This window comes from Trachurus japonicus, chromosome 4 (assembly GCF_045865225.1).
Source record: "Trachurus japonicus isolate A0001 chromosome 4, Traja_1.0".
Classification (NCBI taxonomy): Eukaryota; Metazoa; Chordata; class Actinopteri; order Carangiformes; family Carangidae; genus Trachurus; species Trachurus japonicus.
The window spans coordinates 32,779,554-32,851,145 of record NC_140910.1 but is presented as its reverse complement, the minus strand read 5'-3'; the positions used below and the strand labels follow the sequence as shown (position 1 = coordinate 32,851,145).

The following is a 71,592-nucleotide window of genomic DNA, read 5'->3' as shown; positions in this document are numbered from 1 at the left end:
CATTATTGTCCATAACAACTCCATAAATAATGTAATGTTTTTGAGAAAAGGGTTCAAGTGGGATCTTTGTGTGCAGCCAGTCGTGCATATCAGTCTAATGCACTAACTGAATTGAACTTTTATGTCTACTTATTTCATACAGATTGTGTTACTGTATCCTTAATATTATTGCTATAGCCTTCTGCCTGAGTTATTTCATATTATGTACTCTTTATTCTCTTCTATAGGAGCTGCTGTGACATAATCATTTCCTGCAAAAGGATCATTAATAAAGTACTATCCTATTGTATTTTATTCTATTCTAATGACCAAGTGCATCTGTCGCTAGCTGCCTATAGCAGAGTGTTTTAACAGCTGCTGTGGGACTCGAACCCGGTCCACAGTCCACAGCTCCGTCTCCGGTCCAACGTGTGTATCGGTACTCACTCAGTCGTCGCTGATCAGGACATTATTATTGATCCATCGGCGGTAAAACGCTGTAAAGTGGCTCCACAAACTGCTGCAACGCGCTACATGCTACATGCACGGTGTTTTAGTGCTAGCGTCGCAGAGGAAATGACGTCACCACGCTGCGTCTTCGTCTTCTTTTTCTTCTTATGGTATTTCCGGCAGGTTTTACCAGAGTCCAGCGTAGTGCTGCCCTCCACAGGTCATGATGGCAAGGCAAGGCAAGGCAATTTTATTTGTACAGCCCATTTTTACCAACAGTTTGTCTCAAAGGGCTTTTACATGGCATCATAACAACATCCTCTGTCCTTAGACCCTCACATCCACTGAGGAAAAACTCCATGGAAACCCTTTTAACAGGGAAAAATCGGAGAAACCTCAGGGTGAGCAACAGAGGAGGGATCCCTCACCCAGGACGGACAGATGTGCAATAGATGTTGTTAGGCTAGACAAGACAGTTTACAGTTTATGTCACAGAATGACCTTATTTCCATCCATCCATCCATCCATCATCTCTTTCTATCCATCACCCCCCTCTGTCTGCCTTTCTTTCTTCAGGGTTCCCACAAGTTAAATGTAAGACTTTTAAAGCCACTTGAAATGACATTTAAGACCGACTTCACAATAAACACAAATGCACAAAAAAAACCAAAAAAAAAACACCACATGAATTACATAGGGTTAGGGACAATTTTACCCACTTCCAAGGTAAAGTGACTGCTACATGAACATTGGATTGTGTCTCTTTCCAGCTGTCCTTTCAAAATAAATGCTAATAATATCTACCCCATTTCTTTGTCTTTTTACTTTTACTTTCTTTCTTTTTTCTGCCCCACTCTATCTCTATCTATCTACCTCTTTCTATCTGTCACCCCCTCTCCCTCTGTCTCTTTTTTCTCTCTTTTTGTTCTTTCTTCTTTCTTCTAGCCTACCTCCTTTCTCTGTCTTCTTTCTTTCTTCCTACTCCTCTTTCTTTCTTTCTTTCTTTCTTTCTGTCTACCCCTCTCTATCTCTTTATATCAACCTCATCTATCATACCCCCCTCTCTGCCTCTTTTTTCTCCCTTTATCTTCTTTCTTTCTTTCTTTCTTCTGCCCCTTTTCCCTGTCTTTTAACTTCGTTCAATCAATCAATCAATCAATCAATTTGTTTATTTCGGGCATGTCAAACACATGGCCGAAAGGGAAAGCGGGAGAAGCAAAAGCTTATCTAGTTCCGCCCCCATTACCCACAGAAATATTTATCATAATCTTTTCTTTCTTTCTTGCCTCTTTCTTCCACCCATAGAAAGACATTCATCTCTCAGCTTTCAAGTTTTATGTTTTAGCTTCAGCCTTTTTCAACATTTCCTCAGCAGTTTCTTCCTCAGCAGTTTCTTCAGCTAACTCAGCATTGTTTCAACAATTTCTTCAGCTCATTCAGCAATAGCATTCAGCTGCTTTCAGCATTCACACGCATTTCCTGCTGGAAATGCTTCTTTTTATAGTTGTAACATGCAGCCAGAGCAGTAGAGCAGTGTTGGGGAAGTTCACTTTCTACGTGAACACATTTTAAAATGAACTAGTTCAGTTAATATTTCATAATTTAAAGTTTTTAACAGTGTCACAGCAAGGCTAATAGACGAGTTTCTGTGCAACGTCATCGCAGATGAAGCAGAAAAAACGAAAACGACAAAAAGTTGTTGTGTTGTTAACTGCACAAACCGGCAAAAGGATGGATGGAAATTGTATAATAAACCGAGGGATCTCATCCGTTTGCCAAAAAAAGAAGATGAAGCGTGTTGTGCTACAATATATGTACGTGGTATGGTCACCTGGGGTTTAAAAATAGAGCCAAACTGGCAAAAAATTGTAAAAATGGCCAGTAGAATCATAGGGAGGAAGCAGAAACAGCTGGGATGTATTTATGACGACAGAGTCGAACAGAAGGCACAGAGGATTTTAGCAGATCCCAGTCACCCCCTGGCCAATGAATTTCAAAAACTCCCCTCAGGAAGGCGCTATAGAGCTGCCAAAACTACGAAAAATATTTTTAAGAAATCATTCATACCGCATGCAATCACAATATTAAATTCATAAATGCATTTCAGGACACTTTGGAGCTATGTACATCACCTTTTTACTCTTTTACTCTTTTACTCTTTTATTCTTTTACTCTTTTGCTATGCTATTTTGCTATAAACAACTGCTGAAATGACGCCCCAGTGGTGCTGAAAACCGATACAAAGGTTAAGTTGAACAAGAGTCCTCATGGCTTTTACACCCAGCCCTGAGTCCAACAACTTTCTATTTGACAAATTTGAAAGAGGCTTGCCGCTTGCAGCTCGACTTGGATCCCAACGTGTAGCATGAGTCAGGACTGCACCTGGACTTCAGCCTTTTGACTTTTGCTTTGCAACAGCTTGGTGTGTCACAGCCACAGGAAACCTCAGATATGTACATTCAGACTCAAAGTTAAGACAATCGACTTTGGATTCAATTGGTCTTGACTCAGGACGTCAGAAACCCAACTATCTGAGCTCAGACCTGTTGAGCTCTGACTTTATATTGATTGTTTCTATTAATTAAATGAAAAATGGTATTTTCCAGCTTAAATTATTCATTTACGTGTTGATATTTGCCAAATTCATGCTAAATAGTTACAATCTGAGTATTTTTACATTAAAATCCATGTATTTATGTACTTCCTGCTAAACAGCTTTTTTCGTAATTTTACCAGACATACATGTCATGATGTGTAACTGAACCACGCTCCCAGAGCCGTTTCAGGGTGTCTTTACTGGGAAACTAAAGTCTAAACTCGGAACTCAACATATCGTTGTTTACAACCCCATAAAAGTTGAACATTAATGAACTTATGGTGCTACACCCAAAGCAGAAGCAGACATAAAGAGCTGACCATAGAAGGTTACGTTTAGAAAACTACTGAAACCAGCTGGACGATGAGGTTAGTCCCGGTTTTGTCGTAACCATACTAAATGACATCATTGATATTACTTCATTGATTCTGATTTTAGGTTTGAACATTTTGTTCCATTTCTTTGTTTCTTTCAAATTTCCTTTCTTTCTTTCTACCTTTTATTCCTCTTCTTCAGTCATCCTCCCTTTCTTCTTATGCTTCCTTCCACTCCTTGACTTATTTTATTCCTTATTCAGTTCCTTGTTGACAGTTTGATTAGATTAGACTAGATTAGAAAAACATTATTGTCACAGAAAATCATATTTGGCGTGGCTCAAAACATTAAAAGAAGACAGACATGATAAAAGAAATAAAACAAAATCAGGCGTTGATACTAAAAGGAGGGGGAAAACACAAGCATACTGCATGTTGATTAAAGTGCTTCAAGTGCAAACAAGGTGATCAGTGATGTGGTGCTCTTGAATCATTCAGTTTGTTGAAAATGGTTATGGATGTGGGAATGAATGAGTGTTTGTAAATGTTTTTCTTGACCCATGGGACTCTGTAGCGGCGTCTTGATGGGAGAAGCTGGAAGGACTTGTGCTTAGCTCTCTTTGTGACTGCTTGAGTATGGAGTTCTGATAGTGGGGTTCAAGTTTTGCTTGTTATTTTACTTGCTTGTTTAATGATCCGGGAAAGTTTAGATTTGTTTTTTTACTGTGGTGTGTGTGAACCAGGGTGTGATGTTAAAGGTCAGGACAGATTCAATCAGAGACTTGTTAAAATCTCTTGCCTGACCTCAAAACTCTGCAGTTTCCTCAGCAGGAATAGGCATGGCTGAGCCTTCTTGTAAACAGAGTCAGTGTGTTGAGAGAATGGCAGGTTGGTGTCAATCTTCACTCCCAGATATCGGAACACCTCAACCTGCTCCACCTCCTGTCCATCCAGCTGTAGGGGTTCAAAGAGAGGTTGTGATGTCCGTCTCCCACCACAGCAGAGCTCCTTAGTCTAATTCAAATACTGTTATGATACACTCTTATTTATTGTATTTTTTTAGGGCTGTCATGCGATTAAAAAAATTAATCTAATTAATTATAGAATTTGTAATTAATTAATCTAATTAATCGCATTTTAATCTTATATCTGCTAAAGTTACCCAAATAAAGAATTCAAATTCTAGGATGTTACAAAATTGTATTGCATGACTAATCAATTGAATACACCTAGAAGAGAAGATTTGAAATCCACATTTTTATTGGTGAAGTGCGTTTCATAAATGAAATTTAAAAGAAAATGGTCAAGCACATCCCAGCAAACCAATGGGCTCTATGTACAGCTCCAGCACTTCCTGAATTTAGGGCAGGTCCTTCATTTCCTGTCTTATATTATTGGACACACTGATTAATCCAGGTGTGTCTGAGTAGTCACAATGGTCAGACACACCTGGATTAATCAGTGTGTCCAGTAATGTAAGACAGGAAACAAAGGAGCAGCATTAAAGGGATAGTTCAACATTTTGGCAAATTGGCCCATTGCCATAATTGCTATAGTCATAGCAGTAGGTTCGTTACCTTTAATTGTAGGTGTAAGCTATTTTTAGTACAGCGGAGCGCAGCAGCTGGCTGCTCAGAGCTACGCTATGGAGGCTAAGGGAATTTCTTGGTTTCCCTCATTAAACTCATCAAATTCAACATCCCAAAACTCCACAGCGCTTTTGTAGACAAGTTGTGAGCTGCACAACCACCACGCTATGAGATAATGACGGAACGATACGAAACGGAGCCGTTTTCGAGGTAAATTCATACAAAACCGCTGATGTGCGTTGCGTTCAGGGACAGTTTTTCAGCAAGCAGTCTCCGTATTTACCCTGTATTTACCTCGAAAACGGCTCCGTTTCGTATCGTTCCGTCATTATCTCATAGCGTGGTGGTTGTGCAGGTCACAACTTGTCTACAAAAGCGCTGTGGAGTTTTGGGATGTTGAATTTGATGAGTTTAATGAGGGAAACCAAGAAATTCCCTTAGCCTCCATAGCGTAGCTCTGAGCAGCCAGCTGCTGCGCTCCGCCGTACTGAAAATAGCTTACACCTACAATTAAAGGTAATGAACCTACTGCTATGACTATAGCGATTATGGCAATGGGCCAATTTGCCAAAATGTTGAACTATCCCTTTAAGTTCAAGAAGTAGTGGAGCTGTGCATAGAGCCCATTAGGTCAGGTGAGGAACCGAAGCGCAGCGCCCTGGAGCGGAGGCAGTTTCAGATCACACACACAAAACACACAAACAAACAGGGAAAGAGCGAGAGAGAGAGGCAGAGACGAGTGACGAAGTGGCAGAGACGAAGTGGCAGTTGTTTGACCCAAAGCACACGGCATTATAATTATATTAGGTTATTTAGGCTACTTATCCATGATGTAAAAAACCAGCTCTATGTGAGTAAACAACACCTGAGGAGCAGAGGCGCTTGCGACCGCCACGGAGAAATCAGCGTCTGGTGTGAACTGGAGGGACGCGGTTCTCGCGCGATTTCCGCGGCCGCTCCGCTTCGCAGCGCTTCGGCGTCCCTCTCTGACTGGCCGCACATCTCGGGTTGCAGGGCGCCGCTGCAGCGCTTCAGTTCGCCGTCTGTTCTATTTTTCACACGAGCCGTGAGCGCTGTTGTCAAGCTGGATAGACCAGATCGTACCAGACAGGAAGTCGGGCTCAGAAAAGACGAGAGAATCCGGTCAATTTTCAAAATAAAATAATTAAATGATGATTCATTAAGTTGTTGCTTGTCTGTCTATTTGTCAGTTGCGTCTGCACACGAGACACACACATCCATTCATACAGAGCTAGAAACAGACCTGTGTGTGTGGAAAACCGAGTACAGACGGGTAGAGATGCGAGTGGAGTCGATGTTTGACCGGCGGGGAGAGAGCAGGAGAAGCAGCTCCCTGTGCAGCCAAGCGCCTGTGAGGAAGAGCTGCTCCCGCTCCGCTTCCGCGGGCAGTGCGTCCGGGCTGTGAGTCGCGTCCATGTCGGTCAGTCTGTTGTCACTCTGCTTTGACTAGTGACGCAGGTGGGAAGTGACCAACACGTCCGGACAAGTTCCTCGGTGCTATGCTACCGTGACGTGCCACTGCCAAGTAGCCAGGGTCATTCATTGGGCCAAATTTAAAGTGCTGGCGCATTGAATTGCCACTCAGAATTAATTGCGTTAATTTTTCTAACGCGTTAATTTGCGGTGTAATTAATTAATCTAATTAACGCGTTAAACTGACAGCCCTATTTTTTTTTTTACCTCGATTGTATGGAACAGCTCCCAGTTTGCCCTCTGGGGTACTGCCATTCAATGTTGTTCAATGTTGTGTAGAGTTTGTGTGGATGTGCTCGATATGTTCTGTGTTTTTTGCCCTTCTGCAACATGAATTTCCCTTTGGGGACAATAAAGTTGAAAGTTGAAAGTTGAAGTTGAAAGTTGGAGATGTTAATTACTAAGAAGCTCTAATCCAGGACAGCAGTGTGTCGAGCTGCTGCTTGTATGCAGAGGGAGATGTTGTTCCCGATGTTTGCCACCAATGCCATATCGTCTGCGTATTTTAAGAGCGTGAAGTCATTAGGCGTGTTTCCACTGCAGGAGTTCCTGGTAAGAGGAGGGGGGTAAGAACTTTACAGGAACCGTCCTCTCACTCGGCCCTCTCAGCGGCCGTGTCTCCCCTGCAGACCAGGACCCGCCGGGCTCTGGCAGCGACATGCAAGTAAATCTCAAGCCCCATCTGGGAGTTTTTCGGGGCCGATCTGAGTACCTACCCTGGAGCAGGGACTCCTTTCCATGGAGTTTTTCCTCAGTCGATGTGAGGGTCTAAGGACAGAGGATGTTGTTATGATGCTATGTGAAGCCCTTTGACAGACACTGTTTGTAAAAACGGGCTATACAAATAAAATTGCCTTGCCTTGCCTTTCAGCCCTGTAAAGGTTCCTGCTGGGGAAGTTCCTGCAGTGGAGACCAGCCCCAATGGCCCCAGCCCCGTAATAGTACCCTAAAGTTCCTGCGGTGAAAACGCGCCTATTGCCGTTACAGGTTATTTGGTTGGTGTATATGGAAAACTGAATTGGTGATAAGACACAACCTTGGGGAGTTCCAGCATTCCGAGTCAGGTTTCTGGATTTGACACCATCAACCACGACATGCTGAGGTCTGTCCTGCAGGAAGTTTTTTATCCACCTGAGAAATAATGGGTTAACCTGAAGTTCCAGAAGATGGATGCATAAAGTGTGTGTGTTCATGAAAAGAATCCGTGTGTGGGGAGTCCAGATATCTACATACTGTGTCCAGAAAGGTCACGCAGGCATCCTCCACTCCTCGCTTAGCCTTGTAGGCGAACTGGAGTGGATCAAGACTGTCTTGCACATACAGTATATTTCATTCCTTCTTTGTTTCCTTATTCATTTCTAATAGTGTTAAATCTCTAAAAGTTTTATTTTCCTCCTTCAGTTATTCATACATTTTTCTGCTCTTCAGTTTTTCCTCTTTCCTCCACTCATATTTTCTGTTATATTTCTGTTCTGATGTTTCCTACTCTTGTGCATTCATTCCTTCCTTTTTTATTCCATGAAATAATGAAATGAATAATACTCTTCCCTTTGTTCTCCGCCAGTTCTGCTCAGAGTGAAACAACACTGGAGGCCAGACTCGAGGCCCTGCAGTGCCACTTCACCTGGGACCTGGAGCCTGAAAGGCACAAACTTTACAGTCTCAGGGACAATCTGGAAGACATCGGGGCTGAGGAGGGAAACAATTGGTTGGGTCACATTTACAATCTGCAAGGGTTCACCCATTACAAGCTGGGGTGCTTCGAACAGGCCTGGAGTTTCTTCAGCAGGGCTGCAGAGGCCTTCCGCCAGATGAGAAACACTGTCTCAGATGAGGGCCCCTGGTTGGTGGTGAACTATGGAAACAAGGCTTGGCTGCACTACCATCAGAATGAACAAGCGGAGAGCCAGGCTTGCTTGTCAAAGGTTGACGAGCTAATGGACGAGTATCCATCTCCAACGCAGGACGAGCTCCATCCAGAGATCTACGCTGAAAAAGGCTGGACTCTGATGAAGTTTGGCCCAGACAAAAAGCTGCTGGCTGCAGATTACTTCCAGAGAGCCATCAGGATGCAGCCGGACATGGTGGAGTGGCAGACCAGCCACGTGTTGGCGTTAGTAAATCCCTTGGATAACAGCAACAAAAACCTGGGGGGTGACATCTTGGAGAAAATGAAAATCGCCAAGCAACACGACCCAGACAACCTGTACCTCGCTGCTCTTTACCTTGAAGCTCGTGCCAAAAAGGGTCAAAAAGTTGAGGGTGAAGCCCGTGAGCTGGCCAGAAAGGTTTTGAGAAAGCCAGTTAGCAGCTACAGCGGTATCGAACCAATACTGAGGGTCTACAGAAACTACATATCTAAGGATGAGGCGATCGATTTGGTAGAGGAGGCAATGGAAAGACACCCAGAGGAACGTTACCTGAAGAGGCGTGCTGCAGTCTGCTATGAAACCAGAATCTACTCCGACAGCGAAAGTCCCCTGGAGAACAGCATGATCGACAGAGCGATCTCTCTCCACAAAGAGGTGATTGCTCTTTACCCGGATTCTTCACTTAGAAAGAAAATATCCCTCGCAAACATTTATGGACGATCAAACCACAACCAAGATGAGGCTGACCAGATGTACGAGGAGCTGCTACAAAGTCCTCTAGATCCTACAGGGACTCAGATGCTCTACAATTACTATGCAAAGTATTTACATTTCATCCATAAGAAGATCCACGACTCCATAAGATACCACATGAGGGCAGCAGCCATTCCAGCCCCATCTTTCTTCCGTGCCAACAGCATCAGTATTTTGGAGAGGATTAAAGAAAGAGGGAGAAACCGAATGTGTGGAGAAATTGAGGATTTTCTTGCAACTCTGCAACACTAAGAGCCGATAATGAAGAGGTACAAGTTACAGCTCAATTTCACAAGTCACCAGTTAGCCTAAAAAAGGTTTAACATCTATCTGAAGATCTTCAATTTAGAGAATGGGAAAAACATTGAAAGAATAAAAATTATCTTGAAAGATTCTGTAAGTGATCATCACCTTTTCACTGCAAACGTTGTCGTGACTAAACTGAATCTTTCTGTGAGTGTTTTAATATTAATATATAATATAGTCTCTAAACTGATACTTTTGTAATTGTACTAAACTGTATATTTAATGTTGTTTAAACCTCTGCTGTCCATTGAGCTTAAATAATATTGTATTTGGAATGGTTTGTGTGCAAAAATCAAATCAAAAGCTGATGAAATGACTGCAGTGAGCGGAGTAGTTCAATAATAAAACAATAATAAAACACACCCACCCAGTGTTTTTTGTTTATTTGAAACAAAGTGACAAGGTAAACAAATGTCACATTGAGAGGACAGATGTATGCATGACACAACATACCAGCTCAAGACGTACTTTTTTGATTACCAATAACTTATTAAAGGTTATGTATTTTCTCTTCCTCCAAAACAATTTCAATCGTGTCATGATTCATCCTGGTATCCAGCGCAGCAGGTGAAGAGTGCAGCTGGCAACAATCCCACAGGTGGTTCTCGACATTTAAGATTTAAGATACTTCACTTTCATTATACATGGCCAGGCAAGGCAAGACAATTTTATTTGTATAGCCCGTTTTTACAAACAGTTTATCTCAAAGGGCTTTACATGGCAACATAACAACATCCTCTGCCCCTCACTTCCACTGAGGAAAAACTCCATAGAAAACCCTTTTAACAGGGAAAAATTGGAGAAACCTCAGGGTGACATGCATGTACAACAAAATGAAGGTGCAAACTGCACAGTCAGGATGCAGATTAAAAAAACAAGAATAAGAACAAATAGAATAAATAAAATAAACAATGTACATCACTCACTCATAAGCATCCATTCACTGACTCACCCAACATTCATTCACTGACCACACAGCAAACATCACACACACATCAGTACCAGTGTACTGTAGGCCAGGGCTAATACCAAAGTACAATAAAATGTCTGTTATCAGATGGATGCTTCGCTGTTCAGGCGGTTATGGCTGTGGGGTAAAAACTGTTCCAGAATCATGTGGTATATGTTTTGATGGATCTTTATCTTCTGCCAGATGGAAAAAGTTCAAAAAGGTGGTGGTCCTTGTTGATGATGTTGTGTGACTTCTGCAGACAGCGAGAGATGAGGATGTTGTTCAGCGCTGGTAGTTGAGAGATGGTATTGTTTTGTTCAGTTTTTATAATTCTCTGCAGAGACTTTTTGTCAGCCGCAGAGAAACTCCTGTACCATGTCAATATCCCGTAGGTCAGGGTACTCTCAATTAGGGATGTGTACAGTTACTTGAGTACTCGAGTACCCGAGTAGGCAATCTGCTAATCGGTTATGAATTATTACCCAGTTAAAGCAGAATGTTTGTGTTAATATAAGTCTTAAATAGTTATATCTTCGGACGGCAATCACTTACATAGAGTGTTTGGTCTGAAACACGGGTCTGTCGGTCAGTCTGCTCTGCTGTAAGCTGAGGAGAAAACGTCTTGTATACTTCCTTGTATCCTACAAGCTTTATCCAATGAGGAGAGAGAACGGCATGAAGGGCTGTGTGTGCAGCCAAGGGATGCGCGTGAATGTGGTGACGTAGGAACGAGGACCAATAGATCCATGACGAGGGCGGGGGCTGCTAACTCTATCGGCTGACAAGAAGTCAGCCAAAACCACCGGATCGCTTACTTCTGCTTTAATTCAGATCTTGTAGGGCCCTCCAGTATCAGCAACATTCCCACCAGAGCATGGACAGAGAGAGAGAAATCATCGAAGGCCTCAACATCACCAATACGAATAACAGGAGAATTCAATATTGAACCAATTTCACTCTGAACTAACAGCCTTGGTTGACCATACTTCTCCTGCAGCGCTTGGAATATGGTCTCATATCATGCATGCAAGATTTGGCCAATTTGTGGGCTCCTGGATGTTTAAGATGTTCTAAGAGGACCTGGTATTTGAATTGCTCAGTAAGATGTGGTTGTCAAGGAGGTTATCTAAGGCCATTTTTAACAGAGTAAAATCACTTTCTCTACCACTCTTGAACACAAGGAGTGAGGGCTTTGGTATCCCATAGGCTGAGGCCAGGACCAGATCCATAACATTGGGGGGTTGCAAGTGCCCAGAACGTGGAGGCTGGGATGATATCTGCATAGGTGGTAAACTCCCAGTGAAGGTGGGCTGCCCAGGGCCAAGCATGGATGCAGATTGATTGGGGGCTTGGACTGAGCTTAAAGCTACAGGTGCATGCCTAGATGAGATTTGACTAGGGGCTTGGACCATGCCTAGAGTTACAGGTACATGGTAGTTAGAGAGGGACGGTAGTATGGCGTCAGCAGGCAGAGGGGGGATATATGACTGGACAGTAAAGGTGGGAGCCTGGACAGGGGGTAGGATTTGCTGCACAGGTTGAGGCATAGGATAAATCTAAGGGACATTGGAATAGCCAATTTGTGATAATGAGTGTGTTGAACCAGCTTGAGACTCAGCATATCTCATGTTTACAGCGGCAGGAGTAAATATTCTGGAGGGAGGGAGATCATAAAATGAAGTGGAAGCTACATGGTCTTGAAGAGATGATGATGTTGGTGCAGAAGCTGCAGCAGGGTGATCATCTGAGAGGTTTTCTCTGAAAAAACTTGAAACAAGCTGGGCTGCCTCAAGCTCTTGCTCCTTAATGCGGATGCGTCGATTTGTTGCAACCTTTCTGACAATTTTCTCTCTCATCTGTTGTGCTTCCTGCTGTCTTTGCTGAGCATCTCTGGCTTCCTTGTCTATCAATGCACATTCTGTATCAAGCTCTTCATCCTCCTTTTGTTGTAACTCCTCCAGCTCATCTCTCCTCTTCTTTTCCTCAAGGAGGCTGGCTTGGAGATCACTCAAGACGATAGTATTGCTGCCTCTGGAAAACCTACCAATTTGAGAGGCTGGGGGAAAACTGGAAACTGACTTAGAGCCACTGACTTAGTGGCACACAAACCACCAGGACACAGAAGTGCTTTGCCTTTAATCTCTGTTTCACTAGCTAGGACCACATCGACACATTCAGAGTTTTAAGGGTTTTTTTAATGAAATCAAGAATGAATAAACAGTGATCTGGGGGGTCTTCAGCCAGGCTGTGGAGACTCAGGGTGGGGGTTCCGTCTCCAGCGGTTCGTGGCGGTTCGGGCTGGAGTTAACCCCCCTGGACCTGAAATATAAGGGGAGACGCTGAGTCGACCTGGAATGGAAGAAGAAGGAGCGTTAGAGAAAGGGAATGAGGGAGGGTTGATGACTCACATCGGAGTGGAGAGGGGAGGCACGTCTTAAATAGGCTGGCAGGTGATTGAGGAAGTGCGTCAGGTCTATTCCTGCTCCCGGACTTAAGTTAACACATTAAATTTATTTTTTTTGTTTTAATGTTTGAATTGAGGGGTGGTGTCACCGAGTGCCATGGTTAATGAGATGAAGTCAAACACGCATGGCAAACTCAGGTGAGCACACAGAGTCTGGAGACAAAGGAAAGGAAGGAAAGCCTCAACTGGGCCTCTATTTGTAAAGTGGGAGGAACAGTGGGAGGTGCTCACATCTCCTTCCCAATCGATAGCTTTCATGTGACGTCACGGCCCGTATGGAACGCCCCCCTGGCGGTCAAAACAATCCACTTCCCCGCTGTCCGCGGCTTAGGACAAGGCAGAAAAACACACACTTCTCCCTGCTGCTTCAAAAATACCGGTGTTATGGCCCAACTGGTGTCTGATTTAACTGGTTACCGTACCGAACAACAGCTGTGCTGCACTTCCGTCCGCAGATTTGTCACAAATTCACAAATCAAGCCGCAGTTCACATGTTAGTCTAGTTACTGCAGCCATATGCTTCTGTGAGTGAACCTGTTCCACCAATCTACGGACAGTCAGCGCCACACGACACTCTGCACAACACTGCACGACAAAGCCTGTCATGTTAAAGTTACGAACTAATGGAAAACACTCTGAAAATACGCTAAACAACACCGGTCATCGTCCTCGCCACGCCGCGGTCGGTCCCGACCCCCGCTACCGTGTCGCTGCCGCCGCGGGCGGTGCTGTTGCCGTGTCCGGTGGCGGCGGTCCCGCCGGGTTACCATCGCCGCTGCCGCCGCCGGTCCCGCTGCTATCGGACCGCCGTCATCGTTGCCGTCCTTCCCCCCGGTGCAAAGCTCCGGGCGGAAGGGGGGGGAAGCTGGTCACCGTGCAGCCCAGCTAAGGGCTCTGGTTTGTGGGTGAGAGGAGCAGGGAGCCTGGGCTCAGTGAGCTGGAGCTCAGCGGAGCTGCGGTACCAGGACGGTGTTCCCACACAGGAAAGTTACAGGTACATTTCTACCACTTCAATGAGTTCAGAAACATTATTTTAAGATCAAAAAACTACAAAATGGGGCTTTTAATCAGAAACCAGTTGAGCCATAACACCGGAGGTATTGGTTGCAAGCGGTGGAGGATGATGGATTCTCCACCAGGTAAATGTAAACATCGCCCAACTGGAGCTTCGGCAGGGAACTGGTCATTTTAAACAGCTCGTATACAGCAGCTGGTGTTGAATATGGGTCACAAGTGCCCAAAACTTCAAAGTTGTTTTTATATCTTTCTTTCTCGGCTGCTGGCAGATGATAAAAGTCATTACTCGGTTGTTTGTCCATAGAAAGTCCATTGCGGGGCCACTTTGGAATGTTGCTTTTGACCGCCAGGTCCCTGGGAAGTGACGTCACTGAAAGCTATCAATAGGCTATATGCCCAGCTGACTGAAATCCAGGAAGTAGTGGTACTTCCTGGTTGGTACTACCTGAATTTCAGCCAGCTCCTTTATTTCCTGTTGTACATGATTGGCCAAACTGATTAATCCCGGTGTGTCTAACCTCAAAACAATAATCAGACACACCTGGCTAGCTGAAATTCAGAAAGTACCAACCAGGAAGTACCACTACTTCCTGGATTTCAGCCAGCTGGGCATTCTCCTGCAGGCAGGAGTGCTCAGCCTTGGAGTTTGTGACAGATACCAAGCACAAAACAAACACTCTTGAACTAAAAATGGGTAATGTCTTGGTGAAGGATCCCGCAAGAATTGCAAACATTTTTAACAACTATTTTTTAGACAGTGTGCTTGAAATTGCAAGACTTTTTACTCCCTCAACTATTGTACCTCACCTGATCAGCAACGAATGGTCCATTTTTCAGCTGGCTAACATAACAGAGACAGATGTCACAAAGATACACACACAACACTCCAATGCTCCAAAACAAAAGATGTACTTTATGGTATTGATACAAACTTCATAAAGACACACATGCATTGCTCAAACCCATTACTCGCCTGGTTAACTTATCAATTGACCAGAACAAAGTCCCGTCAGCCTGGAAGGTGGCCAGGGTGACTCCCATTTTTTAAATCTGGCTCCAAAACACTGGAAGCCAACTACAGATCAGTATACTACCAATTATCCCCAAGGTAGCTGAAAATGGGTAGCGAACCAACTGATCAAACATCTGGACGAAGGTCTCACTCCATTACATCCTATGCAGTTTGGCTTCAGGGCACATCATTCCGCTGAGTCAGCCAATTGTATGTTCAGTGAAAAAATTAAGTGTCTGTTGGACAAGTCCCCATGTGTTAGTGCTGTATTTCTCAACCTTAAAAAGGCATTTGACGCCGTTGACCACCAATTACTGTTAAACAAGCTCACTTTTTTTTAAAAAACTTTTTAACTCTGATAACACCATGAAATGGCTCAAATCATACTTATCAAGCAGAACTCAATGTGTAACTGTCGACGGGGTCAAATTGCCTTTTCGCTCTACTACTGTTGGTGTCCCTCAGGGTTCGATCCTTGTGCCTCTGTTATTTTCACTGTACATAAATGACCTCCCAGATGTGATGCCCAGACCTTAATGTTCAGATGTATGCAGACAACAAAGTCATTTTTACACATGGTCCGAACTCTGACATTACTTCCAGCAAACTCACATTTGCTCTAACTAAGGTACAAGACCGGCTAAAAGGGACAACGAGGAGTTTCTATTCGGTTATAAAAAAGTCTCACATTAATGTGGATGAATCTACGCTACCCACACTTGTTAATGGGCCCATTTTCGATAAATATATCGTTCTGTCTCTATCGTTATTTTGTTATTATTAGTGGTGGCAGAAATGCTGGTCGAGCCGACCAGCGTTTCCTTCATGGCGAGTCATGAGAATAACGCAGCCAAATCGCCGTTTATGGTCGGAACTACGACGGTATGTGAACCTCTTTGAACCTCTGACTTTAATTATTGATGAATGAAAACATGAGTCCGTCTTGCGCCGGTCAAAGAATTTTATGGTGCGCGCGGAGGCTCATAAATGTAGCGTGAAAACGCTTCGCTTTTCCAAAACTCCTCGTTGTCCCTTTAATAACAACTGCCTCACGCTCAATACAAAAAAAAGGTGTGTATGACATTCACTAAACGACCAATAAATCAGAACAGATCTAAAGTATTCATTAAAGGAGAGGAACTTGAATTGGTAACCCAGTTCAAGTACCTGTCCTTGGTATTACACTAGATGATAATCTCACATTTAAAAAACACATCAAAAAAGTAGCCAACACTATAACATTTAGCTTACAAAATTTTAAACAGATCAGGCCCCTCATCTCATCTGACGCAGCTAAATCTTACCTCCATTGCATGATTCTATCCCACATTGAATACTGTTTCGTGATATGGTCGTTAGCTGGTGTCACCACACTGAAACTGATTGCACAACTATATAAAAAAGCCATTATTTGCCAGAAAATCATATTCTTCTCATCACTGTCCAATTCTTGTTAAGAACAATTTCTTGAGCTTTGAAAATCTTAAAAGTTTTAAAAACAGTTGTTCTCAACGGGCAGGCTCCTTTCCCGTTGGGGGCTTTTTTTAGACGGAGAGACCACATAGGCCAAAACTCCCTAACTGTTAAGGGCAGCACATGTTGGAATAGTCTCCCAACCCCGATTAGAGACAGACCTACTTTTAATGCATTCAAAAAACAGCTTAAAGAATGGTTACTGTCTCACCAATTTGCACCCATGAATGAAATATTGACTAGCACTTTAATACAGTAGCCCTTATTTCTTACCATATCATATTCTGTATTGTAATTTTATTGTGAAACTGCTGCAAATATTCTGTTTTCTCTTATGGTTATGCAGATAACAATGCTATGCAGCGCTGCATCAGATAAAGAACAGGTGTGGCAATAAACAACAGGGAAGTGCCTCCTTCAGCTATGTTTACTTTGGCCAAAAAAACCATGGTCTTTCACCTTCCCACGCTCTGCCCCCTGGTACACTCCGGAACTTCATGGACTCAAAACTGAAGGAAGCCGTCTGGAACGCCTCTCAAGAAAAAACAATCTCACTGTTCACAATAACATGTACCACAATCACCTGCTGAAATATAAAGATGCCATTGACAAGGCCAAAATGGATTACTATACCCCTGTTATTGGGACTGCTGAAGGAAAAACATGCACTCTGTTCACCACTCTCAACAATATGTTACGCCCCCCAGACACTCTTACCTCTCACATGTACTCTACCACCCTCTGCAATAAATTCATGGACTTTTTCAGTGGCAAAATTTCTAGTATTCATGATCAGTTACCTCCTCCATGCAAAAGCACCGACTGCAACGACTGCCTTATTCCTGCTCCATCTCTCATATCTTCATTCTCTAACTTTGAACTCCCAACCATCACAGAAATGGCCAACTGTGGGGTATGAGGAAGGGAGGTGCAGGTACATATGTCAGGCTGTTTTCTGCTTGTCAAAACAATGTCTGACTTGAAACAACAACAATTGTATGAGGTATCTTGATATTTCACTCATATAACAAACATCATGCGCAGGATCTGTATACTGATTATAACACACTCTGGTCAGTTCCACATAGAAACAGATCGTTTGTTTTTTTGACATTTGATTTATAATAAATAAAAATAAAATATACAGCTCATCAGTCATTGACAGATACGGTCCAGGTTTTCTGTATGTCAGTCATATTCTCATAAACACAACATCTCAGTAAGACTTTAAAGGAATTTCTAAATATTTCATTATGTTCATCTTAGTGTTCAAAGGTCAAGGTCACTGTGACCTCACAATCCATAACATATGAATCGAATTGTTCATTATGACATTTAGTAAAATACACATACCCATAGGGTAAATTGATGAAGTGATCAAGTATAATTTATTATATCACCCCCTGCATTATGAAGGGATGAACAGAGATGGTACGAATTTTAGTCACAGTTTTTCAGGGTTTCTTCATAGGAGTTCAGTTTGTTATTAACAGTATGTAAATAGCATTGTACTGGACAAACACACATTCAGTGTAAAAAAAAAATGGGAACACATCCAAACCGTGACGTTGGTACACATGAAACTTCAGCACCTGTACAGTAGCTAGTATATAAAGTCCAACAGGCTGATCAGCTGCGCTGTCACCATCCACTCACCTGTTCATCATGATGAAGCTGATCCTCTCTCTGACTCTGGTCTGGGCGCTCGCCAGCTCAGGTAAGACCACCTCTTCTTACTGTGGAGATTCTGCAGGTACGAGACGACCATTATTTAACAGATAAATAAAAACTAGAGCTAAATAAAAGATTAATTACTTCAATCAACCAGCGCTGATCATGTGAAATGATCTAAATCCAGGGGGAAAATTCACTCACTACAGTTAAAGAAACAAAAAGCAGTGAAATTTTGGACAGTTCAAATCATTTGTAAATCATAGCAACCACTACATCTTAAAATTCTTGGCCCTGTTCCCACCACAGTGATCAGCTGTGAGTGCCTGTTAATGTGATTTATAATGCCTCAATTTATCACTTGTGATCAGATGCTTTTTTTAGCCAATAAACCAACGTATTTGTTGACAATGTGTTTGTGTAAAAGTTTAAAGTTTCATTGTAAAGTTTTACCCATTTGAAAACAGCAGGGACATCAGTAAAATGGGCGGTCCTTCAGAGAACGTCAGTAGATCTAAGACCGGGGTCTGCAACCATTTGGGCCCTTTCCCACCATATCAAAACCCATTCAGAGCCACAACCCCCACCCCCACCCCCTTGATTTCCGTGACGTACAGCAACCTGAATATGAAACTCATATACATCGGTTCAGGGTCCGATATAGAAATATACATATTTTCAAAATAACTTCACTGCACGGGTTGTAAGACGTCACTTTGATTATCACGATTGCAAGCTCTCATCTGAGAGACGCAAGCGATGTTTTCTGAAGTTCATGGAGGAAAAAATCGCATATTTTGATTGACAAAATATTGAAACAAGTTTTATTTTAATGTCACATGAGCACCTCAATGTCCAAAGACATAACCATTACAATGGACAAAAAAATGAATGGCCATTATTTAGCCTTTATTAGAATATTTTTTTCCCAAATAAACTTGCCCTCTCTAAACCACGAGAGCCACAGCAGAAGGACGAAAGAGCCGCATGCGGCTCCAGAGCCACAGGTTGCCGACCTCTGGTCTCAGATGCATCCTGAATGAGTCTTGGGTGTGTTCACACCTGAACTCACCTGTGATCAGACCACCTGAGACAGATGTTATCACCAGGTGTGAAGGAGGTTTTTGTGATAACAGCAACAATGATAATTAAAGCCGCAAGCGGCGCTTGCCCCATGCAACCGCGGGGTCTGAGGCATGTTGGGGCTGTGGCGAGAAGGGAGAAAAAACCTGGAAGGAGGCAAAAAATGCAATGTTTCGTTCATCCACCAGGTGGTGCTAAGCAGTTGTGGGTGGGTGCGTTCAGGGGCGGTCCCTCATCACTCATGTGAAGTTTGGAGCAAATCAGACAAAGTATGATGAAGTTATGATAAGTTGATGGTTCATCCACCAGGGGGCAGTAGGAGCATAACCAAATGTGACCTGGTGCGTTCAGGGGTGACCATCATCACTCATGTGAAGTTTTGAGCAAATCGGACAATGTCGATGTAAAATATTGTACTTCCTGTTTCCACAAGGGGGCGACATGAGTGAGATTGCCTCCGAGCATATAGAGGTGTTGAGGTCGCCACCCTGGACCTGTGTATCCATTTTTATGATGATACGAGTTCATTGATGGTCACCGCGTTGCCGCATGGACGCCATAACGTGTAGCTTCACAGCGTTCATAATGTAACTTCACCAACTTGTTGCATGTTGTAGAAGTGGAATGAAGTTGATGGGGCAAAGTATGTATTTTGAAGTAATTTTAGTTCACTTCCTGTTACCACCGGGGGGCGCTATGAGGAAGACAGGAAGTTAATATATCAGGACGTTCAGGGCGGAGCCGTCATCATGTCCAGCAAGTTTGAAGTTGATTGGATGAAGTATGTGGGCGTGAGAGCTGTTCGTATGTACATGGCGAGCACCAAAACAGTCGCCAAAGTTCATTGAGCCGTAGCAGCCATGCCCCATGACCTGTACGCCCGTACAGCACAAGATAAGGTCACCATGGGGTCTCGATGCTGGAAAACAAATTTGAAGACGATCAAGTGAAATCTCTAGGACGAGTTTGTTCAAATACGAGGTGTGGAAATGGCGCCATCAGCGAAATTAAAATCAAAATGGCTGACTTCCTGTTGGGATTTGACCATGACCTTAGGAGACTTTTTTGTGTGTCTGGGTATGATAAATATGTGTACCAAATTTCGTGTGCCTACGACAAACTAAGAAGAATGGCGAGGCCATTGAGAAAATTTGTAGGGGGCGCTATTTCACCATTTTACCCCGCCCATGTGCGGCACCACCAAAATATCGAATTTCGGGGAAGGCCGCTCCCACATGCAAAAATTTGGGACTTTTCGAAAATGGGAAAGTGGCAAATTTGGGGCATGAAGTTGCGTAAGAATAATAAACAGCGTGATTTCAATAGGGCCTTCGCCGATGCTTGTCGTCGCTCGGGCCCTAATTAGATTTCTGAGCTTTTATAAACCATCAAACCCTGTAACCCTAAAGATTACACACCTTTGACTTGACGTTTATTTTTGTCTCCACTGCAGCTCGAGCACTGAATTGTACGTTTTGCACGGATCAGGCATGTTCAACAAAAGAATCAAAGGCATGCACCACAGAGACCATGTGTATGACAGCCTCTGTTTCAGGTAGTCTCCTCTTTATGTTGTTGATTATTTTTCACTAAAATACATGTGTGTTTTCCATTGACATTAACAAACTGCACTTGGACTGTGTAGTTGTTTCAGGTGGAAATACAACACAGTATATCTCCAAAGACTGTGTAGTGCCCTCCCAGTGTCTAGCCACAGGTGTGAACACATTTTCACAAACCTTCGGTGGTGCAAGTGCAGTGGCAACAGTTAACTGCTGCAGCACAGATAACTGCAACTCAGAAAATCTACCCTGTAAGTACAGAGGGCTGGCTCTGATCTTATTGAAGACCAGCTTAATCTGCGTTCACATCGGACCTTTTATTTTTGTCGCTGGCGACAAGTTTACATATTAAGTCTATGCAAACGAGCGACTGAGCAATTAATCGCTCTGTCGCTCGAGATGAGAAATCCCAAATCTCTGGCCGTCAGTCGCTTGTCGCTCAGCGCTGATTGGCTGCCATAATCTATGCGTAACTATGACAACTACTGAAATCATGGAAACATAATACAACTCCACCGGTCTGGCAGAGCAAAGCCGGCTTGACGTTGTGCGGCGCTTGTGGGACTTCCACAACAGGTAAACGGCGGCAGCAGGTAGGCTACGATGTCAGCCGTGCTGGACCAATACAAACGGGAAGAAAAGAGCGACTCCGAGCGAGGGGAAATTCACTGGAATCGCTTGAATGACGTCATCAGAGCAATCTGTTGAATTGTGCCAAACTGACGAGCGACTGCAGCTGAGTGACAGAGCGATTTTTTTGGAGCGACACGAGCGACAGCGACAAAAATAAAAGGTCCGGTGTGAACGCACCTTTAGAGAGATGAGGAAAGATTACTGGAAACTCTATTTTCATTTTGTGACACTTAAATGTTGTTTTCTGTTTCAGTCCCTCCTGCTGAGGCCCCCAACAACCTGTCATGTTTCACTTGTGATCCTATGACATTTCAATGCAACATTTCAATAACGTGTACTGGATCTCAGGACCGCTGCATTCAAATAAATGGTGAGTGTTCTCCTTATCTGACATCTGTCCTGACTCCACATTTACTTACTTACAAAAGGACTTAAATGATTTTCAATAATTTTCTTTTGCTCTAAATAAAATAACACTGAGTTGAACTATTCTCCATTAGGAAGTGTAAAGTGAAAGATATGGTATTCACAAAAATGATGTGAAATTATATAACATTTTAACATACAGTATAACATAACATTTTTTCATCTGTAGGGACGGCTGGGTCCAGAAACACACCAATCTTTGGCTGTGTATCTTCAAACATGTGTAATGCTGCTCTCCTGGGAAATGCTACTGCCAGCGGTCCAATCTGTGTAATGATGCCTATACCACAACCACAACAACTGCACCAACAACTACAACTCCTCCCAGTGACGCCTGTTCTGTCAAACTGAGTATGATCCATCTGCTACTGGGACTCTTCTTCTTCACCCTCTATTAGAGCACAGAAACAACAAGACAAATCAATGGAAGTTGTATGACAAGAATTGATTTATGGTTATCTACACTGGATATTGCTGAATATGTTTCAGAGGTCTTTATGTCAAGTGCACCACTAACAGTGGTGCACACTGCTCATTATATCTGGAACTGAAACCAAAATCAAGTCCTGATAAAATAAATATTAATTGGAAATTTAATGCAGACTAACTGAAGTCTGAACACTATTGTAAAAAAAAATATATATACTACTCTTATTACTACTAGAGATTAAATTTGACACAACTATTGGGAGTTATAGTAATAGATGGGAATTTTTCAAATATAAAGTTAGGCAATTCTCTATAAAATTTGGTTAACAAAGAAGCAAAGATATATGAGAACAAGAACTTTACTTAGTTCAAGAAATCGATAAATGCTGTAATGTTGGGAATATAAAAACCCACCTTCCCCCGTTCATTGAGATGTGTGATTCTGAAATTGAAATGATGAAACTAAAAAGTAAAGTAGTTAAAAAAATTTCAGTTGGAAAAGCTCCAGGACAGGATGGACTGACCACACATTTTTTACAATTTTTTCTGGCAAGATATCAAAGAACTGTTATTTTACGCCATTACGCCGGGAATGTTTTATGAATAAGGACATGATGCCTACAATGAAACAAGGATTAATAACACTCATCCCTAAACCCGGAAAGGACAAAAACGTATAGATAATCTAAGACCAATAACATTACTTAATGTCGATGATAAACTATTCACTCATATCTTTGTCAACAGGTTGAAAGAAGGTTTGCCTCAAGGCTCCATCTAAATCTGAGTAAATGTGAATTAATGGCAATTCATGATCACCCCCTGGTGTCTATTCAAGGTATTGCAATCAAAAAGGAGGTTAAATATCTTATTATCTATAAGGACTTATATTATAGAAAGAAAACTAATATGGACAATATTATGTTGAAGAGTAAAACAATTCTAAATTCATGGTTGCAAAGAGATTTTTCTATATTTGGGAGGATTTTATTATCTAAAATGGAAGGTCTGTCACATTTTGTTTATCCAGCATACTCTTTGGCTATCCCTACTACTATGATTAAAAACATCAACCATCACAGGGGTACAACAGAGATAAAGTAAGCAGAAACCTGCTGTTTAATAAAACCAAATTCAGCATATTGAATATTCAAAATTTTTGTGAGTGTGGAGGAGGTACGGTTGGATGACATAAAAGTAATGTTAAAAGTAATGTTAAGACGCTAATGTTAAATTGAAATGAATAAATGCATAAAATTGGATGATTAAATATATTCACATGGTTTAGAGGCCATTGGGGGAGGGGCCCATAAAAGCTAGAAAAGTGATTTGAGTTTGTGTTGACATAAATATGAACTGAAATTAGAGTCTTTTAGCCTGAAGTACAAGTCTTCAGGGCCTAGTGGTAGTGAGGTAAAGTTCAATAAAGATTAAGAAAAAAAAACTGCAGCAGTGTTGAAGAGTCTCAGAATCAGAATCAGATTTATTGGCCAGTATGTTTACACACACAGGAATTTGTTTTGGCTCATTTTGTCTCATACAGACTTACAGACAAGAACAAGACGACATATACAAAATAATTCAAATATGTAGAAATAAAATATATAAATATATAAAATCTCAAGTCTCAAGGCCAAGGTTCAGGTCTTTAGGCTTACAAGTTGAAGTCCTGTTTCAAAATTGTGTTTTGATATGTGCCTGTGATAAATGTCTGTGAATTGTGTGAATTTGTAAACATGGGTTGGCAACATCAGCAGTGTCTCAGTGAAATATGGTAGTCTAGGTGAAATATAGCAAGCAGTGCAAACTGTTCGAGCTGTGAAAACAGCATTTCTGCTGACTGCTGAAGGGAGAAGAAAATAAATACTGCTTGATTGTTTGTCCAAAAGGTCAGAGGTCTTCGGACTGGCGAAGGTATGAACACTTAGGCTGGATTGCACCAACAAGGTTTAATTTAATCTAAGATTAGCTCTAATCAGAGATTAGTAAAACTCAGTTTAAAATGAGTTAATCCATGTTTAAAATTAAGCAGAGCTCTGTTGCACCATTTAAAATTAATCTCAGTTTAGTAAAACTCAGTTTAACTGAATTTAAACTGATTTAAATCAGTAGGGACAAGTGTGTATAAAGGAAACTAATTAAATATGCGAAATGGAGTTTTGTTCGTTGCAGTTTGTAAACAAAACATTCAAGCTGGGCGGCTCAACTGTGTAGACGAGCCTCCTGCCACTGACAGCAGCAGTCAAGACCGCAGAGGAAACGGAATACAGTCTGGGCCGATACCCGCCATCACCAACACGGAGCCTCTGGTTTTGTTTTGTTTTTTAAACAGGAGAGCCGAGCTGGGAAGACGGTGTTAGCGGTGGATGCTAACCACTACCACTAGCCGGATTTAGCATCGAGCTAGCTCCCCACAACGGTCCTCATACTTGTTACCAGTCGAGGCTTTAGTTGTCAGTGACGGTCAGGAATCGGTCTGCAGCTCCAGCGCTTCACTCAGACTGTACTTCTTTCTTTTGTCCTCCTGGCTGCTGCTGAGAGAGAGAGAGAGACGTGCTAGCACTCGTTAGCATCAGAGACAGCTAGTGCAGCTAGCAGCCCTGAGCCTTCTACTCTGCTGCACGTAGCTTCACCTGAGCTCTGTCAGAGAAAACACTGTCTCTCTCCGCCCAGAAACGTCTCTGTGCGCAACAAAACAAAGCAAAAGAGAGAAAATTGAGAGACAGAGCTGCTTGTCTCTCAATTTTCCTCAAGGAACTTCATAATTTTGCTCACTCCAGCTCAAAAATGCAGCCATTGAAAAAATTAAACCTCCTCCACTGTCAGTTTAAAATTAACCCTAGATCACAGTTTAAACTGGAGTTTAAAGTTCTGGTGCAACAGGATTAAAATTAAACTTAGTTTAGAGTAAAAATTAAACTGAGGTTTAAAGGGAGGTTTAAATCTAATCTGTCTTAATTTTGAACTAGGTTTAAAGTTTAGTGCAACAGAATTTAAATTTAAACCATGATTTAATCTGGTTTTAAAGTTAAACCTTGTTGGTGCAATCCAGCCTTAATGGTTTAGAGGTTTTCAGACTGGGAAATGTATGCATACTTTGGGTTAAAGGTCTGACCGAAAGAATGTACTGCAGTACGATTGAAATTTGTCTCCATCTGGCGTGTTAAATGAGATGTTGCAACTGACAAATTAAAAACTAAAGTCAAACCAAAACTTAACAAACCTAAATTCCAAAGTTAAACCTGAGCACTCTGCTGCCATCTGGTGGACACAGAAGTACTAATAACAACTGAAGCTAATGGGAAAATATAAGTGCATGAAACTAAAAAGTAACTGGATAATAAAAATTGATGCACAATGTAGTACAAAACAAACGGAGAATACACACAGTAAGAAAGCCAGTTAGCAGCTACAGCGGTATCGAACCAATACTGAGGGTCTACAGAAACTTCATATCTAAGGATGAGACGATCGATTTGGTAGAGGAGGCAATGGAAAGACACCCAGAGGAACGTTACCTGAAGAGGCGTGCTGCAGTCTGCTATGAAACCAGAATCTACTCCGACAGCGACAGTCCCCTGGAGAACAGCATGATGGACAGAGCGATCTCTCTCCACAAAGAGGTGATTGCTCTTTACCCTGATTCTTCACTTAGAAGGAAAATATCCCTCGCAAACATATATGGACGATCAAACCACAGCCAAGCTGAGGCTGACCAGATGTACGAGGAGCTGCTACAAAGTCCTCTAGATCCTACAGGGACTCAGATGCTCTACAATAACTATGCAAAGTATTTACATTTCATCCATAAGAAGATCCACGACTCCATAAGATACCACATGAGGGCAGCAGCCATTCCAGCCCCATCTTTCTTCCGTGCCAACAGCATCAGTATTTTGGAGAGGATTAAAGAAAGAGGGAGAAACCGAATGTGTGGAGAAATTGAGGATTTTCTTGCAACTCTGCAACACTAATAGCCGATAATGAAGAGGTACAAGTTTCACAAATCACGTTATCCTCCAAAGGTTTTAACATCTATCTGAAGATCCTCAATTTAGAGAATGGGAAAAACATTGAAAGAATAAAAACGATCTAGTTATGTTTTGAATACGTCTTCAAACTGATACTTTCGTAATGTACTAAACTGTATATTTAATGTTGTTTCAACCTCTGCTGTCCATTGAGCTTAAATAATATTCTATTTGGAATGGTTTGTGTGCAAAAATCAAATCAAGAGGTGATGAAATGACTGCAGTGAGCAGCGTAGTTCAATAATAAAACAATAATAAAACACACCCACCCAGTGTTTTTTTTCTTTGTAATAAACTAAGACGTGTCTGTGCACAGATAAAAGAAAAACAGATGTCACATTGAGAGGACAGGTGTATCCCTGAACCTACCTGCTGAAGATGTACACTGTCCCTGTGGGCTGATGCCTAATATGGGCTGGTCAGCAGGTCACCTCCCACCCCGAAGTGGACGGCTAGTTATGTGGCTGACTGGCCAAACAGCACAACCCATCAACACATCCCATTGGTTAATTTTAATTCAGTCAGGGACTGTCAATCATCCAGTTGCCGAATGGGCTTGGGAGTGGCGGATTTAAGAAATTTGGGGCCCAAGGCAAAGGCAGGCATGGGGCCCTCTGAAATCAGAAGACAACACACAAAACAACAGGTCAATTTTACAGATACATACATTTTAACAGAATACACATGTATTATTTTCTACCAGCAGGTTATCTGATAGAATAGCCTACTATGACAATTGCTTAAACTGCCCCACCGTTTTCCTCCTTCTTTCTCCTCTTCAGCACCGCTGGGACAGCTTCTTTTCATCTTGTTCTTTTCTTTACTTTTCTCTTCTCTACTCTCCTCTTCTTCTCTCGCCAGTCGCCACTTCGCGCTGTTTGTTTTCGTTTTGCTGCTGTCTTCCTGGATCCGATCTGCACATGCGCAGTAAGATGGACTGATCCAATGTAGTGGAGACTGAAGGGGGGGGCCCCGACACACACATAATACAATAAGCATTCTGCTGACATTTTAGCAAGAGGATTTTAATCAAAAACATAATTAATGTGCGCACATAAGTAATAACTGTATTATCCATAAGTGTATGAGGATTTTTATGGGGCCCTCAGGAACTTGGGGCCCTAGGCAACTGCCTAGTTTTGCCTAATGGTAAGTCCGCCCTCACGTTTAGTGGGAAACGAAAGTCTAAACTCTGGACTCAACATACGGATGTTTACAATTCCATAAAAGTTGAACATTAATGATTATATGGTGCTACACCCAAAGCAGCAGCAGACATAAAGAGCTGACCATCAAAGGTTACATTTAGAAAACTATTGAGACCAGCTGGACAATGAGGTGAGTCCCTGCTTTGTCGTACTTGTACTACAGTGACACAGTGTTTCCCCTAGAATTTTTTTCAGGCCCGGTGGTACCCACTGAAAAAACCCAAAACAGGCGAGGCGTTTGGCACGGTATATTGGGCGCAGTCGGATTCGGTCATGTGGCGCAGCAAGCGGTCTGCAATCTATATTTGTATTGGAATTTTTGTTCACTCAATAATTGTATATTTGGGGGTTAGGGGTAGGATAGGATAGTGTAATGGCAGGTACCTACGCTCCTTTCTATTGAGAGTGAGGAGTCACGTGCCGATTTGGTCTAATCTGGGCGGGGTTTGAGCTTTTTACAGTCCGGTCGGCCATGATGGAAGGAGACGCTATCGGTTGCCAGGGGCAACGTCATCAGAACAGCACAGAGACGGACTAAATTCTAGCTCTTTTTTGCGCCAACAGATCAACAAATTACAAGAAAGAATAAGGAGAAAGTAAATCACTGGAGCAGTTTTTAACACAGCAGTGATTTCCAGGCATTGTAAAACAGTAAATTACGGAGTAGACGATTTTGTTTTGCCCATAGACTAGTAAGGCTTTTGCCACCGGAATCCTTCCATCATGGCGGAGAAGGGGGGCGGGGCTCTGAGCTGTGACGACAACTCCTCACTCTCAATTAAATATAAAAGGAGGCTCCCACATGCTTGAGCTTTACACTTCTGACTTGTATAAACAGACTGTCCTGTGACTTTCAGCCTACAGTGGGAATGACAGCTGAGAACATTAGTCTTATATTACCCCCCACACACATTTAAATATGAAAGGAGGCTTAAAAAATCCCAGGACATTTCTCTTCTGTAATACACATTCTACATTTCAAAGGCGAAGTCTTTCCACACACGGGCTTCCTTCACTTTTCAAACGGAGTAGAACTTCATGTCAAACAGTAGGAGAGACACAGCCCAAGACCAGACACCGGAGGGAGAGAAGAAGGTCGGACGAGCACGAAAAAATAAGCACGTTGCCATAGCTTGCTTGCTACAAACCTTCAACATCCCATAATATGCTCGGCACGGTCCTCAAAATGTCAGGACAGGACACACCTGTTAGAAGAGAATACACCTGTTCGGAACCGGGTCAGAACCAGGTCATTACAAAATGTGGCAGATTAATTACAAAATGCGGCGTTATTACATAATGACGTGAAAATGTATTACATTATTACATAATGGGGTGTTACATTCCTTCCTTATTTTCTTACTTCTCATGAATTTGTTGATACTGAATCTCTTGTTTCTTCTATCTGTCCTGTTTTTTTTTTTACATTGTATTACATTTATTACTTAGTATTTCCATACATATACAGTATTTCATTCCTTCTTTGTTTCCTTATTCATTTCTACTATTATTAAATCTCTAAAAGTTGTATTTTCCTTCTTCAGTCATCGTTACTTTTTCTCCTCCTCAGTTTTTCCTTTCTTGTTTTCCACTCATTTTTACTGTTATATTTCTATTCTGATGTTTCCTACCCTTGTGCATTTAGTCCTTCTCTTTTTATTACATGAAATAATATTCCTCCTTTTGTTCTCCACCAGTTCTGCTCAGAGTGAAACAACACTGGAGGCCAGACTGGAGGCCCTGCAGTGCCACTTCACCTGGGGCCTGGAGCCTGAAAGGCACAAACTTTACAGTCTCAGGGACAATCTGGAAGACATCGGGGCTGAGGAGGGAAACAGTTGGTTGGGTCACATTTACAACTTGCAAGGGTTCACCCATTACAAGCTGGGCTGCCTCGAACAGGCCTGGAGTTTCTTCAGCAGGGCTGCAGAGGCCTTCCGCCAGATGAGAAACTCAGATGAGGGCCCCTGGTTGGTGGTGAACTATGGAAACAAGGCTTGGCTGCACTACCATCAGAATGAACAAGCGGAGAGCCAGGCTTGCTTGTCAAAGGTTGACGAGCTAATGGACGAGTATCCATCTCCAACGCAGGACGAGCTTCATCCAGAGATCTACGCTGAAAAAGGCTGGACTCTGATGAGTTTTGGCCGAGGCAAAAAGCCGCTGGCTGCAGATTACTTCCAGAGAGCCATCAGGATGCAGCCGGACATGGTGGAGTGGCAGACCAGCCACGTGATGATGTTAGTGAATCCCTCGGATAGGAGCGAAACCCTGGGGGATGACATCTTGGAGAAAATGAAAATCGCTAAGGAAAACGACCCAGAGGACCTGTACCTCGCTGCTCTGTACCTTGAAGCTCGTGCCAAAAAGGGTCAAAGAGTTGAGGGTGAAGCCCGTGAGCTGGCCACAAAGGTTTTGAGAAAGCCAGTTAGCAGGTACAACGGTATCAAGCCAATACTGAGGGTCTATGGAAACTTCATATCTAAGGATGAGGCGATCGATTTGGTAGAGGAGGCAATGGAAAGACACCCAGAGGAACGTTACCTGAAGAGGCGTGCTGCAGTCTGCTATGAAACCAGAATCTACTCCGACAGCGACAGTCCCCTGGAGAACAGCATGATCGACAGAGCGGTCTCTCTCCACAAAGAGGTGATTGCTCTTTACCCTGATTCTTCACTTAGAAGGAAAATATCCCTTGCAAACATTTATGGACGATCAAACCACAGCCAAGCTGAGGCTGACCACGTGTACGAGGAGCTGCTACAAAGAGATCCTGCTCTAGATCCTACAGGGACTCAGATGCTCTACAATAACTATGCAAAGCATTTGCACTTCGTCCATAATAGGAGCTACAACTCCATAAGATACCACATGAGGGCAGCAGAGATACCAGCCAAATCTTTCTTCCGTGCCAACAGCATCAGAATTCTGAGGAGGATTAAAGAAAGAGGGAGAAACCGAATATGTGGAGAAATTGAGGATTTTCTTGCAACTCTGAAACACTAATTTACACTAAGTTACAGCTCATTTTCACAAATCACGTTTTAACATCTATCTGAAGATCCTCAATTTAGAGAATGGGGAAAAAAATGAAAGAATAAAAACGTGAAAGTTTCTGTAAGTGATCATCACCTTTTCACCACAAACGTTGTCAAGACTAAACTGATAGTTATCTTTTAATATTAATACGTCTTCAAACCGATACATTTGTAATTGTACTAAAGTGTATATTTAATGTTGTTTAAACCTGTCTCTGTCCATTGATCTTAAATAATATTGTATTTGGAATGGTTTGTATGCAAAAATCAAATCAAGAGCTGATGAAATGACTGCAGGGAGCGGAGTAGTTCAATAATAAAACAATAATTAAACACACCCACCCAGTGTTTTTTCATTTGAAACAAAGTGAGATGTTTCTCAACACAGGTAAAAGAAAAACAGATGTCACATTGAGAGGACAGGTGCTTGACACACAACATACCAGCTGAAGACCCTCACTTCCACTGAGGAAAAACTCCATAGAAAACCCTTTTAACAGGGAAAAATTGGAGAAACCTCAGGGTGACATGCATGTACAACAGAATTAAGGTGCACAGTCAGGATGCAGATTAAAAAACAAGAATAAGAACAAATAGAATAAATAAAATAAACAATGTAGGCTACATCACTCACACATAAGCATCCATTCAGTGACTCACCCAACATTCATTCACTGACCACACAGCAACCATCACACACATCAGTACCAGTGTACTGTAGGCCAGGGCTAATACCAAAGTACAATAAAATGTCTGTTATCAGATGGATGCTTCACTGTTCAGTGTGGTTATGGCTGTGGGGTAAAAACTGTTCCAGAATCATGTGGTGTATGTTTTGATCGATCTTTATCTTCTGCCAGATGGAAAAAGTTCAAAAAGGTGGTGGTCCTTGTTGATGATGTGTGACTTCTGCAGACAACGAGAGGTGAGGATGTTGCTGGTAGTTGAGAGATGGTATTGTTTTGTTTAGTTTTTATAATTCTCTGCAGAGACTTTTTGTCAGCCGCAGAGAAACTCCTGTACCATGTCAATATGCCGTAGGTCAGGGTACTCTCAATTAGGGATGTGCACGGTTACCTGAGTACTCGAGTATCCGAGTAGGCAATCTGCTAATCGGTTATGAATTATTACGGTCAACCTAGGATTTAAAAAATGGCACGTTAGAGCACAGCCTAGCGTTGGATCATACTACATCATCATGCCATGGTTCGGCTTTTTCGTAGCGTTAAACAGTTTCGGATCAAGCAACATGATTTTTTGCTGTGTAAAAGCATTTTTGGATCGAGCCTCGAACTTTCAAACCTTTCAAATCAAGTCTGTAGGTTTTCAGTTTACAAACATTCTGAAACCTTCCCAGTTATTTCCTGAGACGATGCGAGAGAGGAGCATAGGCGCCAAAAAAAAAAAAAAAGCAGCAGAGCGCATTTATGTCCCTGCATAAAGATGCACATCTGCCCCATATGTGCATCTTGAACCCCAGTCTCTACTCTTATTATCCACCTGATATTTTGTCTGACGACGCTGTGTGTCACTAATGCACACGGACAGAGTGCATTTATGCCCCGGCTGCACTCTGTCCATCAAACATGGCGTCATTCTATTTTTATTAAAGTATTCGGTTACCCAGGTAGGACCAGGTTAGGTTACTCGGTTAGAAAATTCTTCAAAATGGGGCGGTGTTTGGCTCAGTTGGTGGAGCACCCGCCCCATGTGTTGAGGCTGTAGTCCTCCCTGCAGGCGGCCCCGGTTCGGGTCCCGCGTCGGGCGGCCCTATCCTGCGTGTCATTCCCCTCCTCTCTGCCTCCTGTTTCCTGTCACACTCTCAACTGTCCTACTTAATAAAGGCATAAAAAGCCAAAAAAATATACTTTAAAAAAAAAAAAAGAAAATTCTTCAAAATGCCCATCCCTACTCTCAATGATGCAGCAGTAATAAGACACAAGCAGGTTCTGCAGGGGTTTATCTTTCTGAGTGTGGTCAGGAAGTATAACCACTGCTGTGCCTTTTTCACATACATGCAACACTATACCACAGACATCAAACAATATCCCTGTCAAGTTCCTCCCCAGCTTAATTTTTTTTATATGACATGACATGTAAATGAGCAGTGTTCTGAGTCATGAAATGAGGAAATGAAAGTCTAAACCCAGGCTTCAATTTACCATTGTTTACAACTCCATAAAACATTAATGATGTGATGTTGCTACACGCAAAGCAGCAGCAGCAGCAGCAGCAGATATAAAGAGCTGATCATAGAGTGTTACATTTAGAAGCCTTGGTAATAATGCCTGGATACCAAGTATTTAGAAAGAATGGGGAGAGAGGCAAAGGCAGGGGAGTCCTACTTTATTTAAAATCTAATCTAAAATGCAAACTCCTTGAACTACCAGAAGGCATCAAATTTGACTGTGCTGGAGTAGAAGTGCTGTTATCCACTGAAATGTCTTGCATTTTAATATGTTTATATCGCCACCCATCCACTAAAATAGAATTGTATGACCAACTAAAAACCATGCTGAACTCAATTGGCCCAAAGAAAGAATTAACCATCCTAGGAGATTTTAATGTAAACTGGGACGACAAACAAGGCAGAAAAAAACTGAAATTAACCACTGAAAATTACAACCTAAAACAACTAATAGAGCAACCAACTAGACTGACAAATAAATCACAGACGAGAATCGATCTTTTATTTATAAACAAACCTGATAGAATACTCAGCATCCTGACTGCTATCTCTGACCATAACATCTCAAAGCTCAATAATTCAAGGTTTGCCAGACCATCTGAAGCCCATCACCCAGTATTAATGAAGCTTAGCGAAAGTTCAGACAGGAAGACTATCTCTCCAAGCATGCTCACGGAGTCATTTCCTCTCTCCCACTTCCCTCTGAAACACATCCCTCAGCACTCGTCCTCATCCAATCACAATCCGCCACCTTCTCTCCTCCTCCAATCAGCTTTCAGCTGTCATGTTTAAAAGTGCTCTCTCTCTACTCTCATTCAGCTGTCAACCAGCCCGCAGAAAACACTGATTTGCTCATACCTGTATGGCTTTCGTTCTATTGTTTCTTTGCTGCCTCTTCGTTGCCCGCCCGAGTATGTCGGATTACGACTTCGATCCTCCCGAGGATTTTGATCCAAGCAGCGAGCTCTTGCTGGAGGTAGCGCAGTCTCCTTCTACACAGCGCAGGAGCGCCCGGATCGCATCCTCTCAGTCTGAGTATTTGTCCCTGTTATCCCACCTGAGGGCTCAAGGAGTTTCTCCAGCCCCAGGGCTCCAGCTGTCCCAGCTCCAAGAGCTGGCAAGCCTGATCGCGGTTAGCAATTGCCCCGCTGCCTCTCCGGTCTCCGACGAGGACCCCGCGCCGGTTCAACAGGGCCGGAAAAGGACCAAGAATCCAGTCGCACCTCGGGCGAAGAAAAGAAGGCGTCCTCCATCAGCCAGCCGGGCAGATCCCGGCGCCATTGCTGGACCGTCTTCGGCCGCCGTCTCTCCAACGCTGCCGCCGTCGCTGCCACCACCGCTGCTCCTCCTCCGCAGGTCTTCCCCGCTGCTGCTGCCACAGCTGCCACTGCTGCTCCTCCTCCACAGGTCTTCCCTGCTGCTGCTGCTGCCGCTCCGGGCGCTAGCGACGTCCTGCTATCCAGCATGCAGGCTCTGGTGAGGTCAGTCCAGGCCATCGATTCCCGCCTTCAGTCTCTGGAAAGGGCTTCAGCCCCCGCGCTCTCGCTGGCTCACCCAAGCACCGCTCCTCTGCCTGCCGCATTCAGCGCAGCAGTGCCTCATTCACTGGCATCAGCCATCCCTGCTCCTCCGATAGGTAGGCCGTACATTCCTTCCGCTGCTAATATTTCTCCCCACTCAAGGCAGAAGATCCTTCAAGGAAAAGATATTAATCTGGTCAGCCTTATTCTGCCGTCACCGGAGTGCGACAAAAGAGTCACTTCTTCAGAAAATATCACCGCCATCTCCAAAACTGCAGATCCCTGTCTCACCAGAGACTTGTCCATAGGCGAATTCCTGGTCGCTTTTGGGATATACAGGGATGTAATCTGCTCCGTGTTTCCAGAAAGGAGGGTTGAATTAGATGCGTACTTGGCTCTGATTGGCGATCTAAATCTAAAATACGGGAGAAACATATTTTATCAGTATCACAAAGCATTCTCCAGCAAGGCAGCCCTCTACATATCCCAATCCAACATTCAATTAACCTGGTCAGTTCTTGACTCGGAGATCCTCATTATGTTTATCGGGGGCTCCCAGGCAGTCTCATGCCGCAAATGCGGGAGCACTGGCCACTCCGACTCACTGTGCCCTCAGCTACCGTTCCTGCCGCCAGCTCCTCCCCAGCATGATGATCTCGCACCGCGCTCCGTGACTGATAAGCGTGGTAGAAAGGTGGAATTGTTTAATAATCAGCCCATCTGCAACAACTTCAATGAAAATGTTTGCACTTACCCAAGTTGTGTATTTCTTCATGTTTGCAGTGCATGCAAGGATGCGCACCCTCGATCTGTGTGTCCCCGGCGGCTGATCCCCGCCTGCCTGGCCCGCTCTCGCCAAGCGAATCGGCGCGGCTCTCAGTAATCTTAAAAGATCACCCATCTACTCCCGTTAATGTGAGGGCTCTGGCTCTCGAATTGTCCACTTATCCTGACACTGTTTTCACCAATCACCTGCTCACGGGTCTATCTCAGGGTTTTCGAGTGGGAGTTGTTTCTTCCCTGGACTCTTGCTATGTTGCAAAAAATCTCCAGTCGGCGCTCAAAGATCCAGAGAGCGTCTCCCAGCTGCTAGGGAAAGAACTTAATAAAAATTACTTAATTGGCCCCTTCGACTCCCCTCCTTTCTCTGTGTTTCGCACTAGTCCAGTAGGTATCGCGAGGAAATACTCAGGGAAGAAAAGACTGATTTTTGATTTGTCCGCTCCTCGTTCAGGCCCCGTTATGAGCGTTAATAGTCTCATTCCCCCTGTTCCGTTTTCACTTCACTACGCCACAGTCGACAACGCAATTAAATTAATTAAACTCGCCGGGCAGGGGGCTTGGTTGTCCAAAGCAGATATAACAGATGCGTTCAAGATCGTTCCCATTCATCCGTCACAGTGGCATCTTTTCGGCATCAAGTGGGAGTCAATGTTTTATTTTGCAGTGAGACTCACCTTCGGCTGCAGGAGCAGTCCGTGCATTTTTAATATGGTGTCAGAGGCTCTCTGCTGGATTCTGCTCAATAATGTCAAACTTCCTTCAGTGCTTCATCTGTTGGACGATTTTTTGCTCATCGATTCCCCTAATGATAGCTCGGGTTCCTCGCTGGGAAAATTAAAGCGCCTGTTCAGCCAGCTCGGCGTGCCTCTCTCAGAGGAGAAAACTCTCGGCCCCGCAACATCCCTCGAGTTCCTCGGAATCCTGCTGGATACTGTGGAAATGAAAGCTTCACTCCCAGAAGAGAAACTGACCAGAATCTGTGAAATCAGCCTGGCATTCATGTCAGAAAAATCAATCTCAAAGCAACAATTACTTTCTCTTCTGGGCCATTTCAACTTTGCAATGCAGGTTATTCCTCAGGGTCGCTCGTTCATCTCCAGGCTGCTCGATTTAGCGTCTTCTGTGCTGAACCTGCATGACCAAATAGTCTCTTTGGTTTTGATTTTAACCCATGTGTCATCCACATACCTGAACCAGTGGCTCGGTGTTGTTCCTTCAAAGGAGTTCAAAGCCTTGTTCTCAACCTCCTCCATGTATAGATTTGCCACAGTGGGGGATACTGGTGAACCCACGGCACAGCCGTGTTTTTGTTTTTAAAATTTGCAGTTAAACTGGAAATATGTGGTATTCAGGCATAAATCCAAAAGCTGGCAAATGTTTTCTCTTATAGTAATGCTGATAACAATGCCATGCAGCGTTGCATCAGATAAAAAACAGGTTTGGATTGTACCAGGGAGCTATTCTTTTCTGGTTGATAACCTTCTTTTTCAGAGGAGCTACAGCATCAAGTGTCCTGAGGAGTGCTGCTGCAGTGCTGTCCACAAGATAATCTAGTTGCGAGGGGGTAAAATCAGCATAGCTGCCCGATATATTGTCACAAGATGTGGCAGCAAGCTCTGCTGGAATGAGATCTTTAAATCTAGAAACAGCATCGCGGATAAACATCTACTGTAGTGTAGGGATGTGGAGATCAAATCGGTGGTCCGATATAAACGTATGCGATGTGACTGCACCGGTAGATTCAGGGTACATCGGACATAATTTATGGTTGAATTTGCGATGCATCTCTTCTAGCTGTCTACATCCGTAAATTCCATGGTTAAAATCGATCATTTCATTTTCCGAGGGAACCTGAATGCACCACCGCGGGAGCCGTGCGCAGCCTCCTGCCGCTGACAGGTAGCAGCAGCAGCAGCAGCTGTAGTCAGAGCCGCCAAGAACAGTCCGAGTAAAGCGGCGGGTCAATACTCGACAGTCACCAGCTGTAACTAGGGGGAGGGCCGTGGTAGTGGCTCTGGTTGTAGTGAGCTGGGAAGCGGTGGTAGCCGCGGATGCTAACCACAAGTTAGCGGTAGCCTTCTCCTTCCGAGTTGGTTAACTTAAATTTCTCTGGGTGAAACTCCCAGGGTGGCGTTGTCTGGCAACATTTAATACTTTTCTAAAACATTACATTAACCAAAAAATCACCTCCTCGCGCCACCACAATCTGGCGTTGTCGGCAGGATTTAATACTTTTCTAAAACATTACATTAACCAAAAATCACCTCCTCGCGCCGCCACACATATAAAGTTATTATTATAACATAGCAATACCAAAATGCAGAGGTGCCACCACACAAGACTAGCCCATATGATTACTGTAAGCTGGATTTAATTTGTATAAGTCTACCATTTATTTCCTCTAGACTGTACCTTTCAAATATGATTTATCGGTTTGCCCTGTAAAAATTAACCAAATATACATCCCTCAAATTGATACAGAGAAGCAGAATAGTGGTATTGAGGTAAACCTGATGTGGGAAGAAACTTTCATATCACAACTGTATCAAACATCATATCGAACAAAATCTCTTTGTAATTGAGTCATATCGTTATCAAATCGCATTTGAATCGCATCGCATCGTGAACAGGAGTGAATCGTATCGCATCGTATCGACAGGAGCTTCAGTGTATCGTTAATGTATCGTATCGGTGGCAGCGTATCGAGATGCGTATCGAATCGGCCTCAGTGGTGGAGATATACAACCAGGGTTCAAACTTAACTTTTTTGCTCACTGGCCAACTGGCTAGTAAGCTTTAAAAATCTATTGGCCAGAAAGATTTTTTACTGGCCAAAAATTATGTATAGCTGTTATGTATATTTTTCATTGTGTTGAACTGTTATAATACACTCATAAGCATTTTTAACACATATCATAGCTATTAGCATATTTTTGTGTGGAATAAAGGAGTCAAGTTTGCCTTTTTCCCTAAAAGGTTTATTTTAGGGATGCACATGGTTAACCATTTAACCATTAACCTATAACAAGAACTTGACCGAATAATACTATCAGTTATTTATATATATTTATTTATTAGCTCCTTATGTCGTCAACTCATGGGGGCGTGTCGACATGCAGACTTCCACTGCCTTCAGTCATATTATTTAGTAGCTAAAAGTTTCACAGGAGGACTGACACTGTGCACCATGAAGGAAGATCAGACAATAAATGTAGCCTACACGGACATAGATGTGCATCACCTGTAATAACGGCGCTGCAGCTCTCCTGCAGCTCCACAGAGGAGCTGTCAGAGGAGCTCTGCTGTTCCTCTCTCTTCAGTCTGGTGTTTGGCTGCACTTTCAATAAGAACAGCTCCATATGAGCGCGATCAGCAGAGACAGAGCACAATGGATGTGCCATTGATCAGATATCGCAGCGCACATGTTTATTTAACGGCAAAAAAAAAAAAAAAAATGGAGCGATGTTTTTTTTGATGCGCTGCGATATCTGATCAATGCCACATCCATTGTGCTCTGTCTCTGCTGATCGCGCTCATATGGAGCTGTTCTTATTGAAAGTGCAGCTAAACACCAGACTGAAGAGAGAGGAACACACACGTGCGCTGCGAGCGTTGTAATCGGTCACAAATCATTGCTATACGGCATGTTGTCATGTTGTGAGCTTTAAGATCTGCACGACACCGGCTCACAACCCAAGCGTCACAGCCATTAATATAATACATCCATGGTCACAGCCGCGTCGGGAGGAACAGTAACAACAACAAAGTAGTTTTTTTTTTTCACTCGCCAGAGTGGCCGGTCAGCCGGCTTCCTTTACTCGCCAAAGCATCAAAGTTAGTCGCCACTGGCGACTGGCGACCGCTAATTTTGAACCCTGTATACAACCCTACTGTAGTGGGATTTTTTCCCAGGTAGGATATAATTTGAAAAAGTAAATTCAAATGTTATTAAAGAATGATCAGATAAGACAGGGTTTTGAGGAAGAACTGTGATGTGGTCAGCTTCTATTCTATAAGTTAGTACTAAATCAAGGATATGGTTAAAAGAGTGAGAGTGGGTTTGTTTACCCTCTGAGAGAAGCCAACTGTGAGGTATGAGGAAGGGAGGTGCACCTCCCTTCCTCATACCTCACAGTTGGCTTCTCTCAGATGAGGAATATGGAGGTGCACCTCCCTTCCTCATACCTCACAGTTGGTGATAGTGGTGGTGATAGTGATAGGTATTTCCTGGTTGGCAAAACAATGTCTGACTTGAAACAACAACAATGGTCTGAGGTATCTTGATAAAGGTACTTTATTTGTCACATATACAGCTAGTACAGTGAAATTCTTTCTCTGCATTTAACCCATCCCTGAGGAGCAGTGGGCAGCCACGGTGCGGCGCCCGGGGACCAACTCCAGATTATGAGCCAGTGCCTTTGGTCAGTGGCGCTGACTGGAGGATTAACCTAGCCGACATGTTTTTAGTATTAGTATATTCCACTCATAATGTATTATATCACCCCCTGCACTATGAAGGGATGAACAGATTACTAAAAGAGATACAAAACACTGACTTTAGTCACTGTTTTTCAGGGTTTCTTCATAGGAGTTCAGTTTGTTATTAACAGTATGTAAAATTTCCCCTTGAACTGTCAGTGCATTGTACTGGACAAACACATTCAGTGTATAGCATAAAAAAAACTACAACTGTATGGACAAGAAGCCAAAACATCTTCTCAGAAAACAGAGGAGAGAAAAAATGTCATCATCCTCATTAAAATGTGGAATTCAGGAATTTAACCTTCATCATTCTGGTTTTGGTTGTTGTTTAAACAAACATACTAACACTGAAAATGAAACTATAAAGGGCGTGAAAAAGGTGTTCACTGAACAAGAGAAGGGATGACAGTTAATGATCCTGTTGTAAAAAATGGGAACACATCCAAACCGTGACGTTGGTGCACATGAACCTTCAGCACCTGTACAGTCGATATATAAAGTCCAGCAGGCTGATCAGCTGCACTGTCACCATCCACTTACCTGTTCATCATGATGAAGCTGATCCTCTCTCTGACTCTGGTCTGGGCGCTCGCCAGCTCAGGTAAGACCACCTCTTCTTACTGTAGAGATTCTGCAGGTACAAGACGACCAATATTTAACAGATAAATAAGAACTAGAACTAAATAAAAGATGATTAATGACTTTTAATCAACCAGCGCTGATCATGTGAAACGATCTAAATCCAGGGGGAAAATTCACTCATTACAGTTAAAGAAACAACAAGCAGTGAAATTTTGGACAGTTCAAATCATTTGTAAACCATAGCAACCACTACATCTTAAAATCCTTGGCCCTGTTCCCACCACAGTGATCTGCTGTGAGTGCCTGTTTACGTGATTTAAAATGCCTCAATTTATCACTTGTGATCAGATGCTGTTTTTAGCCAATAAACCAATGTATTTGTTGACAATGTGTTTGTGTAAAAGTTTAAAGTTTAATTTTAAAGTTTTTTCCACTTGAAAACAGCGAGGACATCAGTAAAATGGGTGGTCCTTCAGATAATAAGACTAGAGTGGGCGGTCCTTATAAAGACGTCAGTAGAGTGGGCGGTCCTTATAAAGACGTCAGTAGAGTGGGCGGTCCTTTACAGAACGTCAGTAGGTCTCAGATGCATCCTGAGCGAGTCTTGGGTGTGTTCACACCTGAACTCACCTGTGATCAGACCACCTGAGACAGATGTTATCACCAGGTGTGAAGGAAGTGTTTGTGATAACAGCAACAATGATAATTAGATTTCTGAGCTTTTATAAACCATCAAACCCTGTAACCCTAAAGATTGCACACAATTGACTTGACATCTATTTTTCTGCAGCTGCAGCTCAAGCACTGAATTGTCTGACTTGTACGAATCTGACATGTTCAGCAACAACATCATTGGCATGTACCACAGAGACCATGTGTGTGACAGCCTCTATTTCAGGTAGTCTCCTCTTCATGTTGTCGATTACTTTTCACTAAAATACATGTGTGTTTTCCATCAACATTAACAAACTGCACTTGGACTGTGTAGTTGTTGCAGGTGGAAATACAGTACAGCAAATCCTCAGGAGCTGTGCACCGGCCTCCCTGTGTCTAGCCACAGGTGTTCAGACATTTTCAGCGAACTTGGGTGTTACAAGTGCAGTGGCATCAGTTGAGTGCTGCAGCACAGATAACTGCAACTCACAAAATGTATCTTGTAAGTACAGAGGGCTGATAAAGGTGCGTTCACACCGGACCTTTTATTTTTGACGCTGGCAACAAGTTTACATATTAAGTCAATGTAAACAAGCGACTTAGTGATTAATCACTGGGGCTCCGAGCGACAGAGACCGAGCGACGAGATGAGAAATCCCAAGTCTCTGGCTGTCAGTCGCTTGTCACTCAGTGCTGATTGGCTGCGTAACTATGACAACTACTGAAATCATGGAAAACGTAATACAACTCCACCGGTCCAGCAGAGTAAAGCCGGCTTGACATTGTACGGCGCTTGTGGGACTTCCACAACAGGTAAACGGCGGCAGCATAGGCTACGATATCAGCCGTGCTGGACCAATACAAACAGGAAGAAAAGAGCACCTCCGAGCTCCGATTCACTGGAATCGCTTGAATGACATCATCAGAGCAAAACTGACAAGCGACTGCAGCTGAGTGACAGGGTGATTTTTTTGGAGCGACACAAGCGACAGCGACAAATATAAAAGGTCCGATGGGAAAGCACCTTTAGAGAGATGAGGAAAGATTACTGGAAACTCTATTTTCATTTTGTGACACTTAAATGTTGTTTTCTGTTTCAGTCCCTCCTGCTGAGGCCCCCAACAACCTGTCATGTTTGACGTGCGATCCTATCACATCTCAATGCACCACTCCATTAACATGTACTGGATCTCAGGACCAATGCATTCAAGGAAATTGTGAGTGTTCTCCTTATCTGACATCTGTCCTGACCCCACATTTACTTAGTTTGAGGTTTTTTGCTTACAAAACACCGAGTTGAACTTCTCCATTAGTAAGTGTAAAGTGAATATATATATATACTAGGGCTGTCAGAGTTAACGCGTTAATCGCGATTAGATTAATTTAAAAAATTAACGCGATTAAATTTTTTAATCGCGGTTAATCGCGGCCCATTTTGTCCTCTGTCTGCTGGACTGGAGGACTGGAGTGTGGGACCTCCAGTCCAGTAGGTGGCGGTAAGGCACCTTCAAGTTGGTTGCTACACAAATATACACAGTCTAACATATATCCACAGCTCCATCCATTGATTTTTTGACGGCTTTGTTGTCAACAAATGCACGTGGGATGTATTGATTTTTTGACGGCTTCTGTTGTCAACAAATGCACATGGCCAGGCAGAGGCGTAGCAAAGTAAAGGGCAATTTCCACTGGATGCAATTCGTTTCAATTCTGTGTGAGTTTCATGCATCATGTGTTATGATTAGGTACTAGGCCTGCTAGGTCTGGTCTAAAAGTTGTTTGTCTAGAGATTATAACACTTTGGAGGGATGAAAGTCCAAAGCGCCATATATAATATTTTTAATAGAGATTAATCGCGAGTTAACTATGGAAAAAATGCGATTAATCGCGATTAAAAAAATTAATCGTTTGACAGCCCTAATATATACATAACATTTTTTTTCATCTGCAGTGACGGTTGGGTCCACAACCATACCACTCTTTGGCTGTGCATCTTCAAACATTTGTGATGTTGCTACCAGCGTAGGAAGTCTGCCCATCCTGGGAAATGTTACTGCCAGCAGTCCAAGCTGCTGTAACACCAATCTGTGTAATGATGGAACCACAACTCCTCCCAGTGACGCCTGTTGTGTCAGACTGAGTATGATCCATCTGCTACTGGGACTCTTCTTCTTCACCCTCTATTAGAGCACAGAAACAACAAGACAAATCAATGGAAGTTGTATGTCAAGAAATGATTTATGGTTATCTACACTGGATATTGCTGAATTTCAGTTTCAGAGGTCTCTATGTCAAGTGCACCACTAACAGATCACTGCTCATTATATCTGGAACTGAAACCAGGATGGACTAACCACAAATTTTTAATTTTTTTTCTGGCAAGATATCAAAGAACTGTTACGCCGGGAATGTTCTATGAATAAGGACATGATGCCTACAATGAAACAAGGATTAATAGCACTCATCCCTAAACCCGGAAAGGACAAAAACGTATAGATAATCTAAGACCAATAACATTACTTAATGTCGATGATAAACTATTCACTCATATCTTTGTCAACAGATTAAAAGAAGGTTTGCCTCATGTTATTAGTGAATCCCAATCTGGTTTCTTCAGAGAACGTTCAATTCACAACAACATTAGATTAGTACTAGATTTATTAGACTATGCAGATAAGATTAAAGATGATGGTTTAATTTTTGTTTTTAGACTTCTGTAAAGCATTTGATACAGTTGAACATGGTTTTATGATGGATACATTGAAATATTTTGGTTTTGGTGAATGCTTCCGAGAAGTAATTAAGATGTTCTACAAAGACATAAATAACGCTGTACTACCAACTGGAACGTGTAAAAGATTTACAGTGAAAAGGGGAATCCGACAAGGCTGTCCAGCCTCACCTTTACTTATTATCTAAAATGGAAGCTCTGTCACGTTTTGTTTATCCAGCATACTCCTTGGCTATCCCTACTACTATGATTAAAAACATCAACCATCACAGGGGTACCCCAGAGATAAGGTAAGCAGAAACCTGTTGTTTAATAAAACCAAATTCAGCATATTGAATATTCTACATTTTTGTGAGTGTGGAGGAGGTAAGGTTGGATGACATAAAAATTAAGACGCTAAGTTAAGTTAAACTTAAGTTAAGACGCTAATGTTAAATTGAAATGAATAAATGCATAAAATTGGATCATTAAATATATTCACATGGTTTAGAGGCCATTGGGGGAGGGGCCCATAAAAGATAGAAAAGTGATTTGAGTTTGTGTTGACATAAATATGAACTGAAATTAGAGTCTTTTCGCCTTAAGTACAAGTCTTCAGGGCCTAGTGGTAGTGAGGTAAAGTTCAATAAAGATTAAGAAAAAAAACTGCAGCAGTGTTGAAGGGTCTCAAGGCCAAGGTTCAGGTCTTTAGGCTTAGCAGGCCCCATATGTGTTACAAGTTGAAGTCCTGTTTCAGAATTGTCTTTTGATATGTGCCTGTGATAAATGTCTGTGAATAGTCTGAATTTGTAAACATGGGTGGGTAACATCAGCAGTGTCTCAGTGAAATATGGTAGAGTCTTGGTGAAATAGTGCAAGCAGTGCAAACTGTTTGAGCTATGAAAACAGCATTTCTTCATTTGAGTTTGAGTGTTCTGCCATACAAGCTGGTTGACTGCTGAAGGGAGAAGAAAATACTGCTTGTGGGGATTGTTTGTCCAAAAGGTCAGAGGTCTTCGGACTGGCGAAGGTATGAACACTTAATGGTTTAGAGGTTTTCAGACTGGGAAATGTATGCATACTTAAAGGGTTAAAGGTATGACCGAAAGAATGTACTGCAGTACGATTTAAATTTGTCTCCATCTGGCGTGTTAAATGAGATGTTGCAACTGACAAATTAAAAACTAAAGTCAAACCAAAACTTAACAAACCTAAATTCCAAAGTTAAACCTGAGCACTCTGCTGCCACCTGGTGGACACAAAAGTACTAATAATAACTGAAGCTAATGGGAAAATATAAGTGCATGAAACTAAAAAGTAACTGGATAATAAAAATTGATGCACAATGCAGTACAAAACAAACGGAGAATACACACAGTAAAATAGGTTTTGAGAAAGCCAGTTAGCAGCTACAGCGGTATCGAACCAATACTGAGGGTCTATGGAAACTTCATATCTAAGGATGAGACGATCGATTTGGTAGAGGAGGCAATGGAAAGACACCCAGAGGAACGTTACCTGAAGAGGCGTGCTGCAGTCTGCTATGAAACCAGAATCTACTCCGACAGCGACAGTCCCCTGGAGAACAGCATGATCGACAGAGCGGTCTCTCTCCACAAAGAGGTGATTGCTCTTTACCCGGATTCTTCACTTAGAAGGAAAATATCCCTTGCAAACATATATGGACGATCAAACAGCCAAGCTGAGGCTGACCAGATGTACGAGGAGCTGCTACAAAGAGATCCTGCTCTAGATCCTACAGGGACTCAGATGCTCTACAATAACTATGCAAAGCATTTGCACTTTGTCCATAATAGGCAGAGATGGGACCAAGTCACACATGTGCAAGTCTCAAGTAAGTCTCAAGTCTTAACCTTCAAGTCTCAAGTAAGTCCCAAGTCATTTCACTTTGGGCAAGTCAAGTCAAGTCAAGTCACAGGTTATGTCAAGTCAAGTCCAAGTCAAGTCCTGCATAGGTCAAGTCAAGTCCAAGTCAAGTCACCTTATTATTGCAATTTCACCCGCAGAATCTAATCTAAATAAAGTGAAGACAATATATTAGAATAGAATAGAATAGAACATCTATTATGTCTTATGTCTTATCATGTCTTAATGCATTAATGAGCCTCTTCATACCTGATCTGATCACAAAAGGTCAACTCCAACTACATCAATAGAATAGAATAGAAAATCTATTCTATTCTATCATGACAACACCATTCTCAGCCTGCAATACAGAGTAGTTTTAGATATTAATTTGATATTTTATATTCAAAAGTCAAAGAATGTGTACCATTGAAACATTCCTGGATGCTATGACTGACAGGCAAACAGCTGTGTAGTCACTGCAGATTCTGCAGCAGTGAGAACGTGAGGCTGAAGGAGAGGAGATTTATAAAAAAAATTAAAAATAAAAACAAAATTTAAAAAATAGGACACGTTAGCTCCTCGCTATGGTAACGCTGGTAACAGGTGACTGTTAATATTGGTTACTGTGAGTCTGGCCCGTCTCTGAACAGCGGCGGCGATGCGGCGTTAATGAAGCAGCGGCCGCTCACCGTCACTGAAACTCCAGATGAAATCTCCGAAATAAAACACTGAGCTGCGAGCGTGATAGCACGCCATGGATGTATTATATTATAGCCTGGCCCTAGATCCATGTAGCACGCCCGCTGCAGCGACCCTGACGGCCCCTTTGCTCCGTACCAAACCCCCCTCTCACTCTCTCCCCCTCCCTCTCTCTCTCCAGCGGTCCTTTCAAAATAAATGCATAAAAAGTCCGGAGGGGAAAAAAAAACAAAACACACCGACTGATCTGGTGCCGTGCCGGGGAAAAATTCAGCGGTGGCGGCTGGTCATTCAAGTCATTCGAGTCATCGTGTCTCAAGTCAAGTCAAGTCCCGAGTCTTTAACCTCCAAGTCCGAGTCAAGTCGCAAGTCTTTTATTTTTTGTCAAGTCAAGTCAAGTCGCATCAAAATAGCGACTCGAGTCGACTCAAGTCCAAGTCACAGTGACTCGAGTCCCCATCTCTGATAATAGGAGCTACAACTCCATAAGATACCACATGAGGGCAGCAGAGATACCAGCCAAATCTTTCTTCCGTGCCAACAGCATCAGAATTCTGAGGAGGATTAAAGAAAGAGGGAGAAACCGAATATGTGGAGAAATTGAGGATTTTCTTGCAACTCTGAAACACTAATTTACACTAAGTTACAGCTCATTTTCACAAATCACGTTTTAACATCTATCTGAAGATCCTCAATTTAGAGAATGGGGAAAAAAATGAAAGAATAAAAACGTGAAAGTTTCTGTAAGTGATCATCACCTATTCACCACAAACGTTGTCAAGACTAAACTGACAGTTATCTTTTAATATTAATACGTCTTCAAACCTATACATTTGTAATTGTACTAAACTGTATATTTAATGTTGTTTAAACCTGTCTCTGTCCATTGATCTTAAATAATATTGTATTTGGAATGGTTTGTATGCAAAAATCAAATCAAGAGCTGATGAAATGACTGCAGTGAGCGGAGTAGTTCAATAATAAAACAATAATTAAACACACCCACCCAGTGTTTTTTCATTTGAAACAAAGTGAGATGTTTCTCAACACAGGTAAAAGAAAAATAGATGTCACATTGAGAGGACAGGTGCTTGACACACAACATACCAGCTGAAGACCCTCACTTCCACTGAGGAAAAACTCCATAGAAAACCCTTTTAACAGGGAAAAATTGGAGAAACCTCAGGGTGACATGCATGTACAACAGAATTAAGGTGCACAGTCAGGATGCAGATTAAAAAACAAGAATAAGAACAAATAGAATAAATAAAATAAACAATGTAGGCTACATCACTCACACATGAGCATCCATTCAGTGACTCACCCAACATTCATTCACTGACCACACAGCAAACATCACACACACATCAGTACCAGTGTACTGTAGGCCAGGGCTAATACCAAAGTACAATACAATGTCTGTTATCAGATGGATGCTTCACTGTTCAGTGTGGTTATGGCTGTTCCAGAATCATGTGGTGTATGTTTTGATCGATCTTTATCTTCTGCCAGATGGAAAAAGTTCAAAAAGGTGGTGGTCCTTGTTGATGATGTGTGACTTCTGCAGACAACGAGAGGTGAGGATGTTGCTGGTAGTTGAGAGATGGTAATGTTTTGTTCAGTTTTTATAATTCTCTGCAGAGACTTTTTGTCAGCCGCAGAGAAACTCCTGTACCATGTCAATATGCCGTAGGTCAGGGTACTCTCAATTAGGGATGTGCACGGTTACCCGAGTACTCGAGTACCCGAGTAGGCAATCTGCTAATCGGTTATGAATTATTACGGTTAACCTAGGATTAAAAAAATGGCACGTTAGAGCACAGCCTAGCGTCGGATCAAACTACATCATCATGCCATGGTTCGGCTTTTTCGTAGCGTTAAACATAGGGCTGTTTTCGACTAAGGATTTTCATAGTCGAATCTGATTCGTCAGATTTTGCCATAGTCGACTGATCGTCGAACCTTTTTTTTTATTTTATTTTTTTATAGATAGCAGCAAATTTGCGACTTTTTCCGTTTCAAACAAAAGAGCTAAAACACCCCAAAAATATGGTAGGTGTAAAACAAATACCTTTATTTATTTTCCACACTTTGGATGATTTTTAGTAGCCATTGTGAGCCAGGGTATGCGTTTATGTTACGTTGCCCTGGACAACGCTCCTTTTGCTCGGACTGTGAGTCATCCCTCATCCCTCAACGTGGTGAAGGATAGCGGTGGTCGTGGACACAGAGAAACCGGGTAAAACATGTAGTATCAAAACAAACGGAGGTCAGAAGGACTCGACAATCCGTACATTATGTTAATCAATCCTGTAACACACAGTGTGACCGCGGCACCGGCAGAGAGACAGACAGGCTGCAGAGGGACGAGATTACAGCTGTGACTCCCGACACTGATGGTGCGTTCATTACAACTCGGAAGTCGGAAAAAAAAACAAGTTCCTCTTCTGAAAAACTCTGACATGTCAAACTTTAGGATGTGTTAGAGACTAATTCATCTGTCTAACCATCAGAACTATTAACACTTGAAACGGTAAACACAGCTGATCCATCGAAAAAAAAAAAATCACCGCTGGAGTTAATTTATTTTCCGTGACTGAAAGCAGGTTCTTGAATGTAACTCGGTCAAAGTCAGATGTAGGCTATCCTCACAATGTTTTGCTGTTCTGTCAGGTCATGCATGATAAATGTTGACAAAGTTAAACTGTCAGACTTCCTTGATTTTAAACTTTGGCGGCTCTGCCCCTCGTCTTTTTGCCACTCCGTGAGTGTTCTGCAGTGACTTTGACGGTCCTACTGCTCACCTCCGCTCATTTGAAAAAAAAAAAAAAAAACCTCCGCTCATTTAATTGTGCAACTGCAGTGGGTGATTTATTAATACGTAAGACTACCGTTTAAACGCACACATAATTTTGAACTCTTTATTAACAGAAAGTAGGCAGATTTTGTATCAAAATAGTCTTTTTATAACGAAAAAAGACATTCTATGTAACAATTTATGCTCAGCAGCCGTGGGCACCCCCATATAGTCAGAATGGTAGGGGTTAGATTCGACTACGAGGTTCATAGTCGAATCAGACCCCTCCGAATCGAATCGTCGAATCGTCGACTTTTGGAGGTCAGCCCTAGTTAAACAGTTTCGGATCAAGCAACATGATTTTTTGCTGTGTAAAAGCATTTTTGGATCTAGCCTCGAACTTTCAAACCTTTCAAATCAAGTCTGTAGGTTTTCAGTTTACAAACATTCTGAAACCTTCCCAGTTATTTCCTGAGACGATGCGAGAGAGGAGCATAGGCGCCAAAAAAAAAAAAAAAGCAGCAGAGCGCATTTATGTCCTGGCATAATGATGCACATCTGCCCCATATGTGCATCTTGAACCCCAGTCTCTACTATTATTATCCACCTGATATTTTGTCTGACGACGCTGTGTGTCACTAATGCACTCTATCTGACGGACAGAGTGCATTTATGCCCCGGCTCTGTCCACTCTGTCCATCAAACATGGCGTCATTCTATTTTTATTAAAGTATTCGGTTACCCAGGTAGGACCAGGTTAGGTTACTCGGTTAGAAAATTCTTCAAAATGCCCATCCCTACTCTCAATGATGCAGCAGTAATAAGACACAAGCAGGTTCTGCAGGGGTTTATCTTTCTGAGTGTGGTCAGGAAGTTTAACCACTGCTGTGCCTTTTTCACATACATGCAACACTATACCGCAGACATCAAACAATATCCCTGTCAAGTTCCTCCCCAGCTTCATTTTTTTATATGACATGACATGTAAATGAGCAGTGTTCTGAGTCATGAAATGAGGAAATGAAAGTCTAAACCCAGGCTTCAATTTACCATTGTTTACAACTCCATAAAACATTAATGATGTGATGTTGCTACACGCAAAGCAGCAGCAGCAGCAGCAGCAGCAGATATAAAGAGCTGATCATAGAGTGTTACATTTAGAAGCCTTGGTAATAATGCCTGGATACCAAGTATTTAGAAAGAATGGGGAGAGAGGCAAAGGCAGGGGAGTCCTACTTTATTTAAAATCTAATCTAAAATGCAAACTCCTTGAACTACCAGAAGGCATCAAATTTGACTGTGCTGGAGTAGAAGTGCTGTTATCCACTGAAATGTCTTGCATTTTAATATGTTTATATCGCCACCCATCCACTAAAATAGAATTGTATGACCAACTAAAAACCATGCTGAACTCAATTGGCCCAAAGAAAGAATAAACCATCCTAGGAGATTTTAATGTAAACTGGGACGACAAACAAGGCAGAAAAAAACTGAAATTAACCACTGAAAATTACAACCTAAAACAACTAATAGAGCAACCAACTAGACTGACAAATAAATCACAGACAAGAATCAATCTTTTATTTATAAACAAACCTGATAGAATACTCAAGGCATCCTGACTGCTATCTCTGACCATAACATCTCAAAGCTCAATAATTCAAGGTTTGCCAGACCATCTGAAGCCCATCACCCAGTATTAATGAAGCTTAGCGAAAGTTCAGACAGGAAGACTATCTCTCCAAGCATGCTCACTGAGTCATTTCCTCTCTCCCACTTCCCTCTGAAACACACCTCTCAGCACTCGTCCTCATCCAATCACAATCCGCCACCTTCTCTCCTCCTCCAATCAGCTTTCAGCTGTCATGTTTAAAAGTGCTCTCTCTCTACTCTCATTCAGCTGTCAACCAGCCCGCAGAAAACACTGATTTGCTCATACCTGTATGGCTTTCGTTCTATTGTTTCTTTGCTGCCTCTTCGTTGCCCGCCCGAGTATGTCGGATTACGACTTCGATCCTCCCGAGGATTTTGATCCAAGCGGCGAGCTCTTGCTGGAGGTAGCGCAGTCTCCTTCTACACAGCGCAGGAGCGCCCGGATCGCATCCTCTCAGTCTGAGTATTTGTCCCTGTTATCCCACCTGAGGGCTCAAGGAGTTTCTCCAGCCCCAGGGCTCCAGCTGTCCCAGCTCCAAGAGCTGGCAAGCCTGATCGCGGTTAGCGATTCCCCCGCTGCCTCTCCGGTCTCCGACGAGGACCCCGCGCCGGTTCAACAGGGCCGGAAAAGGACCAAGAATCCAGTCGCACCTCGGGCGAAGAAAAGAAGGCGTCCTCCATCAGCCAGCCGGGCAGATACCGGCGCCATTGCTGGACCGTCTTCGGCCGCCGTCTCTGCTCTTTTTCCGCAGGTCTCCAACGCTGCCGCCGCCGCTGCCACCACCGCTGCTCCTCCTCCGCAGGTCTTCCCCGCTGCTGCTGCCACCGCTGCCACTGCTGCTCCTCCTCCACAGGTCTTCCCTGCTGCTGCTGCTGCCGCTCCAGGCGCTAGCGACGTCCTGCTATCCAGCATGCAGGCTCTGGTGAGGTCAGTCCAGGCCATCGATTCCCGCCTTCAGTCTCTGGAAAGGGCTTCAGCCCCCGCGCTCTCGCTGGCTCACCCAAGCACCCCTCCTCTGCTTGCCGCATTCAGCGCAGCAGTGCCTCATTCACTGGCATCAGCCATCCCTGTTCCTCCGATAGGTAGGCCGTACATTCCTTCCGCTGCTAATATTTCTCCCCGCTCAAGGCAAAAGATCCTTCAAGGAAAATATATTAATCTGGTCAGCCTTATTCTGCCGTCACCGGAGTGCGACAAAAGAGTCACTTCTTCAGAAAATATCACCGCCATCTTCAAAACTGCAGATCCCCGTCTCACCAGAGACTTGTCCATAGGCGAATTCCTGGTCGCTTTTGGGATATACAGGGATGTAATCTGCTCCGTGTTTCCAGAAAGGAGGGTTGAATTAGATGCGTACTTGGCTCTGATTGGCGATCTAAATCTAAAATACGGGAGAAACATATTTTATCAGTATCACAAAGCATTCTCCAGCAAGGCAGCCCTCTACATATCCCAATCCAACATTCAATTAACCTGGTCAGTTCTTGCCTCGGAGATCCTCATTATGTTTATCGGGGGCTCCCAGGCAGTCTCATGCCGCACATGCGGGAGCACTGGCCACTCCAACTCACTGTGCCCTCAGCTACCGTTCCTGCCGCCAGCTCCTCCCCAGCATGATGATCTCGCACCGCGCTCCGTGACTGATAAGCGTGGTAGAAAGGTGGAATTGTTTAATAATCAGCCCATCTGCAACAACTTCAATGAAAATGTTTGCACTTACCCAAGTTGTGTATTTCTTCATGTTTGCAGTGCATGCAAGGATGCGCACCCTCGATCTGTGTGTCCCCGGCGGCTGATCCCCGCCTGCCTGGCCCGCTCTCGCCAAGCGAATCGGCGCGGCTCTCAGTAATCTTAAAAGATCACCCATCTACTCCCGTTAATGTGAGGGCTCTGGCTCTCGAATTGTCCACTCATCCTGACACTGTTTTCACCAATCACCTGCTCACAGGTCTATCTCAGGGTTTTCGAGTGGGAGTTGTTTCTTCCCTGGACTCTTGCTATGTTGCAAAAAATCTCCAGTCGGCGCTCAAAGATCCAGAGAGCGTCTCCCAGCTGCTAGGGAAAGAACTTAATAAAAATTACTTAATTGGCCCCTTCGACTCCCCTCCTTTCTCTGTGTTTCGCACTAGTCCAGTAGGTATCGCCACGAGGAAATACTCAGGGAAGAAAAGACTGATTTTTGATTTGTCCGCTCCTCGTTCAGGCCCCGTTATGAGCGTTAATATTCTCATTCCCCCTGTTCCGTTTTCACTTCACTACGCCACAGTCGACAACGCAATTAAATTAATTAAACTTGCCGGGCAGGGGGCTTGGTTGTCCAAAGCAGATATAACAGATGCGTTCAAGATCGTTCCCATTCATCCGTCACAGTGGCATCTTTTCGGCATCAAGTGGGAGTCAATGTTTTATTTTGCAGTGAGACTCACCTTCGGCTGCTGGAGCAGTCTGTGCATTTTTAATATGGTGTCAGAGGCTCTCTGCTGGATTCTGCTCAATAATGTCAAACTTCCTTCAGTGCTTCATCTGTTGGACGATTTTTTGCTCATCGATTCCCCTAATGATAGCTCGGGTTCCTCGCTGGGAAAATTAAAGCGCCTGTTCAGCCAGCTCGGCGTGCCTCTCTCAGAGGAGAAAACTCTCGGCCCCGCAACATCCCTCGAGTTCCTCGGAATCCTGCTGGATACTGTGGAAATGAAAGCTTCACTTCCAGAAGAGAAACTGACCAGAATCTGTGAAATCAGCCTGGCATTCATGTCAGAAAAATCAATCTCAAAGCAACAATTACTTTCTCTTCTGGGCCATTTCAACTTTGCAATGCAGGTTATTCCTCAGGGTCGCTCGTTCATCTCCAGGCTGCTCGATTTAGCATCTTCTGTGCTGAACCTGCATGACCAAATAGTCTCTTTGGTTTTGATTTTAACCCATGTGTCATCCACATACCTGAACCAGTGGCTCGGTGTTGTTCCTTCAAAGGAGTTCAAAGCCTTGTTCTCAACCTCCTCCATGTATAGATTTGCCACAGTGGGGGATACTGGTGAACCCACGGCACAGCCGTGTTTTTGTTTTTAAAATTTGCAGTAAAACTGGAAATATGTGGTATTCAGGCATAAATCCAAAAGCTGGCAAATGTTTTCTCTTATAGTTATGCAGATAACAATGCCATGCAGCGTTGCATCAGATAAAAAACAGGTTTGGATTGTACCAGGGAGCTATTCTTTTCTGGTTGATAACCTTCTTTTTCAGAGGAGCTACAGCATCAAGTGTCCCGAGGAGTGCTGCTGCAGTGCTGTCCACAAGATAATCTAGTTGCGAGGGGGTAAAATCAGCATAGCTGCCCAATATATTGTCACAAGATGTGGCAGCAAGCTCTGCTGGAATGAGATCTTTAAATCTAGAAACAGCATCACGGATAAACATCTACTGTAGTGTAGGGATGTGGAGATCAAATCGGTGGTCCGATATAAACGTATGCGATGTGACTGCACCGGTAGATTCAGGGTACATCGGACATAATTTATGGTTGAATTTGCGATGCATCTCTTCTAGCTGTCTACATCCGTAAATTCCATGGTTAAAATCGATCATTTCATTTTCCGAGGGAACCTGAATGCACCACCGCGGGAGCCGTGCGCAGCCTCCTGCCGCTGACAGGCAGCAGCAGCAGCAGCAGCTGTAGTCAGAGCCGCCAAGAACAGTCCGAGTAAAGCAGCGGGTCAATACTCGACAGTCACCAGCTGTAACTAGGAGGAGGGCCGTGGTAGTGGCTCTGGTTGTAGTGAGCTGGGAAGCGGTGGTAGCCGTGGATGCTAACCACAAGTTAGCGGTAGCCTTCTCCTTCCGAGTTGGTTAACTTAAATTTCTCTGGGTGAAACTCCCAGGGTGGCGTTGTCTGGCAACATTTAATACTTTTCTAAAACATTACATTAACCAAAAAATCACCTCCTCGCGCCACCACAATCTGGCGTTGTCGGCAGGATTTAATACTTTTCTAAAACATTACATTAACCAAAAATCACCTCCTCGCGCCGCCACACATATAAAGTTATTATTATAACATAGCAATACCAAAATGCAGAGGTGCCACCACACAAGACTTGCCCATATGATTACTGTAAGCTGGATTTAATTTGTATAAGTCTACCATTTATTTCCTCTAGACTGTACCTTTCAAATATGATTTATCGGTTTGCCCTGTAAAAATTAACCAAATATACATCCCTCAAATTGATACAGAGAAGCAGAATAGTGGTATTGAGGTAAACCTGATGTGGGAAGAAACTTTCATATCACAACTGTATCAAACATCATATCGAACAAAATCTCTTTGTAATTGAGTCATATCGTTATCAAATCGCATTTGAATCGCATCGCATCGTGAACAGGAGTGAATCGTATCGCATCGTATCGACAGGAGCTTCAGTGTATCGTTAATGTATCGTATCGGTGGCAGCGTATCGAGATGCGTATCGAATCGGCCTCAGTGGTGGAGCTATACAACCCTACTGTAGTGGGATTTTTTCCCAGGTAGGATATAATTTGAAAAAGTAAATTCAAATGTTATTAAAGAATGATCAGATAAGACAGGGTTTTGAGGAAGAACTGTGATGTGGTCAGCTTCTATTCTATAAGTTAGTACTAAATCAAGGATATGGTTAAAAGAGTGAGAGTGGGTTTGTTTACCCTCTGAGAGAAGCCAACTGTGAGGTATGAGGAAGGGAGGTGCACCTCCCTTCCTCATACCTCACAATTGGTGATAGTGGTGGTGATAGTGATAGGTATTTCCTGGTTGGCAAAACAATGTCTGACTTGAAACAACAACAATGGTCTGAGGTATCTTGATAAAGGTACTTTATTTGTCACATATACAGCTAGTACAGTGAAATTCTTTCTCTGCATTTAACCCATCCCTGAGGAGCAGTGGGCAGCCACGGTGCGGCGCCCGGGGACCAACTCCAGATTATGAGCCAGTGCCTTTGGTCAGTGGCGCTGACTGGAGGATTAACCTAGCCGACATGTTTTTAGTATTAGTATATTCCACTCATAATGTATTATATCACCCCCTGCACTATGAAGGGATGAACAGATTACTAAAAGAGATACAAAACACTGACTTTAGTCACTGTTTTTCAGGGTTTCTTCATAGGAGTTCAGTTTGTTATTAACAGTATGTAAAATTTCCCCTTGAACTGTCAGTGCATTGTACTGGACAAACACATTCAGTGTATACAGTAGCATAAAAAAAAAAACTGCAACTGTATGGACAAGAAGCCAAAACATCTTCTCAGAAAACAGAGGAAAGAAAAAATGTCATCATCCTCATTAAAATGTGGAATTCAGGAATTTAACCTTCATCATTCTGGTTTTGGTTGTTGTTTAAACAAACATACTAACACTGAAAATGAAACTATAAAGGGCGTGAAAAAGGTGTTCACTGAACAAGAGAAGGGATGAGAGTGAATGATCCTGTTGTAAAAAATGGGAACACAGCCAAACCGTGACGTTGGTACACATGAACCTTCAGCACCTGTACAGTAGCTATATAAAGTCCAGCAGGCTGATCAGCTGCACTGTCACCATCCACTCACTTGTTCATCATGATGAAGCTGATCCTCTCTCTGACTCTGGTCTGGGCGCTCGCCAGCTCAGGTAAGACCACCTCTTCTTACTGTAGAGATTCTGCAGGTACGAGACGACCAATATTTAACAGATAAATAAAAACTAGAACTAAATAAAAGATGATTAATTACTTTTATCAACCAGCGCTGATCATGTGAAACGATCTAAATCCAGGGGGAAAATTCACTCACTACAGTTAAAGAAACAACAAGCAGTGAAATTTTGGACAGTTCAAATCATTTGTAAACTATAACAACCACTACAACTTAAAATCCTTGGCCCTGTTCCCACCACAGTGATCTGCTGTGAGTGCCTGTTTACGTGATTTAAAATGCCTCAATTTATCACTTGTGATCAGATGCTGTTTTTAGCCAATAAACCAATGTATTTGTTGACAATGTGTTTGTGTAAAAGTTTAAAGTTTAATTTAAAAAATTTTTCCACTTGAAAACAGCGAGGACGTCAGTAAAATGGGTGGTCCTTCAGATAATAAGACTAGAGTGGGCGGTCCTTATAAAGACGTCAGTAGAGTGGGCGGTCCTTATAAAGACGTCAGTAGAGTGGGCGGTCCTTTACAGAACGTCAGTAGGTCTCAGATGCATCCTGAGCGAGTCTTGGGTGTGTTCACACCTGAACTCACCTGTGATCAGACCACCTGAGACAGATGTTATCACCAGGTGTAAAAGGGTTTTTTGTGATAACAGCAACAATGATAATTAGATTTCTGAGCTTTTATAAACCATCAAACCCTGTAACCCTAAAGATTGCACACAATTTACTTGACATCTATTTTTCTGCAGCTGCAGCTCAATCACTGAATTGTCTGACTTGCACGAATCAGACATGTTCAGCAACAACATCATTGGCATGTACCACAGAGACCATGTGTGTGACAGCCTTTATTTCAGGTAGTCTCCTCTTCATGTTGTCGATTACTTTTCACTAAAATACATGTGTGTTTTCCATCAACATTAACAAACTGCACTTGGACTGTGTAGTTGTTGCAGGTGGAAATACAGTACAGCAAATCCTCAGGAGCTGTGCACCGGCCTCCCTGTGTCTAGCCACAGGTGTTCAGACATTTTCAGCGAACTTGGGTGTTACAAGTGCAGTGGCATCAGTTGAGTGCTGCAGCACAGATAACTGCAACTCACAAAATGTATCTTGTAAGTACAGAGGGCTGATAAAGGTGCGTTCACACCGGACCTTTTATTTTTGACACTGGCAACAAGTTTACATATTAAGTCAATGCAAACAAGCGACTTAGTGATTAATCACTGGGGCTCCGAGCGACAGAGACCGAGCGACGAGATGAGAAATCCCAAGTCTCTGGCTGTCAGTCGCTTGTCACTCAGTGCTGATTGGCTGCGTAACTATGACAACTACTGAAATCATGGAAAACGTAATACAACTCCACCGGTCCGGCAGAGTAAAGCCGGCTTGACGTTGTACAGCACTTGTGGGACTTCCACAACAGGTAAACGGCGGCAGCATAGGCTACGATATCAGCCGTGCTGAACCAATACACACAGGAAGAAAAGAGCACCTCCGAGCTCCGATTCACTGGAATCGCTTGAATGACATCATCAGAGCAATCTGTTGAATTGTGCCAAACTGACAAGCGACTGCAGCTGAGTGACAGGGTGATTTTTTTGGAGCGACACAAGCGACAGCGACAAATATAAAAGGTCCGATGGGAAAGCACCTTTAGAGAGATGAGGAAAGATTACTGGAGACTCTGTTTTCATTTTGTGACACTTAAATGTTGTTTTCTGTTTCAGTCCCTCCTGCTGAGGCCCCCAACAACCTGTCATGTTTGACGTGCGATCCTATCACATCTCAATGCACCACTCCATTAACATGTACTGGATCTCAGGACCAATGCATTCAAGGAAATTGTGAGTGTTCTCCTTATCTGACATCTGTCCTGACCCCACATTTACTTAGTTTGAGGTTTTTTGCTTACAAAAGGACATAAATGATTATCAATAATTTTCTTTTGCTCTAAATCAAATAACACTGAGTTGAACTTCTCCATTAGTAAGTGTAAAGTGAATATATATGTAACCCTGGTTTCTGGATGGGTAGCGTGCCAGGACCGTGGGTATTGCGGGTTACAAGGGTGAAAATACTTCTTCAATAAAAAAGGCACCGTTACGGCAGGACAGGAAGGCTTTATTTACTTCACTTACAGGTGAGGTTCAACGACGAGGCAACGCACACAAGGGGCAGAGCTAGAACTCTCTCTCGCGTGTCTGTATAACCGGTCCCCACCAAAACAAGGGCAAGCGGAACCAACATCATACTACTCATACTTTCTCTCTATCTGCTAAACATCTCTGCAGGGAAACACTGAGGGTGATAGTAAAATATTATAGGCTAAATTAAATAATGAATTAAATTAATAATACCTCATAATTTAAACACAAAATAAAACCAATGACATGTAACAAACACGTAATGTGACACGTAATAAAATACAAATAATGTTTAGGGTAATAACTTAAAATGTATAATAATTAAAATAATAAACACATAATAATCTACACGGTTACAGTCTTCCCTTGCTACAAGTAGAAATGTCCTCATTTCAACAACTGCCTGCCATAGCACACATGAAAACACATGAGACGATTACCCAACATATGTAAAGGTGGAATACGTCTATAAATTCAGCTTATCAGTAATTCACAGGAAAATATGACATAGAACATGTGTATGTACATTCCCTGACATATGCAAGACAATACAAACAGGCATATGTAAACATAACATATCACCACACCCTCAATAGCAGGAAACAAAACATGTGAGGGGGTGTCAAAGTGCAATCACAGTCCATTAAGTGACAAAGTCTTTGTATTTAAGTGGACGCTTCACCTGGCGGCCACTGCGGGACATGAGGCCCACAGGTTCCTGAGAGAGTGACTGAGGTGTAGCGGGGCTTGTGGGGCCACCAGGGGAGGAGGGGGATGAGGGAGAGAAGGGAGAAGAGGGGGGTGATGAGTGAGGAGGAGAGGGTGGAATACTGCGTCGAGCAGCACTCCTGACTGAAGTCAGTGTGGGCTGTTTCTCAGCACCATCAGGCACATGTGGAGGGGTGGGAGGGCGAAAAGGCAAGGCCCCTGACAAGGCCGTGAGGCGAGGGGCTGGTGCTGTGCCCACCTCAGCAGGAACAGTTGGTGCCTGTCTGACAGGAGAGGTAGCTGGAAAAGTCCCTTTGTAGGCTTTCAGTCTGTTATGATGAACAATCCATTCTCGTGAGCCTGTGCTCCTTGGATCCTTGATCTCATATGTAACACCTGGGTAACCACCATTGCTCATGCGCCGCAGGATCACATAAGGACCCTTCCATCTGGGAGCCAGCTTATTCATCTTTCGTGCAGGATCATCCAGGAGAACTAAATCACCTGGTTGATGTGGGTGGAACACAACCTTTTTGTCATACTGGGTCTTCTGGCGCTGCTTGTTTGTAGCAGAGTTGTGAGCTGCTTCTCTGAACGCACGTGACAAGCGTGTGGCAAGGTGTGTTGCATAAGCTGCTGGTGTACCGGGGGTAGAAGAGGTTACAGTGGGACAACAGTTCAGCATAACATCAAGTGGCAAGTTAGGTTCTCTACCATTAACCAAGAAGAAAGGGGAAAACCCAGTGCTTGAATGAACACTTGAATTGTAGGCGAGCTCAGCTTGTGGCAAATACTGGTCCCATTCACCACTACTTTCAACAATGTATTTAGCAAGCTGATCTTTGAGTGTCCGGTTCAGTCTCTCAACCATGCCATCTGACTGGGCGTGGTATGGTGATGTGCGGGTCTTATTAATGCCAAGGAAACCACAGAGATGCTTGATGAGGTCTGACTCAAACTGTCTCCCTTGGTCAGTGTGAAGTGACTCCGGCACCCCATGATGTCTGATGTACTCCTCAAAAATACACTTTGCCACAGTAGTGGCACGTTGATCCTTCAATGGGAAGAGGTTGACATATCTGGTGAAATAGTCCATAACTACAAGAACATATCTATTGCCAACTGACGTAACAGGAAGTTCAGTGATGTCTGCGGCCACTTTCTGAAACGGCCTCTCAGCTTGGATAGGCTGCAGGGGAGCTCTTTCATGTGGTGTGGGGCAGCTCCGTGTCTGACATGGCAAACACTCAACACAAAACTTGTGGATATCACGGGTCATATATGGCCAATAACAGATACGTCTAGCTCTTTGAAGTGTGCGCTCCGCACTCAGATGACCACTGAACTGATTACCATGTAAACATGTCAATGCTGTGGAAATGAGAGCTGTGGGTAAAACAACCTGGAAGTTAACAGGTGTGTTTGGGTTTGCTTTGACCTTTCTACACAAAATTCCCTGCCGAATTAGCAATTTGGGAAATTCATGCCACAGTTTCCTCAGTGTGGGGGAGGAGTGTTTTAAACGACCAATGGGTGGCCGGTGCTTGTTATCATGTAGCCATGCAATAACCTCCCTGAGACATTCATCCTCATGCTGTTGTTGTTGCAGTTTATCTAGGTCAACAGAAAGTGTGTGGCTAAGTTCTGGCAAAATTGTGTCAGTGTTGTCATTTGCGTCTCTGCTAGGCAATGCTGTGGTGTCTGTGGTGGTGATGGAAGAGGTAACACACTGGACAGCTTTGTTATGAACCTCAGTGGTCGGACGTCTGGACATGGCATCTGCGTTAGCGTGCTGTCTGCCTTCTCTGTGTAAGATGTTGTAGTCGTACACATCCAGCTCAAAGATCCATCGACTGCGTCTCCCAGTAGGGTCGCTGTCCACTGGGGTTTTCTTCAGACTCAGGAGGGGCTTATGATCTGTAATCACAGTGAATGTGCTGCCAGAGAGAAAGTGTTTAAAATGTCTCACAGACCAAACAACTGCCCAGAACTCACGGTCAAATGTAGACCATTTCCTTTCAGAGGGACTGAGTGTGTGACTTGCGTAGGCAATAACACGTTCTTTATCATCTTGACGTTGAGACAACACAGAGCCAATGCTGCCCTGTGAAGCATCAGTGTACAGGAGAAAAGGTTGTGTGAAAATGGGATGTGCCACAATTGGTGGGTGAGTGAGAGCATGTTTCAGGGATTGAAACGCATCCTCACATTCAACAGTCCATTTGAAGATTGCTCCTTTGTGTGTGAGAGTGTGCAATGAAGCTGCAATGACGGAAAAGTTTTTGATGAACCTACGGTAGTAAGAGCACAGTCCAATGAATGCTCTCACCTCTGTAGCTGTCCTGGGTGTAGGCCATCTCCGAACCTTCTCAAGGTTCCTTGCATCTGGTTGCAGTCCCTGATTGGAGACCACGTGTCCGAGGAAGGTGACTTGTGTTTGTGCAAACTGGCACTTCTTGGCTTTCAACTTGAGACCAGCTGAGCGGAAACGGCTGAAAACCTCAGTGAGACTCTGGAGGTGATCTGCAAAAGAGCGACTGAAAACAAGGACATCATCCAGATAAATCAAACACTCTTTCCAGTGCAGGCCGTGGAGCACCAGCTCCATTAGTCTCTGAAATGTCGGTGGAGCATTGGTTAGGCCCATAGGCATAACCTTGAACTGGTACAGTCCACTTCCAGTGTTGAAAGCTGTTTTCTCCTTGTCTTGTGCTTCAAGCTCGACCTGCCAATATCCGCTACATAAGTCCATGGTGCTGAACCAGCAAGCACCGGAGAGGCTGTCAAGAGCATCCGCTGGTCGTGGCAGGGGATATGAGTCCTTAATGGTGACTGCATTTATCTTTCTATAATCAATACAGAACCTGTAACTACCATCTTTCTTTCTAACGAGCACAACAGGGGAAGACCAGGGGCTACAACTTTCTTCGATGATGTTCTGTGAAAGGAGCTGCTGAACTTGCCTGTCTATCTCTGCTCTCATGTTGGGTGAGGTTCTGTATGCTCTCTGTTTAATGGGTGGAGCATCTCCTGTCCTGATACTGTGTCTAACTATGTTTGTGTGTCCATAGTCTTGGTCATGAGCACTGAAAACATCACTGTATGACATCAATAAAGACTGAAGCTTGTGTCGTTGTTCATCAGTAATTTCTGCCTGACTGAGATCAACATCTGGTCAACTGTCTGGTCAACTGTTGAAAAGATGGTTCTGTCCTAGCTGTAACTGTGGATACACTAGGTTCATCAACATGGACCTCAACCTCGTGGTCTTCATCAAGTGCATGGAAATCACCTAATCTGGTGTCAGATGGAATGTGGAGCTCAGTATTAGTGGGGTTCATTACTCTAACATGAGTCAACCCTGCCTGTACATGAGCTAGCGTCCGTGCTGCTAACAGGCCCTGGAAGCTAGGTGGACCTGGCTCTAGGACACCTGTGTAGTCTGTGTCAAGATCAGTTACACCAATAGTGGGCTGAACCTTAGCTAAAACAGTCATCTGTGACATAGCAGGAACAACTATGGGTGATAGTGTGACAGCATGGCAGCTCAAAGGAGCCACATCAGTAGCACGCAGGAGAGGAACAGTGGTATTGCTGCCCACTTTCAAATTACCTTCCCCTACGTTCAATACAGCATGGTGTGAAAGCAGGAAGTCCCAACCTAGGATTACTGGCTGTGTAATGTTCCTGACCACTTGGACTATGTGGGTGAACATCTCATTACCTAGCCTGATGGTTATAGGAAGTGTGCCTAGGTTATCTAAATAGTCACCAGTCACTGCCCTAGGTAAAAGCTCAGAGCGCTGCATGGGTTTAGTTCTCAGAGAGGGGACTGACATCCTAAAGGCCTCACTAATCAGTGAAATGTCTGACCCTGAGTCTAAGAAGACTTTAGTGGCAATGTTCTCTATGATAGAAATCACATAACGTGTGGGGGCTTTACAAGGGAGAGGTGACTTCTGTTGTGGGGCCTCACGTTTGGTAGCAGCAGACACTTGGCCCTCAGCACCTGCTACCACTCTTTTCCCTGACAGGGGTCTTCTTCAGTGAAGCTGACACGATAGTCTCTTTCTCCTCGTTGTTGGTGTCTCTGCCTGGCAGAGAGGGGAGAGTGTGAATCATACCTGGATCTGTCAGAGTCATTGGAGGCGTGTCTGTGAGAGTCACCATGATGTGGGTCTCGTGGACCTGGACGATGAGGGGAGTAGCGCCTGTCTGGGCTGCCCCGCCTGAAGCGATCCTGCTGGTAAGCAGAGTGATGATCATATCGATGAGGTGAAGAAGATGGAGGAGTAGGTGAGTATCGTCTGTCACGGTGAGTAGAGGGATATCTGGGGCGATGATCACTGCTGGACCGGCTGAACCTGTGATGGTCATGATCACTGTGGGACCAGCTGGATCTGTGATGATGTCGTGCAGGAGAGTATCCGCCACGGTCAGGTGACGCAGATGGGGAGCGACGGTATCTTTCTCTGCCACGCTGATACCTCTGTTCATCTTGTTGGTCATATCTTTGGGTGGAAGCAGCAACATGTGGAATGCAGTGTTGCGCTGCGAGGTCAGGATTACGTCCCAGCTGAGAAACTTCCAGCCGGAGAGCATGAAGGTCATTAGAGAGCTGTTTAACTGCCTCAAAAAGTCCAGAGGACGGGTCTGACTGAGATTTCTTATGTCTGGTTGACACCATAGCTGCAAACAGTTCCTCTTGTGGAGCAGGAATAGCAGAAGGCGTGAGTGCAGGTGCAATGACAGGTGGAGGAAGAAGTTTCAATGCCTCTTGTGCACGTTCCCATTTACATGCAACAGCTAGAGCATCCTCGAGAGTAGCTGCACCATGCTCGTGACATTTGGACTGAAGAATGGGGTCCAGACCAGCAACAAATCTTCTGAAGCGTTCCATGGCAATAGCTGGTTTGCCATATTCTGGGAAAGCTTCTAGTACTAGTCTAGTAACTTCTGCAGCATAAACTTCTAAGGGTTCTTTAGGCAGGCGCTGTCTGGCATTTACAAATGTCTGAAAATGCAGCAAGAATTGTTTTCTTCCAAAAACTTCATTCAGCTTAGCTGCACATTTATCATAGTCCTGTTGCACATCTGGTGGTAAAGACAGCCAGTACGCTAGTGCATCCCCGCTTAGACGAGTGGGAAGTATCGTAGCAATATCTAGCTGCTGTCCCTCTGCACACGCTTTAACTGCTAGTTCCAGTCTTGTTTTCCACAGAGAAAAACTTTCTTTGTCCTTACCATCGCCGTGAAAGTATGGCGGCAACTCCACTCTGTAGTGAAGAACCGTCTTTGGTTTGTCCCTCCGGGTCGCGCCGCTTTCACCGTCACCGTCACTGTCGGAGTGAGAGTCGTTGTCCTCAACGATGTCCTCAGCGCCATTCGCAACTGACTGCAGCGACATGATTCCCAACTGTCCAACTTAAAACGACCAGGTGAAAAAAAACTCCGGCCCACGTTAGCACTGTAGCACTGTCCACAAAACCGTCTCCTCGAGAAGAATGTGAAAAAACATTTGCAGAGTGCTGCGCTGGCGGCCTGTAGGCTGGTAGATTCCACACGGCGTTAGCTAGTTGACTGCCTCGGCTAATTCACGGAAGAAAAAAAAAAAGGAGGAAAAAAAAAGTAACACCGCTGCCACCAGTTTGTAACCCTGGTTTCTGGATGGGTAGCGTGCCAGGACCGTGGGTATTGCGGGTTACAAGGGTGAAAATACTTCTTCAATAAAAAAGGCACCGTTACGGCAGGACAGGAAGACTTTATTTACTTCACTTACAGGTGAGGTTCAACGACGAGGCAACGCACACGAGGGGCAGAGCTAGAACTCTCCCTCGCGTGTCTGTATAACCGGTCCCCACCAAAACAAGGGCAAGCGGAACCAACATCATACTACTCATACTTTCTCTCTATCTTCTAAACATCTCTGCAGGGAAACACTGAGGGTGATAGTAAAATATTATAGGCTAAATTAAATAATTAATTAAATTAATTATACCTCATAATTTAAACACAAAATAAAACCAATGACATGTAACAAACACGTAATGTGACACGTAATAAAATACAAATAATGTTTAGGGTAATAACTTAAAATGTATAATAATTAAAATAATAAACACATAATAATCTACACGGTTACATATATATATACATAACATTTTTTTTCATCTGCAGTGACGGTTGGGTCCACAACCATACCACTCTTTGGCTGTGCATCTTCAAACATTTGTGATGTTGCTACCAGCGTGGGAAGTCTGCCCATCCTGGGAAATGTTACTGCCAGCAGTCCAAGCTGCTGTAACACCAATCTGTGTAATGATGGAACCACAACTCCTCCCAGTGACGCCTGTTGTGTCAGACTGAGTATGATCCATCTGCTACTGGGACTCTTCTTCTTCACCCTCTATTAGAGCACAGAAACAACAAGACAAATCAATGGAAGTTGTATGTCAAGAAATGATTTATGGTTATCTACACTGGATATTGCTGAATTTCAGTTTCAGAGGTCTCTATGTCAAGTGCACCACTAACAGATCACTGCTCATTATATCTGGAACTGAAACCAGGATGGACTAACCACAAATTTTTAATTTTTTTTCTGGCAAGATATCAAAGAACTGTTACGCCGGGAATGTTCTATGAATAAGGACATGATGCCTACAATGAAACAAGGATTAATAGCACTCATCCCTAAACCCGGAAAGGACAAAAACGTATAGATAATCTAAGACCAATAACATTACTTAATGTCGATGATAAACTATTCACTCATATCTTTGTCAACAGATTAAAAGAAGGTTTGCCTCATGTTATTAGTGAATCCCAATCTGGTTTCTTCAGAGAACGTTCAATTCACAACAACATTAGAGTAGTACTAGATTTATTAGACTATGCAGATAAGATTAAAGATGATGGTTTAATTTTTGTTTTTAGACTTCTGTAAAGCATTTGATACAGTTGAACATGGTTTTATGATGGATACATTGAAATATTTTGGTTTTGGTGAATGCTTCCGAGAAGTAATTAAGATGTTCTATAAAGACATAAATAGCGCTGTAATACTACCAACTGGAACGTGTAAAAGATTTACAGTGAAAAGGGGAATCCGACAAGGCTGTCCAGCCTCACCTTTACTTATTATCTAAAATGGAAGCTCTGTCACGTTTTGTTTATCCAGCATACTCCTTGGCTATCCCTTCTACTATGATTAAAAACATCAACCATCACAGGGGTACCCCAGAGATAAGGTAAGCAGAAACCTGTTGTTTAATAAAACCAAATTCAGCATATTGAATATTCTACATTTTTGTGAGTGTGGAGGAGGTAAGGTTGGATGACATAAAAATTAAGACGCTAAGTTAAGTTAAACTTAAGTTAAGACGCTAATGTTAAATTGAAATGAATAAATGCATAAAATTGGATCATTAGATATATTCACATGGTTTAGAGGCCATTGGGGGAGGGGCCCATAAAAGCTAGAAAAGTGATTTGAGTTTGTGTTGACATAAATATGAACTGAAATTAGAGTCTTTTAGCCTGAAGTACAAGTCTTCAGGGCCTAGTGGTAGTGAGGTAAAGTTCAATAAAGATTAAGAAAAAAAACTGCAGCAGTGTTGAAGGGTCTCAAGGCCAAGGTTCAGGTCTTTAGGCTTAGCAGGCCCCATATGTGTTACAAGTTGAAGTCCTGTTTCAGAATTGTGTTTTGATATGTGCCTGTGATAAATGTCTGTGAATAGTCTGAATTTGTAAACATGGGTGGGTAACATCAGCAGTGTCTCAGTGAAATATGGTACAGTCTTGGTGAAATAGAGCAAGCAGTGCAAACTGTTCGAGCTATGAAAACAGCATTTCTTCATTTGAGTTTGAGTGTTCTGCCATACAAGCTGGTTGACTGCTGAAGGGAGAAGAAAATACTGCTTGTGGGGATTGTTTGTCCAAAAGGTCAGAGGTCTTCGGACTGGCGAAGGTATGAACACTTAATGGTTTAGAGGTTTTCAGACTGGGAAATGTATGCATACTTAAAGGGTTAAAGGAATGGCCGAAAGAATGTACTGCAGTACGACTGAAATTTGTCTCCATCTGTTAAATGAGATGTTGCAACTGACAAATTAAAAACCTGTGAAACCAAAACCTAACAAACCTGAATGCTAAAGTTAAACCTGAGCACTCTGCTGCCATCTGGTGGACACAAAAGTACTAATAATAACTGAAGCTAATGGGAAAATATAAGTAGCCTCGTAAACCACCCTCTCGCGGAAATGCATTTCATTTCATTCCGACGGAGAGTCTGGCCTCATTCCCCCTGTAAGCGTTTGGGGTGGGCGGGAGCTGGGCAGGAGAAGTAGCGTTGACAGACAACCCCATTCAGCCAATCAGCAAGTTGGTGTAGTGACGGGGCTTTGCACCAGTCGGTCCCTGATTGGCTCGGCCTTCTGAGGGTTTCTGGCCAAACGCTTACAGCGGAGATGAGGCCAGACTCTCCCTCAGAAATGAAACGAATTGCATTTCCGGGAGAGGCTGGTTTACGAGGCTAAATTATAAGTGCATGAAACTAAAAAGTAACTGGATAATAACAATTGATGCACAATGCAGTACAAAACAAACGGAGAAGACACACAGTAAAATAGAACACTACTGCTAAACAACGAGCTGTTAAAAATTCATGACTGATTTGAACCAAAACTGTAAAAATAGAACAAGAATAAAATAGAACACCATTGGTAAATGACTGAATTGAAACACAGCTCTAAAATAGTGGAAGACCAAATAAAAACATTGGTGTTAATTCAAAGATGTTTCTTACAGCATTCCTGAGAAGATTTTCCAAATACTCACATTAAAAACCAAATATATGTATTCCAATACAATACTACTACCTACTCTTAGGTGTTAAAGGGAGACACTGGAGACTTTGTTTGTGAGAAGAAGACATTCCTTTGTAACAGTTTTATGACCAGAGAGGCCCAAAGTTGATACAAACCAAGGAGGATAGGGAGAAGAACGATGCAGGTGTCCTTGAATGTGTCAGAAGTGATACAATTATAGCTACCCGAGTAGGGCCGGTGATAGAATAGGGAGGTTTCTCTTTTCAGGGTGCTGTCTCCAAGGATTGGATGATTCGTGTGCCAAGAGGCAGATGACACATTGTGTCATTTGTTTCTACCAGCTGAAGACGTACTTTTGATACTTTTGAATAAATTATTTTTTTTTAAAGTATATTTTTCGGCTTTTTTCCTTTATTTGATAGTGATGACAGTAGAGATAGACAGGAAATGGGGAGGCAGAGGGAGGGGGAATGACACGCAGGAAAGGTCTGCCCGACGCGGGATTCGAACCGGGGACGCCTGCGGCGAGGACTGTAGCCTCTACATGGGGCGTCAGGAGCACTGACTGGAGGATCAGGCCGGGGATCCGATTGAATAAATTCTTAAAGGTTATGTATTTTCTCTTCCTCCAAAACAATTTCAACTGTTTCATGACTCATCCTGGTATCCAGCGCAGCAGGTAAAGAGTGCGGCTGGCAACAATCCCACGGGTGACTCTCGACATTTAAGATTTAAGATACTTTGTTGTCATTATTAGTCTACTTGCCAAAAATGAGTACCCGGAAATGTTGAGTACCCCAAAGTTTTATGTTAGAAATATATAGTATGGGTCCCCAGTATTCAGAAACTGCCGGATGCTAATTTATATATATTGGGCAATTAGCACAATTGACATAATTAGCATAAATTAGCATAGTTTCCTATATGGGCAATATTTCAGCAAAATTGACTTGGCTGATCTGGGCAATATTGGAGTGGTTTTAGGGGTTATAGATGATGCTGAATCCATTTCTGACATTTTCAAAATTCAAAATGGCTGTCTAAACCGGAAGGGACCAGATTGAAATCCATCAAAATCGGCCCACTGGCGGTTTAAATCTGGTCACTACCGGTTTAGACAGCCATTTTGAATTTTGAAAATGTCAGAAATGGATTCAGCATCATCAATAACCCCTAAAACCACTCCAATATTGCCCAGATCAGCCAAGTCAATTTTGCTGAAATATTGCCCATATAGGAAACTATGCTAATTTATGCTAATTATGTCAATTGTGCTAATTGCCCAATATATATAAATTAGCATCCGGCAGTTTCTGAATACTGGAGACCCATACTATATATTTCTAACATAAAACTTTGGGGTACTCAACATTTCCGGGTTCACAATGGGGCCCTATGGGCTGGCAAGTAGACTATATACATGCATGTACTACAACAAAATGAAGGTGCACAGTCAGGATGCTGTTTAAAAAACAAGAATAAGAATGAATAAAATAAACAATGTACGTCACTCACTCATAAGCATCCATTCACTGACTCACCCAACATTCATTCACTGACCACACAGCAAACATCACACACACATCAGTACCAGTGTACTGTAGGCCAGGGCTAATACCAAAGTACAATAAAATGTCTGTTATCAGATGGATGCTTCACTGTTCAGTGTGGTTATGGCTGTGGGGTAAAAACTTTTCCAGAATCACACATAAACATAAATGATGTGATGGTGCCGTAAGTGTATGAGGATTTTTATGGGACCCTCAGGAACTTGGGGCCCTAGGCAACTGCCTAGTTTTGCCTAATGGTAAGTCCGCCCTCACGTTTAGTGGGAAACGAAAGTCTAAACTCTGGACTCAACATACGGATGTTTACAATTCCATAAAAGTTGAACATTAATGATTATATGGTGCTACACCCAAAGCAGCAACAGACATAAAGAGCTGACCATCGAAGGTTACATTTAGAAAACTATTGAGACCAGCTGGACGATGAGGTGAGTCACTGCTTTGTTGTACCTGTACTCAGTGACATCATTGATATTTCCTTTTCTCCACTTCTTTCTTTCCATTTTCCTTTCTTTCTCCCTTTTATTTCCTCAGTTTTCTTTCATTTTACTCCTTTCTTTATATCATTCCTTTCTACTTCTTCCCTTTTTCCTCTTATACTGTAAATTCCTCTTTCTTTCTTTCCTTATTTCCTTCCCTCTCGTTCCTTTGTTGATATTGAATCTCTTGTTTCTTCTATCTGTCCTGTTTTTACCCTTGTATTACATTTCTTACTCAATTTCTCGTAAATATATTTCATTCCTTCTTTGTTTTCTTATTCTTTTCTAATATTATTACTTATCTATAAGTTGTATTTTCCTCCTTCAGTCATTGTTACTTTTTCTCCTCTTCAGTTTTTCCTCTTTCATGTCTTCCATTCATCTTTACTATGACATTTCTGTTCTGATGTTTCCTACTCTTGTGCATTCATTCCTTCCTTTTTCATTCCATGAAATGATATGAATAATACTCTTCCTTTTGTTCTCCACCAGTTCTGCTCAGAGTGAAACAACACTGGAGGCCAGACTGGAGGCCCTGCAGTGCCACTTCACCTGGGACCTGGAGCCCAAAAGGCACAAACTTTACAGTCTCAGGGACAATCTGGAAGACATCGTAGACGGTGGGCCGAGGCCCCGTATCAGCTTTAGTTTTTGAAAATAATGATCCCCATGGAGGGAAAACCTGGATCTTTTATGTTTTAAAGTTTTTTTTTTTTTCAATCAGATTTTCCTTGTTGGCACTCGTAATTCTTGCACATTTTTTCATAATCATAGTTTAAAGTTCGTTAAATTTGCAGGCAAACGCCGCAGTCTACTATGTCAGTTGAACCAATGGCACGCAGCGCTGCAAATCACGTGACGTTATTCAACCAATCAGACGTAGATGCGAGGAACAGCTGTCGATCTCAACATTTACCTGGTGGACGCGAGGTGGAGAGGTGAAGACGGCGACACATCACGAAATATTATAAGCTAAACAAGAAGCTTACACGTGTGTAGGTAAGTATTAATGTTTTTGGAAAATGCTAGCTATGCGATTTATTTGTATAACCTTTGCGAGGCGGCATTTATTACATGTAAAAGTAGCGCTAACGGTTAGCCGCTAGCTAATCTGGCTCTTGTTAACAACTCGTGCTCGCTTACAATCAGTCAATTAAGCTTGAGCTTCACGTGTTAAGCGTAGGAGACCTGAATCTATATTTCAATATCACTGACTATTCTCATCGAGTTTATATTAACATTATTCACGTCACACGATGTGAATAACCCAAATTGTTGGAGGTTAAGCTGTTGCAATTTGGCAGCTGGCCAGCGTCAGTGGCAATTTGGCAGCTGGCCAGCGTCAGTCATTAAGAGCTTGTTAAGCCACGTACTCACGGTGCGTGAGTATAAGTAGCGTTACTGGTTATTATATTGGTGTTACCGTTATATCCAGAGAGAAGGATAACAGAAGGAATTTAAATGATCTAAAGACATGGTTCTCTGTGGTGTACCCCAGTCAGCAATTTCAAACAGTGAAGTAAACCACCCTGGAATGTTGTTGAGCATAATGGCATGTTTTAATAGTTAGGCTAATAATGTATTGATTGATTAGATAAAAATGGACCTTTCTGTCTAAGTTTAAGTTGCATTTAAAACAGCTTTGTGCCATATCAATTATGTGAAAGATGAATTCAACTAATGGAGTAACAATATTTCCACTAGGTGATAGCCTACTCCCATGGCAGACAATGAGAAATGGTGCTCAAACCATACACTGTTGGTGAGTTAACTTTATTCTAATATCTAACTGTTAATAAATCAGAATGCTTAGTAACATATTTACAGAAACAAATAACATTAACATGAACAGTACTCTCGTTTTCTCCATGTCTTTTTGAACACAGTACTGGTTGATGAAGGGTGT

The 71,592-nt window shown here is 43.0% G+C and overlaps 6 protein-coding genes and 1 pseudogene across 7 annotated transcripts in view; 6 read left to right on the top strand and 1 right to left on the bottom strand.

The window, feature by feature from the left end:
• The window catches only part of pomgnt1 (protein O-linked mannose N-acetylglucosaminyltransferase 1 (beta 1,2-)), a 27,120-nt gene extending 26,572 nt beyond the window's left edge, over positions 1-548 (bottom strand). Inside the window, exon 1 of the mRNA XM_085775231.1 lies at positions 427-548. The gene's annotated coding sequence lies outside the window, so the exon portion shown is untranslated. The remainder of the gene's footprint in view (positions 1-426) is intronic.
• Positions 549-3,259: 2,711 nt separating this feature from the next.
• LOC146989295 (protein IFIT1 homolog B-like) lies at positions 3,260-9,384 on the top strand. The gene is made up of 2 exons (XM_085775230.1): positions 3,260-3,393; positions 7,987-9,384. The coding sequence occupies exons 1-2, from the start codon at positions 3,389-3,391 to the stop codon at positions 9,296-9,298; spliced, it is 1,317 nt and encodes a 438-aa protein (XP_085631356.1). The 5' UTR covers positions 3,260-3,388; the 3' UTR covers positions 9,299-9,384.
• A 16,040-nt stretch (positions 9,385-25,424) lies between these two features.
• LOC146989294 (uncharacterized) lies at positions 25,425-26,048 on the top strand. The gene has a single exon (XM_085773186.1). It carries the CDS (start codon positions 25,425-25,427, stop codon positions 26,046-26,048), a length of 624 nt encoding a protein of 207 aa, XP_085629312.1.
• Positions 26,049-27,686: 1,638 nt separating this feature from the next.
• On the top strand, positions 27,687-30,319 carry LOC146989293 (interferon-induced protein with tetratricopeptide repeats 5-like). Its single transcript, XM_085773185.1, has 2 exons — positions 27,687-27,693; positions 28,959-30,319. Exons 1-2 carry the CDS (start codon positions 27,687-27,689, stop codon positions 30,317-30,319), a joined length of 1,368 nt encoding a protein of 455 aa, XP_085629311.1.
• Positions 30,320-39,863: 9,544 nt separating this feature from the next.
• On the top strand, positions 39,864-42,803 carry LOC146989292 (uncharacterized). The gene is made up of 5 exons (XM_085773183.1): positions 39,864-39,925; positions 40,697-40,804; positions 40,895-41,062; positions 41,661-41,777; positions 42,512-42,803. The coding sequence occupies exons 1-5, from the start codon at positions 39,874-39,876 to the stop codon at positions 42,745-42,747; spliced, it is 681 nt and encodes a 226-aa protein (XP_085629309.1). The 5' UTR covers positions 39,864-39,873; the 3' UTR covers positions 42,748-42,803.
• Positions 42,804-43,537: 734 nt separating this feature from the next.
• On the top strand, positions 43,538-46,470 carry LOC146989291 (uncharacterized). Its single transcript, XM_085773182.1, has 4 exons — positions 43,538-43,581; positions 44,276-44,300; positions 44,657-45,087; positions 46,311-46,470. The coding sequence occupies exons 1-4, from the start codon at positions 43,538-43,540 to the stop codon at positions 46,468-46,470; spliced, it is 660 nt and encodes a 219-aa protein (XP_085629308.1).
• A 23,051-nt stretch (positions 46,471-69,521) lies between these two features.
• Positions 69,522-71,592, top strand: part of LOC146989290 (protein IFIT1 homolog B-like) — a 12,475-nt pseudogene continuing 10,404 nt past the window's right edge. Inside the window, exons 1-2 of the transcript XR_015035748.1 lie at positions 69,522-69,635; positions 70,179-70,299. The product of XR_015035748.1 is annotated as a protein IFIT1 homolog B-like (transcript). The remainder of the gene's footprint in view (positions 69,636-70,178; positions 70,300-71,592) is intronic.

Coding starts and splice junctions, on each gene's coding strand:
- LOC146989294 (XM_085773186.1), top strand. CDS start 25,425: ATGCACAATGTAGTACAAAACAAACGGAGAATACACACAGTAAGAAAG.
- LOC146989292 (XM_085773183.1), top strand. CDS start 39,874: ATGATGAAGCTGATCCTCTCTCTGACTCTGGTCTGGGCGCTCGCCAGC. Junction 39,926..40,696: donor CTGGGCGCTCGCCAGCTCAG/GTAAGACCACCT, acceptor ATTTTTCTGCAG/CTGCAGCTCAAGCACTGAAT. Junction 41,778..42,511: donor CCAATGCATTCAAGGAAATT/GTGAGTGTTCTC, acceptor TTTCATCTGCAG/TGACGGTTGGGTCCACAACC.
- LOC146989291 (XM_085773182.1), top strand. CDS start 43,538: ATGATTAAAAACATCAACCATCACAGGGGTACCCCAGAGATAAG. Junction 43,582..44,275: donor AGGGGTACCCCAGAGATAAG/GTAAGCAGAAAC, acceptor TTTGTCCAAAAG/GTCAGAGGTCTTCGGACTGG. Junction 44,301..44,656: donor AGGTCTTCGGACTGGCGAAG/GTATGAACACTT, acceptor ACAGTAAAATAG/GTTTTGAGAAAGCCAGTTAG.